A 72,089-nucleotide genomic window follows, 5' to 3' on the forward strand; every position below is an offset into this window, starting at 1 on the left:
ATTTATGACATGTCTTACCATTACCATAATAGCAGCAGGCTGCCAAAACTACCTGTTTCAAAGCTGGAAATAGGACGAAAAGGTCAGGTTTATTTTAACTGATAGAAAAAAGTGTTGCTTCACTTACTTGGCAGTTCACATTCTTGTCACATTGTACAACAACAAGCTAACTGCTGACCGGGAATATTTCCCCTGCCTAAGTGGAGAGCATTGTTATAGCCTTACAAATCTCTTCCATTTGTACAGCTGTGGATTTACAAGAAAAGTACAGGGTACGTTAACTTTGTAATAGCTTTAATGTAGCACCTTGGAATTCTATCACAATCCCCTGGAACTCTGTAAATGTCAAATCACTAACGAAACTTTGAATTGTAATTTGCACTTTAAATTTGTAATAGATGTAATCACAAAGTTGTGCTTTTTCCTCATGTAACAGTTTACCAGCCTTCTATGAGACTGCAGACTTCATGATCTTTATGTAATTTAAATATTATTTACAATTGAAAGGCAATATTGAATCACAGACTTTTCCATTGTATCCATTTAAACTGTTGATCATTTCATTAGAATCAGTGTTGAATTTCAACTTCTTTGGTGGCATCATTGGCATTGCAGAGAATAAAACAAGAGTACATGAGTATGAGTGTAAAGTGAAATACAATTGTCTGGTACGGGGTGTTAAGAATAATCGAATTTCAACAGACAGTCTAAATTAGGCATATATATAGTTTGTAAAACGAATATCATCCTACAGTATGTTCCCTTTATTATGTGCATTCTATCATCATTTATCAGTTTATTTCTACACCACTGACCTAACCTTTGTTGTTAAATAATGGAATTTGCACATTTCTAGTTTCAGTAGTCAAGCTAGAAACTTTGTGCATGTTCTTGTGACTTTTCTGCCTCTGTGTCCTTCTGTTTGTCTGCCTCTGCTCCCTCACTTTCCTCAAGAGTGACACCGACTAAGGTGACGCCTGCAGTAGCCGAGATACGGCAGAGCTAATGGATTTGTCCCAGGCATCTGAGAGACAACAGAGCCCAGCCTCAGATGGGATGAAACACAAAGACAGAGTATAAACGGCTCTCTATTTCATCTTCATTTGACCTTAAAAGAGACTCAAAAAAAAAAGTGAGTGAACCATGTCTCACGTCTCACCTCATCTACACCATGGCCCCCATCCATCATCTGTGGCAGTCTAAATCTCCATGCTCCCATTCCCCTAAAGGAGGGTATATGTAAAGAGGAGGGGTTTGTTGTTAAAGGCTAAAAAAAAAAAGTGTCTCCAAGGGAAAGGCTTTAAGAAGACTTGCTACATTCCATGTGAATTACATCGTTTATCTGATTTTTTGTAAAACATCAAAAAGCCTTTGTGACACATAACCATGTGTTCCATTTCACTCACATGCACCAAACTGCTGTTTCAATGCAGCTCAGTGTAGGATTTATAAAAAACATTGGGGCTGACGCATAAGCTCAAACCTCAGCTTCAAGGCAAGTTTCAGAACCAAGGTCAATCACACGATGGAGAATAAATATAATGAGCTGTAACATTACTATAAAATACAAAATAAATTGACTCATATCAATAGGAACAGGCCCAAACTGAACTCTTGAGCACATTTTTCATCAATTACATGAAGTTGTAATTTACGATGAAAGATAATGGTGGCGTCACGTTGAAAACCAGATGCAGAGATTTATACCCTTTTTTTTTTATATTATAGCTCAGGCCAGTAGGAGGAGTCATATTTTACCTTTGACTAGACCAACATTTTATCCTTCAACAACATAAAAATGTCCCTCGTGCCTTGACTCATTGCAGATTTATAGTAATTGCGCAAAGCTGATTGAAGTTTAATTGTGTGTTGTAAAGTTGTGGAACATACAAAAAGAATGACGTACAAATCTGTGTGCCAAGGGATACAATATGCTGTAATTTGGTCTATAAACATTCAACTTTTCACAGTACCAAGGCTTCATGCTCAAAAGATCATGGCAGTAATTGTCACCTGAAAAATCCATAATGTTATTGTTCTACATCCTCTATGGTACAAGATTGAACCATTCGTGACCTTTCATTCAAAATCAAAAGTGGGTGGTTAACTATGTTCCAACACATAAATAAACGGGATTAGGGTGCCATTATTGCCTATTGAATAATGAGTTGCACAAGTGTAATGCATTCCTGAGCAGACATTATTGATTTACTGTTAGTCTCAAACCTATCCATAATTCATATTTAAGCTGCAGGCTCTTCCATGATAGCTGAGAAAATCCTTTTAAGGCATGAGCAGAGAGGCATCGGGAGAGTTGTGAAGCTGTAAGTGAAAACTGACGCGACAGGAAATGAAAAGGGGAGCGAAGTAGCCAATCATCCAACATTCCTACCAAACCTTGTACCAGGGGGTGGGGAGGTCAAAGGTGAGGGGTTTCTGGATGGCAAGCACAGCTGTGTGCCATGAGGAGCGCACAAAGCTGCCCCAGCGTGACCCCCAAAGTCACCACTTCCACCGGGAGTTACCCATAACACATCTGGGCCTGATTCCCTCTAGAGGCAGGTATCATGGCAGAACAGAGGGCCTCCTTTTCTCTTGTTTGTTTGTCATTTATTAACCTCGTCCCAACCTCGCCGTGCCCTTCTCATTAGAGCTGTGATTGACAACTCAACATGCCAAACTTACCCTGACATCCTGCACTAAAGCCTATGTTTTTAAAATAAGGAACTTCACAATCCATGCTGAGTGCCTGGGTAATGTTTATTGGACTCTAATCAGAGTCAAATACAATTAACCTACAATATGACCATCAAGTGCAGCCCACAAAGTAAAGTCATTTGCCATTTCTCCCTTCCAATATATTATATGTAACACATTTCTGGTACTTAACAAAAATGTTGGTCTGTGTTATCCATTATTATGCCGTGACAAATCTGCAAAAATGCCACGAGACTTAATCAGTATTGTATTACTGATTGATTCTTTCCTTTTGCTGTTAATATGAAACCGTTACCAATTTTGATAAACTGATACAAGTCTGCCGGCACTCCAAGATACGACACAAAAGACTGATAATGTCTGACGACAGATCAAACACATGATGAATTGTAAAGGTCTCATTGTAAGGATGAGATGCCCTGCAGTCTTACAACCTTTGACCTCAGGTCATCGGTCTGGTTCGGTGTGTTTGCATATGTGAGCATTTTAGAGAAAGGGTGAAGTGTTGTGCTGTGATTGTTTTCTTGAACGTGTCCAAGTGTGTGTTTCCGTATGTGTCAGCATGCCTGCATGTGTAACAGATTTGAAGAAGTTGGTTTAATCAACCCCCCACCATCATTCCACCTCCTTCCTCATTAAATGCACATTCCTCATTTGGCTTGATGGTAGAGTGCCCGTCCAACTTCTGTCCATAACAAAGCTTGGGATTCTAGAAAGGTAAAGGAATACGCACTGAAGAGATTGCTATAGTCCATCTGCCAGCACCAGTAGAACTAGTGCTGGCAGCTCATCAACATTTCAGTTCATTTGCATTACAAAATCAGAATGTTTGAATATACATGTTTGCATATTAACATATTTACAATGAGGGGTATGTTTTACAGAATTTATGATTTTAGTGCGTGTGCATGTGCCACTGTAATTGTGTGTGTGGGGGTGTCTAGATCGTCCAACTCCTCAAACCCTGTTCTCTCTTGCTGTGAATGCCGAGCAAGCCAATTTAGCAATAGTCACATATCTGCCTCTCTTCAGAGACATTACCATAATATATTTTATTTATCAAACGGTCTGCCATGCATGTTCTTTCCCACCACCTGTTAGCGATGCACTCTCCATGCCACTGAATGCAAACGAGACCTTGGCCCTGCACATAATTGAGCAACACGATGCATCTTCAAAGTACGTGCAGCAGATGTCTCTCATCTCCCGAGACATTATCTGAGAGGAATGGATAAATAACACATAGGCGTAGAAATGAAGATGAAGGTGGTGGTGGTGGGGGTGAAGAAAGGAAGAAGTGTGGTGAGGAAGGAAGGGATGATGCTGATCCTTTCCTGTCAGGCTGGGTTAGGAAAGGGCAAGAGGAAACAATGTGACTCCAGGGCAGAATGTGTGAGTGTGAATGTGCACGTGTGTTAGTGTGTGTATGAGAGTGAGATGGTGAGAAACAGAATGATCATGTTAACACCTTTAAAAAAAGCATGCTGTTTGGTTCAGGTAAGTCTGCAAGACAATAAGTATCTAAAAGTAGAAATATTCACATAAATAATTAGCTTTAATTACTTTTCTAAGCTTGTTGGATTGTTGCAAAAGTGTTTGTATCTGACCCGAATGGCCACACTCAAAGGCAGAGTGAAAAGTAATTTGTCATAGAGAGAAGCGAGATGCGATACTGTTCAAATACGGTGATAATGTTGCACATTTTTACACACACTCTCCGGGGAGGCATTAATAGTGTAGCACTCAATTGTTCATGAAAAGTGACATAAATAGTTCTGCAAAGAGAGAACTGCTGGCCAACCACATGAAGTGGGTGTGAATGTCAGATTGTCAGTTTAAGAAAGTTACAGGGAAACAAGTCCATATTTCATATGTCAGAAGATTATGTACAAAGAGGTTATTGCTTCACTCCCAGTTTGAATCCAGTAGAGTTTGACTGCTCTCAACTGGGGTTATAATGTGAGTTTTGAAGAATGTGTACTCCCAAAATACATATTGAGAGTTAAAATCAATGTTCTCAAAACTTGATTTGCCCTACAAATTCCCAGTATCTGTGATTTTTTAGGTTTTGCCAAATTTGACATGTTTGTTGTGACAATTGCAATACCCTTAAAGAGCAGATGATTAAATAAACCATCTGTACTTTCTGAGTGATTTTGGGACTTATGTCTGATAGTTACTGTGTTTGATCCAACTTGTTGATATTTTTTTTTTTTTATGAAATGATGTTCTTCCTCCCCTGACGCTTTGAAGAAATATTAAGGGCATGGTTATTTTTCAGTGGATCGTCACAACAGCATCTTGGAAATGTGTGTCGGGGTGTGGGGTGGGGGGGGGTGTTAACTAGCAGTTCAGATCTTTTGAGCAGGGAAGGAGTCAGCAAAATTGTGCTGCCTTCCACCGTCTCATTAACGTCCAGCCAGGGAGATGGGAACAAACAGAGTGGCTTGGGTCTCCGTGGTTACCCTGCGTGAAAATCAAATCAATGACATGCTCTCTCTCCGATGGTGACGACGTATTAATGAGCTTCCAACGCCAATGAGAGCCAATTATCAGCCTTAAGGAGGGAGAGAAGTGCAAAACAAATAGAGGGGACATTGGAGAAGCAGACCAAGAGTGGAGTGTCCGCAGAGATATGCAAAGATCAGAAATGTTATTGCTTCCAGACTAATATTTTTATAAGCAGCAAAGTGGAAAGACAGCTTAACCGTCGTCAATATACTGTCAGTAAATGTGCGGAAGATCATTATAGTACACTCAGACACATGTCCAGGCACTGTAAAAATGCCTCATAAAAACACTTTTCTATTTTAAAAACGTACCAAGTCTCGATCTCCTGTCAACACTTCACTCGTAATTACTTTAATTAGTTTAGCACATTTTAGAGAACAGCAAATATCCCCATTTTACACAACCCCTCTCCTCTTACTAATGTTGATGATGTATAGAAATTACATTCAGCTGACTTTTGATATTATTTCAATTGACCTTATTTTAGCTTTAGTTACAGAAGATGAGGGAAAATAAGAGTGTGGATAACTTGAAATCGGAAATGTAATCTTCTGAGATGAGAAGCATTCATTCAATCCCATCATTTAATTTAACATTAGAAGCTCATTGACCTGTACAATAACTCTTTATTATTATTAGCTTCTCATGTCAAACTGTCAATTGTCAAAATGTTCTAGTGTCTGGTTAATTCACACTGAGACAACTTTCAATAAGAAACATACAGTATTAGCAAACTTTATAAGAATATATTTAAACACGTTTTGAGTTGTGCTTATCCCATTGCTTTCAATCAAAATTGCAAGTAGTAGTGTAATGTAGATGAATACAGGAGAAGTACAACAGTGTCCTTTCTTTTCTAAGAGCAATTAAAAAGGTAGCTTGACTTTCTAACCCAGAATCCTTCCTCCATTCCCTTCGGTCAGGAGAAAGCAGCACTGCAGTGCAAAGATAAATCTTCAATAACACACACATGGGCCAAGATAAATTGCTTTAAGTACTGTCATGAAATTGAACGTAGCTGCTTGGCTTTGAAGACAGAGTTTTGGTTAAAAACATTAAAGTGTGAACAAAAAGCAAAGTTTGGAATTGCTCCATAAGAAGATTTCAGCAATTACCCCACAGTCTTTTTCCCTCAAGCGCTCAGACAGGTTGGCTATCACACTCCACTAATGAATTAGCCAATTACACAGTAGGAAGAGTGTGGGATTACTAGTCATCAGTAAGCACTGCAAGCATGTAGTGATGCCGAGACAATAGACAAGCTAAGCCCAACACTAAAGCATGTCACTCTAAACAAAGGCATAAAATAATGACTCAACCGACTGATAGTGAGCCAAGCTGAGGCTTTCGTGGCTATTGACAGTATCCCTTCTCTTCATTTACTATAAACCATAAGGGTCAATTAAAGAGAAAGAGAATGCACTTGAGGCTGGTACAATGGTACTGCCTGGCCAGAGGAAAGCATGCCAACATGACTGTGGCCACAGTGCTACTTGTGGGTGTTAGAAGCGGAATATAAGCACATAATGATGCTCTAGATGCCTTAACATGTCCCACGTACCACAGTGATAATGCCAAATATCCTTTCCTTCTGTAGCAATTGTGTCTACAAACATTATATAATTTAAACTAGAGCCACAGAACTGTTTCCATCTGTATGGCATTTTTGGAAAATCCTTTGATACAGCACTACACTACTTGTCTGGCAAGTCTGAATTAAAGACAGCTATTTGTGGATTACATAAAGTGTCAGTGGTTGTGCCTCGCCAATTATCAAACACGTTGTTATTGGTAGTGCTTAGCCTGAGAAGCCTGAGTTAAGAAACAATGTCAGAAGCTGGTTACATCAGAGACGGTTTGTGGAGGAAGAGGAAGTTTGTTTTAAATGCATCGCAGATAATAGGATTCCTAAAATCATGATAATAGGCTATGGCGCTTCATAAAATAAAATAAAAAAGACAAACAAGCAGATGTTTGATGGGAGATGTATTGAAGTGACAAAGTGAACTCACAATGCCCTCTAGGTTCCCCTTTTTACTCATAGAGACGTGTCTGTGTAATGTTGCTTTTCGAACCGAATCTTTTTATAACTCCAAATCCAGGACAAGTTTACTATAAGTGTGTGTGCTCTTTTTGTTACGACTGAATAAACGGGTTTGAACTCAAATGCACGACTCACACAGGTTTTTAACAAAAAAGGTTTTATTCAAACCAAAGCTCAACGACATTGGTAAACAAAAACTAAATCACTCTTAACGAGGAAAAACAGTATCAAAACAAAGTCACTCTTAATGAGGAAATATCACTAACAAAACAAAATCACTTCAATGAGGAAAAACACTAGGAGCATGAATATATGAATACTTATACAAGACGTGGCTCAAAGCTCTGCTTGGGATTCTTTCTGGCATGATACGCTGGTAGACTGTCACAAGAAACGAACTGGCACAGGACAAAGGGAGACGAGGACAATAAATACACCAGGTAATGGGGAACAGGTGGAAACAATCAGGGGCGTGGTCGACAATCACAGGAGTGGGAGACACACAAGGAAGGGAGGTCAGAGGATCTGAAACGAGAGGAAAGGTTACTATTCAAAATTAAAGGGGAAAATCACTAGACAAAGACAAAAACACTTAACTAAACTAACATCATTTGCGAGAGATTTCGCAATTTCGGCAATGCTGTGCTTCAAATAGACACTACAAAATCTTCTGAATAGATACGTAAGGGTACATTTAAGATGTATTTTTAAATATTGCAATTATGCATTCATTACATTTACTTATTCAAAGTAATCTTCCACTAGCATCCCACAAGATAAAAGTGCCTGCACAGTATTTATCAATTTACAAGTCAAATGGCTTAGAGTGAAACACTTCATTAGACTTGTAGATGCAGTAGCATAATAGCACCTCATTTCTCTTTGTAGAACAAACACAAGCTTTTTAGTCAGAGCTTTTATCCGAGGGACCTTACAGAGTGCATTCTCCTGAAACTGAACTGTTTCACTTGCGCTCACCTTACTTTAACTACATCTCCATTGTTTTATGGGTGCACTTACCTGCACATAAACAGGCCAAAAGGCATTTACTGTCCCCTTTACAGAGCCTTATACACAGGGAGGGGTCCTTTCTGGAGGGAAAGAAGCTGAATGGTTGCCGTGTCTCCATTTCCCCCCATGGAGCCAACCGACTGCACTTTCGGGTGGGGTCATGTTCTTAGCAGACCGTACAAGATGTTACTTAATACGGCAAGGCCACACAGCATCACTGGCTCTCAGAAAATAACGGATAAAGACACCATAGAACTTAGAAAAGGCCAAAACAAGATGATGTTTATCGTTGATGGAGGTAGAATATCACGCATTGCTTTTCATGACACTTCTCCTTCAGCAGATTCAGAATGAAAAGGAGATGACGGATGAAAGAAAGGTCATGAGCCTGATCCAATTACGATCTCTCTGTAACGCCATCAACTTAACAGGGAATTATTTGATCTAAATCGTAATATTTAACAATTTGCAGATATAAACCAAAGATGATGAGCCTCTCTAATTCATATTAAACTGTCTCATATTTGCAGTTGTTCTCTCTCACACACACTCACTCACACACACACACACACACACACACACACACACACACACACACACACCACACACACACACATCACACACACACACACACACACACACACACACACACACACACACACACACACACACACACACACTAGAGCAGCCATGCAATATACATTCAAGCAAAGAAGAAAGCACTATAGATCTTGGTTTCTGACATTTGAGGAAAGCATTTGGACTAAGTAAAGCAGCTGTGTCAGAGGTGACGAGTATGTTATGGTTCCCTGTGGACTATTGGCCCCACGTGCACATGTCACAGCAGACAAATAGTCCAAAACGGGCCAGGCAACTTTGCTTTCTATTTGACATTTACTATAATATGTGACTTGGACATTGTTGCTTTTAGGTCTTGGTTTATAGCTTTCCAAAAGCAAATCATCACAGTTATACTTGTATTTACCCAAGATGTCAGACTGACACCAAACACTTAAGCAGATGCCAAAATACTGTAAAAAAAAACCGTACTTAATACAGCAATCATGTCAGCTCCATGGCAGGCAAAATTAATTTACTCAATTATTATTTACAATAAGTGCTTTTATGTTTTGTGCCCATCACTAACAAAATAAGATATATACTGTATAGTTCGCCAAGTCGGAAATGTTGACCTTTAAATTAGTGAGAAGAAGAGCTAAATCTACAGACAGTAGCAAAGGGTCCAGGCTGTTTCCACTGATGGATTGTTTGTAGATAATTCCATCATCATTTCAGTCTAGCTACAGAGCTGTTTCTGCTTGTGTTCATGCTTTGTATAGTTTCACAATCTGCTGTATCCATTCACCTTTGTGTTATGCTGTGTTTGTGGTTATCTAATTTATGAATAAAAACAAATTAAATAAAAGCAATAAAATACTGGCTGCAGCTAAAAGTGCAATGATAAGGCACGGTTAAAGGATCTCATGATAGGCTGCATTAAAAAGAAAGGTTTTTAACCTCGATTTAAAAGAACTCAAGCAAAGAACAAAGTACAGCTGTTTTTGTTTCTGTCGTACCAATCAAACCACTCAGCACAATATATTAATGGTGCTATTCTTTGAGCATCTAGAGTCTGTTTACCAAGACAGAATACCTGAGTGATCCAACATCAGGGCTTCAAAAGTTTGCGTTCAGCAAGGCTGTGTTAAATAGTGAAAAGTCCCCGACAAAATATGATGCATAATTTATAAGAACAAAATAATTCAACCCATACCTCTCCTTTACTGAACTTGTGTCTAAAGCATACTAGTACATCAACTTAAGTACTCATAATAGCTAGTTGTATAAATATACTGGAAATTACTCTAAATTCTTCTGTGGTTAAGGGTAATAAGGTAATATAAAGGAGCCTTTAATTAGACCATTTTTTGAAAAGCCAAACTAAAAACTGTGCTTTTGCTATAATACTCAATAACTTTATTTATTGTGTATACTGAAATATAGTTGGAAACATATTATACCATATTTCCTATATGGAAAATGATACTTTTAGAATAAAATTAAAAAACTGTTAACTTCCTCTCAATATTTACTCATGGTACCGTATTATTTCCTCTGTCATGTTTCCTCTCAATGGACTTATCACTCGCTTCCTGTGAGGTTTAATAAGTAGAGCTTTAGCCAAGAAGGTATGCCTATCCTCTTACCTCCCAAATACAAACCAGACAATATAAATTTGAATGTGAAAATCTATAAATCCCTTTGGATTGGGCCAATTATGAGGCCTTGTCCTCTGGCCTGCAGGCTAGGGTCCAGTCTACCAGATGGAGAAAGCTTTTCCTTTGCACTAATGGTGGTGCCCATTCACTCCCTGCTCTGGCCCCACTGAACTACAGTATACCCACAGTGAATTATAAAGCCAGCTCTGGATGAATTGAATGAGCAGGGTCCTCCAGTTTTTCTCTTTAAAAGCCAAAATACCTCAAACACCAAGGCTCAAAGGCTTGAAATATGATCATTTGGCTACAACTATGTTCTCAAACTGAGGTTGGGCTGAGGGGTTATATTGAAAAGTATATATTTCCTGCTTGTTTCCACATCTGCAGTCTACTTACTATATTAACATTGGATTTGTATACAGTATGTATCGTATTAAAAAAATTATCTCAGGTTCAAGCACTGACCCATGTTTTCCCTTTTATCTGTGAAAAGTTGCATCCTTCAGATAAGCATTTATTTGTATGTCACACACATCTATTCTGCCCCATAGTGCCTTGCTGAGGCACAGAGGTTCAAATGGTGGGTTTAACAGAAGTATTTCAAATTGCGACGCACATAGTCAAGTCATTTCTTTAATGCCTTTCTGCCCTGCCTCCTTTCTTGTCTGATGTGACCAATGAATTACCTGTCAGCAACTGCTCCTGTTTAGGTTGCTCTGAGAAGGAAGCTAGTTATTGGCTTGACATTTGTATGTACGTTTCTATGGGGTCAAAGGTCAGGGTCAGCACCTCTTACTACATTTTTGTTTAACCACCTTAGTCACATAAATGCATGGAATGGGGAAATCTGATAGGGGCATTTGACATGACAGAGTAACGAATAAAAGTCTGAATGTGACCTCTGGAACATGGGGTCATAAACACTTTATGCTTTCTGTGCATGTAAGCGAGAGCTGGGGAAAGGACTGGTGGTAATAGTGTAGCATGCCTTCCACATGAAAGGTTGTTTTGTGCTCTTGGGAATAACCTCAGTCAAGGCCACCTCAAGTCTGACTTAAGTCATTGTGAGGAAATGTGTGCTTCTTGAGTGCTTGAGTGCCAAGTAGAATCGGGAGGTCTTTGATGAGTTATCCATTTAGCCTTCAACAGCCTATCTTAACCCACTCTATGTGTCACCCAGTGCAACTATCAGACCTGAAGTAGGATGTAGTATTTATTTATGTCACTCAAAGTGTACGCTCAAAATCTCTCAGAAAAGGTCAAATACAAAATGAAATGTCTTCAAATCGATACATTTGCTGTGTTGTTTGCAGAGACGGAAACATCTTAAAACCTAGATCTGAGATTTTCTAGTAATAAAGCTAAGTTAAGAAATCAGTCAAACAAGGATGTAATGAGAGTGCATTACTCAGGCATTAAAGTGAAAAAACAGGCTCTGTAGCCTTGTACTATAAGCAATGTATATGTATAAGTGTATATATGTGAGATGAGATAACACTAAGCTCAACCCTGGAAAAAAAGAAGAAGATTAGAGCAGCTGTGGTCCAAAAGATTAGGCGATTAACTTTGTTCAAAAAAGTAACGGAAAATAATAGCCAGAATACTGCTCTAAAACTGCTAAACTGGCAAATAACAACAACTTACAAGTCAACTGAAGTAATTTATTATACAAAATAGAAAAGATGCCAATAGAGTAAACTACATTGGTTCAAAAACAAAACAATGACCAGAGGATTATTCAATGCCTTTCTCTTAAAACATTTCTCGAACAAAGTCCCACACAATTTAGACAAAAGCGAAGTAAAGTTGCTTTGCCATGCGTGAAATTGCTAACCTCAACCTCGAACAAAGGAAGGATATCGCCTTTTAAAATAAAAGCTCTACAACACCAATAAAGTAATGCAAAAGGAATTTAACACTGCGAGGATTGCTTGAACACTGCAAGGATTGCTTTTTTAAATTTCGTTGTACCTGGTGCGATGACAATAAAGGAATTGTATTCTATCTATTCTATTCTAACCTAACCTAATTTATCGAAATCGTCGAAGCAAAATAAGTGAATTTGTTTTTCCTCTGAACCACACAGATGATAGATGTTCACAGTACCCGTATGTTGAAAGATGCTGTTCTAACTGCACTTTTACTTTAAAAAGTATTAAATAAATAGTTTTTAGTTATTTTATATGGAGGTTTTATGATTCAGATTCGAGCTGATATGAAGTTTAGTAAGCTTTTTTTTTAAGATGCAGCTTTCTTCCTGGAAGTGTTATTATTTAACGTTGTGGGAGAAAGTCATTAGATTCATGCTGTAAAAAAAAAAGGTAATCAATAATTAATTAAATGTCAGCAAAAATATAGAATAATCACAATCATTTTGTCTATATGTGTAAGCTGTTTGATAAAAAAGTACATGTTCTGCTGACTATGCAGACCCATATTTGTAGGACTTTATTCCTACAAGGTTCATAAACGTATTACACTATCTACAGCAGCATGGGAGACATGATGAATATGTCAAGTCCAGCCCACTCTTGTATTAAACAAAGTTGGCTGTTTCTGTTCATGAATTATTTATTCTGAATCTTACTGGTTTTCACAGATTATATTGCCTGCCGAAAGTCTCCTCTAGAGATGCAGTTTGTACTTGGTAATAAGCGAGCAATCTTGGGAAGACATTCAGCTGGAGGAGAAGACAGTATGTGCTCTCTTACAAGCATATGTTCAGGCGTAAGTTGAAACTGCAAAATGACAGAGAAAGCTTCTGTTAGTTAGCCGAGGAGTGTGTTGGCTGGGGATATGCCTGGAGGGTTGCCACGGTTAACGACACAGTTTATGCATTCAGAGAACACAAAAATACACCAGAATACTGGGAAGTCTGTATTAATATAACTAACGTACCAGTAAAGTTAAAGAAGGCAAACTGGGTTGTGACACAGGGAACATTTTCCGAGGTAAAGTATCTGGCTAACAGATTTATTTGTCTTTAGTAACCAACCGTTTTAACTCTACAATCCATTTTTCTTGATGCACAGAATGGGCTTTGAGACAATGTCAGATACTCAGAGCTTGGAGAGCCCTTCCTATCCTATTACCTGTCAATCATGTCACTAACTCAATTACCTACTATACCCGTGACTTCAATTACCTGCATTGGGAAGGCAAGGTGTCAAAATATTGATTCCATTAATGTCGCACTCAAAATAATGACACTTGGCAGAAGAGTTATGGCCCTCAAGATAAAGGCCTAATAAGGAAGCAGTAATCAAAGGGTAGCGGTGATGAATTCGATGACATTTGGGACTTGTAAAGAAGAAGGTTGCAGGTGCAAGTCTTCACGTTCAGAAGGATCCAGACAATGGGAAGCCCTTAGTGTCTGGATCAGCAGTGCCATCCATCTCACTGTATTGATTTCCTTCAGTTACAGCTGGCCTTTAAACTGGAAGATGCCAATTGTCATTTCCTGGTTCTGGTATTATATTACATTGCATATTATAGGTGTCTTATAGACGAAAGGACAAGCAAGCTAAATAATGAACACAAACTCAAGACCAACTATGGAAGATGTCACTGTCCTTCATAAGAGGATGATATTTGAAGGATATCTTAGGTATGTTTCTCCTCATAATAGCTCTTCAAGCAGCTCTGAGCACTTAAGGTTGAACAGAATGAACAAAAAAACTGCTGGGATCATTTGACCGTGGGTACCTCTTGCTAGAGTTTGTGTATCCAGCTGTGGATCCTCTTCATCATTATCACTATCTGAGATGGCCTTGGAACAGCTGAATAGCCAAGGTCAAGTGGTCAAAAAGTGGATTAAGTTACCAAGATTAAACTATGCCCTCTTCTGTCCTCAGAATAGCGAGCAATTAATCATTATAGCTAATGCTTTGTTTATGGTAAAAGTGGATTTCTTAGAAACTATCTCCGATGTTTTTTAACAAATGGCCTTGAAGTGTTCTCCCAGTAACGTAATAGAGTTTGTCCTTGTGTTAAAAATGCCATTATTTAACTACCGACTGGCCTGACTGAAACTCTGGAACAACATTTGCTGGTAAAAGGTGTGCTCTTATCTTGAAGGCATCTGCTGACTAGCCATGTGCGGTGACATGGTCCTTCAAACAAAACTGCAACATATTTAAACATTTACTGGCAGTGGAGGAAAAAGGGGGGGTTAGAAGCTAAACACTGCAATAGCTGTTTCATGCCAGAATAGTTTCAGGGCGCCAGTGGCTAAATTGGTTTACAACTTGATGCATTAGAAAAACACTGATGAAAACATAATCAAAAACACAGGGCTAACTTGGAATGCCAGTGAGGCAACATATAAATCAGAAGAGAGCCGATAGAGGGAAATGGAGGCCAGGAGGGCGAATTGCAGACACATTTTCTCCACATTTTTGAGAGACAACTGAATAGTTAAGGCCAGACAGCACACTTATAAAGCACTTGTCATAAAAGACCCAGGTCTCACGGGTCATGAGTGCTCTATTGTGACTTTCCTGTTGTGCTGTTGCAGGACCTGAGCCAAAGTCTCATATGGCTCGGTACCGTCTCAAACTAAGTCTCCAGGCTGGTGTTTTAAGAAGGTAGTGTGCATTTTGGTGTGTATGTGGGTCCAATAGTTTGCATGACCCTCATAGTTGTGTTGCACTCGGAGAGGGGAAAATAAAAGATAAGGTATTCATTGTTATAATCATTTTGAGTTACACACAAATCCTTGCAGAGCTTTTTTTGGCGACATGCTGTGCAGTTCAAAGCAGTTGTTTACGCTGGAAGAACAGATACACCTCGGCCCCAACAGAAGACTTCACATTTCCAGACAATAAAGGAAAGTGTTATTAGTCTCCTAGTATCAAGCAGAGATGTAAGACAGCCTGACAACAAATGTGGAGCCTGTGGTGCCCAGAATTACAGAACAAACTTCAACTCAAGTTGTCTTTCCATTACAGGAATGTGTATTCAGCCATGTCAACCCTGCTTAAAATAACCCAGTGGGTTCAAATATTATTTACTCCCTTTAAATATAGCCAGAGACCTCAATTAAGTCTGCTCGCCACCTCTCTGTTGGGTTAAATGGATTTGCTTCTTCCAACAAATTGCTTCTCCTGCAATGCGCTGGAGGACAGCCATTGTGCATAGTTGTAAGCTTACCCCTTTTCTGGTGTTCCTGGCAAATCAATAAGCAATACTGATACTTCTTTTGGAGGTTGAATCTGTTTTTAAAAGACTTAATCTCAGGCCAAGCTGGCACTTCTTACAAAAATGCCCCATGAGAAAAAAGCTTGACCAGCCACCTTGTTACTTCATTTTTAAACAATTTGTCTTACTCATCATGCCTTATTTCAGTCAATAAAGGCAATAATTGCTTATCCGTTTGTCCATGCATATTATCCACATTTAACTAACAACACATGTCATTTATGAGGACATAAAAAACTGTAATAGAGATCACATTTCAAATTGTCTCTGTGCCAAGCCTGTGAGCCATTGCCACACTGTTCTGTAAGTGGCTGTTTCAAGAAAATCTAAGACTGCAGAAAAGTATTATGTTCTCCAAAAAAGTTAAGTATTCTCTTTGCACCACAGCTTTAGATCAATTATTGTGGCACTTTATAGATCGAACATACAAATACACAGTATGTGGCTTGTTTAATCGTATGGAGACCACATGTTGCACATGCTGCAACAACTCCCAGCAGTATATTGTATATATGTTGAATGCTCAAGGCTAAAGTGACCAATCAAAGGCTACATTTCAATCTTGCTTTTATCCTCAAAATCCTCCAAGATGTTTGGTAGATGCAAGTGAAACAGAGCTCTATGGTCCTCTAAAATGTACGAGTGATGAGATGCAATGCCAACAGAGAATCAAAACTAATTATATATGAACCCCTACTTTTTCAATCATAACCAATACATTCTGACTAATACATCTAAATATAGATTTTCAAACCAAGTTATATATTTATATTATATACATAGTGATGATAATGGAAAAGTAGACTTATAGTATGTAGATATGTTTTCCAGTCATTTTAAAATGTCATCTGACATTGTTTATTTTAACCAAAGCAACCGCATTCTATGGGGCATAGTCATAATGGTGCCACAGTGACTTGATGGAAATAAGGTGTAATCATTCAAATAGACAAAAATGTTTGTCTTAAGTGCACAGTAAATCCTAAAATACTGTAAATATGGGGGTTTCTGCAAACCAAATTCTTGAGACAAACCCCTGAGTAGCCAAACATTGAATACCTTTTAAATATCCCTCACAGAATGCAGTTTGAAAAAAACTGGAAATCTGCTTTAAAGTTAAACATAATAAAGATTTTTGGGCCAAGTGGTACATTTAAGTAATTATGGTCAAGTTATTTACTGTCATAAGCTCTAGTTGTTAGAATCAAAGCTCAAAAATAAAATTGAAAAGACAGCTGTAACTGTAGCCCAACAATACAAACCATCGATTGGCTTCATTCTCCTTTTCCCTCTCCTTCCCCATCTGCAATTCTGATTCCAGCTCTGTGCAGTCAAGTGTGTCTATTTCAATACCTGACAGGCTCACTGGACGTGCACAGGTAGCCTCTCCGAGCTGCCAAGAGTGACGGATGGCCAACATACCACACAGGTCGGTTGCTCATGTTTAATTCTGACTGCAGCCTTTTTTCCCAGACAGTCATCCAGCTGCTCAGCTCAGGTCCCACACTGCAGCACCCAGGGGAGCTGGAGTGAGCTGTGGTTCTGAGCAGGGGCCCTCACTGTCCATCACCTTCAACATTTGCCTCAGCGGAACATTCAATTTATTTTATAGCACCACTTCACTTGATAGCACTGACCTCCCAGATCCCTTGGAGAGTAATGAGATGGCTACGTTGATGTCAGTCTCAGTGTTGACTGGAAAGACTAACCACCCAGTGGGGATCTTCAGGAGAGGGGCCCTGTAATAAAAAAAATGGAGTGGGAGGAAAGGGGATTAATTTCAGATGAGACGTGTTCTTATTTCAAAGGAATTTGTTTTCAAACCCCGCTGTGCCAAAATGTAGCAACGTCCGTTTACTGATGGGCATGCGTGATTGGTTTGTCACGGATAGGATTAGTCACTAAATCTAAATACAAGGAAGGATTGCAAAGAGACGATGTCACAGTAGAGAGCACAACTGTCAAAGAGGTCACATTTAATTTGAAGAGTGCCATGTTGTGGCCAGAACAAGGAAATACATCATGACTTTGACTAAGGAGCAATATAATAGCACTCTTTGTTTGCAAGGATTTAATAATGATCAGCATACAGCTACAGTTCCTGTGCCAACACTGTTAAAACCACATTAAACCCCAGCCCAAAATATGGAAGTTCATTCATATCTAATTCACGCTGGCAGCACATCTGCAATAAAGCCATATTTTTCGTCTCATATGCTCATGTCTTCATTAAGACTGTCCATCATGAAACCAAGGAGAAGCTTTGAAAAAATATAAGATTGGTACAATTTGACAAAGCAGAGTATTCTCTCAATAAAATGTAAAAGCTTTTTTTTTCTTAATATGTGGTTGTCAGAGACATTGGTGGACCAAACAGAGATCCTGAATGATGTTTTGGCATTTAAAAAGTTCTGCCAATAGCTATGAATTTAAAGAGAGAAACCTTTTTGTTTCTTGAAGGCGATCAGGTTTTACTGTTTGTTTGTTGCTGACAGATAACTCCGCTCTCTCCTCCAAGGGCACTGAGTGGGATTCAGGCCAGTATAATGACATCATCCAAACATAAACCCAACACTGAGGTCAAATATGGAAAATCAATAAAACAAAGTTCCTCAGACTTGTATTAGTTGTTTAAGAAATAAAATGGATTTATGTTAAAATACTTAAATCCATTTAATTACAAGTCTTACATACACACATTCATATCACTGCAAAGTCATGTTATTCATTTATCTTTCCACTCCTCTGTCACTTGCACACCGACAGCTAAATTCCTTCCTGTCCCACTGATTAATTTAAACATTAATCAGACCTTCAGGTGATTGCTATAAACAGTATAGGTTGTCCACGCGGCCTTGATGTCAACGTGCTTCCCTGTGTTTATGTGAAAGGATGGCCATGCATCTCTCTACACCACCTGCTAATTAGCATCTCACCATCTCACAACCTAACACCACCAGGAGGAAGTTAAGTAGGTTTGGAGGCAGAAAGAGAAGAAGTGGTTACTACTGTATGAGGGAAAGTTGGATCCTGAAACGGAGGAAGTGAAAAGGAAATTGGAGAGAGGAAATGAAGGCAGTGACAGAAAAAGTAAAAGAGTTTTTAAAGAGGAAGTGGCTGAGAGTGTGGAAGATGGGGAGAAAGAGCCAGGAGTCCTTGAAGATGAGAAACAGAGAATATGACAGTCAAGGAGGGTGAAGACAGCTGTGTCTTTTGATGACGCCAACATTTGGGTCCTCTCTTTCTTGAATGAATACCGTGCATTTTCCTCCTATGAATTTCTAAATAACACTTTCTTTCTTCGACAGCCTTAGGAGACAAAAGTACCCGTCCCCCAGGGTTCATAAAAGAGAGTGACAGTGGTGTTTTTTTGGAAGAAAGGTAAAAAATGAAATGACAAACTCAGTTGGGCTGTTGAATCTCAATGGTTCTCTTAGGCTCTCTCAAATGTTATTTCTTGACAGCACTGAGCCCTCAGCCCAGTCACAGGTAGTCCTTTAGGCTTACTGCACAGAGCAGAAGGACTGAGGCAGACACAAAAGTAGCTCATCTTCTTCTACACTTATGGCAATTAAACACCATTTGGACTATTTTAAGTAAATAAACACGAACAGAGAGTAACCTTTTTTTTTAATGTGATCTTGTTTGGGTTTAAAACCCCTTGCTCACGGTTTCCACAGATGAAGCCTCTAATGCAGCATTTGCCCTGATTATGTGCAACATGGGCCAACGCCTGCATGATAAAGATCATGCTCATTGAGATGATTTAATGCAATTTCTAGGGAATTTCTGTCCTCAGATTGATCCCTTTGAACTGGTTAAATTAGCACAGAAACAGTATTTTCCACTCTATTCCCAAAAACAAATGAATTAATAAATACATACATACTTGCCCTGTCTGTGGTTGGATTCTTCCAGTCTTTCCCTTGAAGAAAAAAAGAGCATAAGAAAAAAACCTCCAAATAAGGATGTGAAGCAAAGAATAAAAAAAGCTTTTCATTATTCATGATTTGATGAATGATACATACTTATTACATTAATCTGCAAATGTGTCTTCCTTTTAACACGCACTAAATCATATTCTTCTAATAACAGAGAACATCGTAAAGGGGTTCGGGCAATCTGTGCCCTGTGTTTTCACACCCACTAATTCTCAGCAACAGAGGTGGTCTGGGCGTCTTACTGTAGCTAAATGTTTAATGTACTGCTGTAAAGGTGGTGATTTACGGAGATGTGCTAATATTATGCCATACTTCCAGGCTTGTCCTGCACTCTTTTTATTTGATAGGTTCCTTTCTTTTCCCTAAAACACACTGAAGACGGCATCTGGAAGGCATATCGGGGGCTACCAAGTGCTTAAAAAAATAAATAAGGGACTGCCGCAGGGGTATCATCCCAAAAAGGTGTTTCTGAGGCTTTAGGACAGGAAGCTGCCACTGTGGACCAACATGAAAACGCAGCTTCTTTATTTGGGAAGAGACTTTCAGTTACCAGAATTTACTTTCTGATGAATTCCATATCCACCTTATAAAGAAAGTAGCAGTAAGTCATACTAGATTTGACCTTTTGCCCACTTTATGTTTAGTTTTTGTATTGATGTTAGGGACAAGGCAAGTTTGTCATAATAATAACTCTGTCATGATGCTGCTTTCAAATCCGTGTCTCAGTGCTGTACGATACCAGTCACCTCTGTGGAAACATTGGTATAACTGCCTTTTTTAATTTATATTTGAGTGTTGTATGTCTTGTAATAATGGACCAAGCGTCTCTTTAAATAAAGATGATGATGATGAATAATAATCAGTAAATAAAATGTTTTTTAAATAGTTGAAGAGACCATCGATCCTTGGATGTGCTGGTTGCCGAGCTGTATCAAGGAAGATGGCATGACAGAATTTCTTTCCTTTATTTACTTTTTTTGTGAATCTCTTTTTCAACTCATACTTATGCCTCAAAAAACACAAGATCTTAAGGCAGATCTTCAGCGTTTCCTTTTCCTTCGGTCCAAATGTTGCTAACGTTTGGAAAGCAGCCAGTGTATGAGCCACAAGAGATAAATACTTGCCTTACACATACTTTCCCTGAACAAGCTCTTAAAGCCACAGTGTAAACACACCATGAACTCCATCCCATGAGTTATGCTAATTACAGATAAGACTAAAGTGGCTCATAGTTAATACCAGGTGGATAAGATGGTTGTTTTTCATCCTTACACAACTTGAATAGCAGTGGGGGAAGATGACTAAAGACCACTGATGTTAGCCAAAATTGATGAGGGAAAGAGTGGAAACAAACATGTTTCCATACAGCCATGAAGATTATTACCTAGCTTACTGGATATTGTAATTATGTTTAAGCTGTTAATTTGCTCAGCTTTGCTTCACCAAACGTAACTGTCTTGCAACAGCTGAGAAAAGGCAAGCCAAAACGTTTTTAGCCCTTGAAAATAAATTGAGTGCAAACAGAAAGAAAAAGTGCTTTAACTTGATCAAAGTTGTGCGATAAGCAGGGCAGATTAATACTCAAGGGGGAAAAGCTTAATTCAGTACAACCATGAACAAGTGGATCTCACGCACACAACAGTATTTTGCTCACTAATGTATGTAAGAGTATTTTCAATGATTGTAAGAAAAAGAGCTGAGAGTTTAGCTCAGTGAGTCAAATTACCCACACCCTTCTTTTGTTTTGCCTCAAAACAGACGCCTTCAAAGACGTCTGAGACTAAGTGCCAGAAAAGCACCTCTGAATTGTGCCTTGTAGGCAGAGTCTGTTCAGGTTTTGCAACTAGCACAAAATAAGACAGAGTTGACGTTAGCAGGATGACACTCAAATATATATTATTTTTGATCAAACCATAAACATGTCCAGCACATTGAAATACCATCCCCTGTATTCTGTTACTTACAGATAACAGTAAGGCAGGAAACCTTTGAAACACAAGTGAGAGACTGCATGGTTTTTCAGACCTCAGCCATGTCTGTAAATGCTCTATGTGGCCAATGTCTGTCTACTCAAATAAATAAAAAAGTCAAAAATAGTCAAAAGAAATTATGTTCCCATCATAACCACAGCAATATAATCTAAAGCCTTTAAATCATCACCAACACAACATGCAAGCTGAAGTCACATCAAAACAACTAGCAGTAAAAAAACACTGTAATGCCTTTTCTTTTTCAAACAAGTCAAGGTCAGAGACAGAACATTTTGGAGTGCAATACTGCTGGAAAATGTCATAATTGACATCTCTTTTGAAAATCACCCATAAATGCTCTGTTGGGATCATAACAGCTGGTTAATTTGCAACACTTTTGGCATATGGCTGACATTGGTTTGATCCTCACGAAACCATTGGGTCATCCCACACGTGCCTGAATCAGCCTGAAAGATACAGTGCACTACATATATGACATGTATACACATGTGCAGACTCAGAGACCTCCAGCTCTTTTTTGCCAAAGTCCTGACATCACCTAAAGACTAAAAACTGCTCTATTCAGGCCTATGACTCAAAGCAAACTCTCAATCAAAAATCCTTTCAGTAGTCCCTCTAAAGAAGTGAAAACCTAAAGTAGAAAGCTTTGTAAAAGTGAAACATTTAATAAAAGCAAAATCCTACACAAATGAACATGTCTCCGTTACCCACCCATGTTGTAATCGTATGTTCTAATGCAATGTTTTAGCTACAATTGTTAAACATGTTTTTTAACTAACAAGCATTCAAAGGATATTGAAAGTACTACCAATATAAAAACATATAACTACTACAGGTGATACAATATACGTGCCAGTTCTGGTATTGGTCCTACCTAATACTGCTGGTACCGTTTCTGCTACTTTAGCTGTTACTATTCCTTTTAGGGTTTAAGTCACTATACAGTATGAACCAATGTTCCTTTATTACTTTTTGTTTATACTATTGCACTTTTCATTATACATCTTACAGTAAAAAAGTTAACTTGTATGACAACATGTTTTCCACATATTGTTATGGAAGTTTGCAACATAGTTGGTGGCAGTCACAAGAACAGCCTCCTCTTAGACAAGAAACTTTTTGTCCTCCTCCTTTCTCTGTTTTCCTTTTGTGTCCTATTATTTACACTGCAAGGATGGAGAATTCATGCGTAAAATGAGAAAATAAGCATTTATTGATGTGTTGCTCCTTTCACATTCTCTCCAGACAAAGACTTTGAACAATGATCGGGTGAATTAGTTTTGAAGGTGCATCATTTAATGGATAGTTTGTTGATATTGTTTACATATTCTAGGTTTTAACGAGTTTGCTTGAAAACCAAAGTACACAAAGAAGTCTAAAACATGGCTTTAATTTGCATAAAAAAGGGGAGGAAGCGACAAAAAACAAACACTTCAAAGGGTTATTCTTTTTCTAAAGATGATGTATACTGCTCTTGCATGAGAGCAATACAAGCTGTGTATGACATGAAATGGAAACAAAAGCATGCAAGTATTACCAAAAAGTAATTAAAATGTCCATCTATCCACAATGTTCTGACATTTTCTATAATGGCAACAAAACAGTTGACAAATCCAGTTTTTGCTGTACTTAATTGATTGCTGTGTTTGAAGTCAACATTGAAAGCAGGACAATTGAATTACACACGTTTTCATTCAAAATGAAAATTAGACTAAATACATGTTTGAATCACTTGCTCGGAGAAACTATTCCTAGTCTGTTTTTGGAATTAGAAGTAGCATGATATATAATCATAGGCTTTTCTTTGTAATTCCCCCTTGAATGGCAATTGTGTTCTATAAAAAATGGGATACTGGGTTTCCTCCAATTGCATGGTTTGCATCACCGGTGTGTGCTGAGCCAAATGGACTGTGGGATTGATGGTCAGGAAATGAACACACATGCTGAAATCAGCCGGCCAGTCACTGCTCTCCCACGATTAAAGCTATACAGTTTCTCTTTTGGAACGGCGCCGGACAAGTGCCAAGGACTGTCTGCCTGTGAGTGTTGAGCTACTGCAGACTGTATGTATGTTTGTGTGTAAAGTGTGTGTGTAACAACATATGTGCACAACTGTCCATACGAACATGAGTGGGCTGTTTAGTGCTGTACATGGCCATACCTGCTGTGTGTGGCAGAGCAGTCCTCATACTCCACTGTGGTACCCTTGAGTGTTAATGGTCTCCTGTTGGCGGCTGGGCATCCTGTGATTAAGCTCTGCACACAGTATGATGAGGTGTGACTGCTAATCCAGTGACACAGACAGCTGCAGCCCAGCTGATAGGCCATGCCTGACAACCCCTTACCTTCAACATTGTTTGCTTGTGCGTACAATATGAGTGTGGATCGGAGCACAAACACTTTTGCTTGTTTGAAAGTAGATTATGGGTCTACAAAGAGCATGCTATCAGTGCATACAGTAGCAAGACTATCCTCCCAAAGGCATAGGGTCATCAGACCAGGATATACTGTAGGGGTCATTTTGCACAACATGTTAAATGTACTGTGTCAGTAATAATCAATAAAACTGGTTATCTGTCTTGCAGTGATAAAATGAAGCGTATTGGGAAAGATAATATATTATTATACAGTGAAGCTGAATGGAAAATATTAGATATCATATTAGCAAAGAGCTATACAGTAGTAAGAAATGCTGTTTAATCCTGCATTACTTGCAAGTGTATTCGCTGAGCTAACGATACAGTTTCAAACTAATCACATGAGCATATGTTTAGGAGTCTACCAGGACCACAAATGGTAGGCAGTGGGTTATAATTTGATATTCTTATGTTTCAAATTGACTAGTTGTCATTTGTAAACTGGTGGTCTTCAGCTCCTCTTACTGAAGCATAAGTCAGTTCTGTCTAGCAATGAGGCTCCATAATATGGCTAAACAGAAAAAACATTTTAAAGTATATATTTTTTGCGTCTCGTTAGAAAGGCCTAGCTTGAAATCCAACAACTTCCCAGTACAACCATCGCCCCTTATCTGCCATGACAGGCAAGCCATCGGTTTTAGAAATACTTTTAAACCCACTTAAAAGAACAAATTAGTCTGCAGGACAGTAGCGTTGGCAGAAATTTACTTTAGGGCGGGCCTGTATAAAATAGGGTGGGCGAGCTTTTTCCAGGGGGGAAAATGATTTTAAGGTAGGCCTGGCCTATAATAATAATATATAATAATGCCCATTGCCAAGCATCGTTGTAGCATTTCCCTCCAAATAATGGTCGAAGACTTGACTGATTATATGAATTTATTGAAATCTCCAATATCAACGTAAGAGCTATAAAGACACAAAAATAACAAATACATTTAGGCTTCATTCTTTAGAATCACTTTAGCATAGGCCTACTGTTAACTGTAAACAGACAGCAAAGCTATAAAACAGCCTAAAAACGAATTAGACAAAACCCACATTTGTATATTATAGTTAATACCAACTTTGTGCCTCTTCGGGGGGTGCTAAACTTAAACATAAACTTTATCCTTTACTTTCTCCGTCTTTATATGTAGATTAATCTCCGCTCCTTTTCTCTGTCACGTTGTTTCCATAGCAACAACAACAACTTCCTGTCAACAGCGTAAACTCGCCTTCAAAAATAAAAGCATCTAAATAACACAGGAAGTTAACCTAAATTACATTTAAGACACATTTACAACTGCAACGAAAGTAACAAAAACAATGTAATATCCTTTTTGAGTTTCACAGAACACAAATTGGGTTATTTACTCTTGTATTGCACTAGTTAACAGCAACAATAGGTTGTAGCATTCAAACCTGCTCATGGACTTGCAGTGGTCCTCGCTTTTTTTATGTTTCTCCAACGAGTTAGGCAGGTGCTTCCAGTCTACATATCCATCCCTCGTAAATGCACCTTCAGCTCCTGGGCTGGAGAAATGTCTGCACATTTGACAGAAAAGCGCGTGCCAACTTGCGCTGTATTCCGCCCAGGGAAAATCTTCATACCACCTCAACCAGTTTTTACCGGAAATTAGTTCTGTTCAGAGGATAAAACACATAGAACATTAATTCAACTCGATATTTGTTCACTTGAATTTCACTTTGAATGCTTGGATATTCTCAATGGGTGAATACAAAAATGCATAATAATAATAAAAAATAAATAGAAATTACACCGAAGCTTTCTCAGGACGGGCCAATGAGTAAACTGGGCCCGCCCAGTTTGGCCCTATGATGGCTACGCCACTGCTGCAGGACTGACATTTCTCATTCCCACGTTTTATCTCATCCGCCATTAGCATATGCTCATTATCCTCGAACTAGTACAAAAGTAAGACCTGAAAAGTGAATGTAACATGTACCCAGTGGCGACTGGTCATTAGGGGCAGGTGGCACAGCCCCACCTAGTGTCAGCAGAAAGTATTACAAATAATGATTACAACAAAATGCAAAAAAAAAAAAAAAAAAAAATATTAAATATATTTTAAGATCATGTTTAATCATCTGATTCGTCTGTACATTGCTGTTTTAGTCTGTGTTCTTCTAATTAGTGTCTACAGTGTGTGCCTATTGAGCTGTTTAGAGCCATGTGGGACAAAACCCGATCCTGCCCCTCCCTCTCTCTGTCTAAGTGAACGGTGACTGTAAAAACTACACTGCGCATGCTCAGAATATTTTCCTATTTAATGTGTGTGGCAAAAAAATAATGACCATAGGGGCATAGTGCTGCCATCCCCACCATACGTCATCTCACATAATTCAGAGCTGATTGGCTGTAAGTACGTGTGCCGCTAAAAGTGTGGTGTGTGTGAAGAGGAGACGAGAGAGCTGCAGTGAGGCGTCCTAAAACCCGGAAGTAAGCTGCGCATGGCTTCCCTCAACAAAAAAGCAATGAGATTTCTCCATAGGATTTTAGAAAATAGCTCCAAATAAGGTCTGTGGGAAACGTAGCTGTTAGATAAATGCACGTTCAGCCGGATAATATCCACATGTCTACCCTACTTTTATAATTTTCGAATCATAAATCTATTGATTAGATTAGATTTATGATAGACTTTTGGAACTACAAGAACATAAGGAGGACTTTTACAAAAAAGTAATAGAGATTTTTGTCCAGAAGGATAGGCAAATGGACTTCATCTTCAAGTCAAGGTAAGACTGCAATTTTATTGAAAATGGGATCTCATTCAATATTTAAATGATAAAATTACATTTTTTGGGTATCCTTTTGTTGAACTGTCTGTTTAAAATTAATTGAAGCATCAGACAAAAAAAAGCTTTTGAAAATAATATTATATTTTGATTTAGGTCAAAATCTAATATTTGTAAACCTGAAGAGTCAGTGCCAGTGCCTCACCAACCATGAACCTCACTGCAGAAGCTATAGACATTAAGTTTTTTTTGCCCCACCACTTTTGTACATATAAAAACGCCACTGCATGTACCGGAAAGCAGGGAAATATTCAGTTACTCGTGGTCCAGCTGTAAGGTTTCTGCAGGCCTGGGAGGCATTGTTGTTTTATTTTAGTTGGAAAGGCCGACATGGCTCAGGCTTTAATAACATTAACCGCAGTCATTAAGTAGTAGCGCATCATTAAAGGGCTAGAACACTGGGAAGGGTGGGGGGTTTAAGAAAGAACATTAGAGATAAGGAAAATATTGGATACATGAGGTTAATTTTTATTGCCATTTTTTATTTGCTGTATCAGGCCTCAAACCTGCATCAGGAAGCACACTGACCTGAACAACAGTCCAACTGGCCTGTTAATTCGACTCCAACTGTACGATTGAATCATCTCATCCACTCCCCTCACATCCATTTATTTCCTTTCCGGCATCTTCTCTCCTTCCCCTCAGTTTCCTCTTTCACTCACCCATGAGACCTTGTGGTGATTTTTAGACGGAACAGCGGACTTCAGGTCTGTTTACCGGCAAGATCTCAGGAAGTCAACATCAGATAAGCGGATTCCTCCGATACACAAGAGGAGCAGATACATTTCAAGTAAACGGCTCAATGAGGGCACGGCCAAAACAGTATGATCCAGAGAAGGATGTGAGTTGAGAGTTCAAGGGCAATGCATGTTCATTAATATGTGTATGTGTGTGTATGAGTATGTGTGTATGTGTGTGTGTGTGTGTGTGTGCACACTCTGAAATCCAGCACCGTTTCCAAGATGACAAAATGTCTGGAAGTTGTCTTTCCCAATCATTTTAGCAAGGCACCTACAGACATCGCAATTAACACAAACGTAACCTTCTTGCCTCATTGCATTACATTTTGCTCTCTGTCCAAATATCTGTTCCTTTATGCTCTCAATCATGACAGCAGCTTTTGGCCAGATCCTCAACCTGCCAAAACCGTCCCTCTTCTTTGTATTGCATTACACAAACACAATAGAATGTACTCTCAATGGATAGCAGGTGTTTCTTCACAAAGCAGCTGTCATCGTTTCAAGCTTAACTGTAAAGACAATGAGGGATGAGGCTGATTACCCAAATGACCACCTGTAGGAGGACTCAAATCATTCAAAACTGGAGAATGGCACCTCATCTCACCTCATCCTATCACTAGTAAACATTTTCCAAAATGGCAAAATATTTATTTGATCAAACAAGGAAATGTTTTTTGAGGTTTAGGAGGTGTTGCAGCAACATTGAATGTAGGCTACATGGATGGTTTCCATGCAAAAACATACTGTCTGTACACAGCTATGGCTCTCTGGTTTTCAGCTAGCTGGTCTTACTGGCTTCCAAAAGCTGTAAGTTATGTGGAAGACTGTGAAATCCTAAAACATACAGGGGAATACATACTGTACAAGATTCTGTCCAAACATTTGCATAGGTAGATCTTAACAGCCATAGCAGATGCTTAACTTAACCCATGTTAAGCTTATTAAAAGGAGAACAAAATAATAAAAAGAGGACACCATTTATAGCTACCTAAAGACCTATTTAAAGACAAAGAGGGATCAACCGAGGGGAAAAAGCACAGGTTGATATCAAGTCAATAAAACAAGGCTGATTGTATTGTTTAGTCTCAGTCACAGTGTCACATCTCACCGGCACTAGGAAACTGAGAGAAAGGGAGCAGGAAAAAGCCTCCTGCACATCTGTCATCATTTCCAAGTTGGTAGCAAGTGGCAGAGAGCTGCTCTAATGAGGTGTCTTATACCTGCCACTTCATGTTACATTGCATTTAGCTGACGCTTTTATCCAAAGCGACTTACAATAAGTGCGTTCGACCAACAACATACAAACTTGAAGAAAACAGAATCATATAAGTACATCAGGTTTCATAGAGCAAAAACATTTCAAGTGCTACTCAACTGGCTTTAGGTAAGCCAGTCCTTTATTAGTATATAAGTGCTTTGTTAATAGTTCTATCGCTCGAAGTGGAGTCGAAAGAGATGAGTTTTCAGTCTGCGCCGGAAGGTGTGTAAGCTTTCTGCTGTCCTGATTTCAATGGGGAGCTCATTCCACCATTTTGGAGCCAGGATAGCAAACCCACGTGTTTTTGCTGATGGGAACTTGGGTCCCCTTCGCAGCGAGGGTGCAGCGAGCCGTTTGGTTGATGCAGAGCGGAGTGCACGTGCTGGGGTGTACGGTTTAACCATGTCCTGGATGTAGGAAGGGCCAGATCCATTCGCAGCATGGTACGCAAGTACCATTGTCTTGAAGTGGATTCTAGCAGTTACCGGAAGCCAGTGGAGGGAGCGGAGGAGCGGCGTGGTGTGGGAGAATTTAGGAAGATAGACCAGCCAGGAGGGAGTTGCAGTAGTCTAGGCGTGAGATGACGAGAGCCTGGACCAGAACCTGCGTCGCTTTCTGGGTCAGTTGGTGACGTATGTTCCTGATGTTGTAAAGCGTGTATCTGCAGCAGCGGGTTGTAGCAGCGATGTTTGCAGTGAAGGACAGTTTGTTATCTAGGGTCACACCCAGATTCCTTGCAGTCTGAGTCGGGGAAACAATAGAGGTGCCGATGTTGATTGTTAGGTCAAGAGTGGGACAATCTTTTCCCGGAAGGAAAAGCAGTTCAGTCTTGTCAAGGTTGAGCTTGAGGTGATGAGCAGACATCCACTGAGAGATGTCAGCTAGACAAGCAGAGATGCGTGCGACGACCTGGGTCTCTGAGCGGGGAAAGGACAGAATCAATTGGGTGTCGTCAGCGTAGCAGTGGTAAGAAAAACCATGCGGGTTAATGACAGATCCGAGCGAGTTTGTGTACAAGGAGAAGAGGAGGGGACCAAGAACAGAGCCCTGAGGGACCCCTGTAGTTAATTGACAAGGGTCGGACTCCGACCCTCTCCAAGTAACCCTGTAGGTGCGGTCTTTGAGGTATGAGGTGATGAGGGAAAGTGCAGAGCCTGAAACTCCAAGTTCTTGGAGAGTGCGAAGGAGGATCTGATGATTCACCGTGTCGAATGCAGCAGACAGGTCCAAAATGATGATGACAGAGGAGAGGGAGGCTGCTTTAGCAGTGTGCAGTTCCTCAGTGACAGCAAGGAGGGCAGTTTCTGTGGAGTGACCTGCCTTGAAACCAGACTGGTGCGGATCCAGAAGGTTGTTCTGATGGAGATAACAGGAGAGTTGTTTAAAGACAGCGCGTTCAAGTGTTTTAGACAGGAACGGGAGGAGAGAGACAGGCCTGTAGTTTATAACATCAGACGGGTTGAGAGTGGGTTTCTTTAGGAGAGGGTTTACTCTTGCCTCCTTGAGACTGTTTGGAAAGTGACCAGAAGTTAGAGAAGTGTTGATGAAATGGGAGAGAAACGGTAGAATATCAGGAGCGATAGTCTGAAGGAGGTTTGAAGGGATAGGGTCCAGAGGACAGGTGGTAGGGCGGGCAGAGGTAATGAGGGTGAGAACCTCACTTGGAGAGAGAGGGGAAAAGGAGGTCAGTGTGTGGGTGAAAGGAGGGTCTGGTGACCCAGTGGTGAGTAAAGGTGAGTCAGAAAAAGAAGAGCGAATATCATCAACCTTTTTTTCAAAGTGGGTAACAAAGTCGCTTGACAGAAGGGAGGAGGGGGAAGGGGCTTTGGGGGGGTCCAGGAGGGAGGAGAATATGGAAAATAGTTTTTTGGGATTGGAATAGGAAGATTGGATCTTATCTTGAAAGAAAGTGCTTTTTGCCTGAGAGATCGAAGCAGAGAAAGAGGAGAGGAGAGCCTGATAGGTTAGGAGGTCGTCACAGTGTTTGGATTTCCACCGTTTCCGCTCTGCTGCCCTAAGGACGGTTCTATTAGCACGCAGTGCGTCATTTAGCCAGGGAGCAGGAGGGGACTGACGAGCCTGCCGAGATGTGAGAGAACAGAGAGAGTCCAGAGAGGATGAGAGAGTAGAGAGGAGAGTTTCTGCAGCAGAGTTTGGAGGTAGGAGTTGGAACGAGTCAGAGGAAGGGAGGGCTGAGAGCACCGATGAGGCAAAGGTAGAGGGGGGAGAGGGAACGAAGGTTACGGCGGACAGGTGCAGGATGAGAAGAGATTAGTTTGTTATGTTTGGAAAGGGGTAGAGAGAATGAAATGAAGAAGTGATCGGATGTGTGGAGCGGGTTTACAGAGAGGTTAGAAGTAGTGCAGTTCCTTGAGAATATGAGATCAAGGACATTGCCAGCTTTATGAGTTGGTGGGGATGGAGACAGTGAGAAAGCAAAGGCGGTTAACAGAGATGTTAGTTCGTCTATCTTCCCTGTCTGGAGGTTGAAGTCTCCGAGAAGTACAGCGGGAGGGCCAGTTTCAGGGATGAGTGAGAGGAGATTATCTAATTCCTCCAAGAAGTCCCCCAAGGCTGTGGACGGTAGAGAACAACAATGGTTAATTGTATAGGATGGGTTACTGTGACGGCATGGAATTCAAAGGTGGAAGGAGTGAAGTTAGGTAGCTTGAAGAGGGAAAAGCTCCATTTGGGAGAGAGCAGGAGACCAGTGCCACCTCCTCTGCCAGTGGGTCTGGGTGTATGGGAGAAGGAATATGCAGTGGAGAGAGCTGCTGGGGTGGATGTGTTGGATGGAGTAATCCACGTCTCAGTGAGAGCAAGGAAATCCAGAGACTGCAGGGAAGCGTAGCCAGAGATGAAGTCAGCCTTAGGAACAGCTGACTGGCAGTTCCACAGGCCGCCTGAAACTAGATGTTGGATCTCAGTGGAGCATGTGGGATAGACAAGAGCAGGCCGGTTATATCGATTAGGAGATACACGGGGCCAGTGATAATTGCGAGAAGACACATGAACAGGAATGGAGAAAATACACATGATTATAGCATGAGGGGCTAAACAACCAAATCAAATAAAACACCAGCGATACTTAGTTCAATCAAAGTAGGATTTGCCTCCTCTTTGCCACCCTCGTGACTCCAGCAGGACTCTATTGTCTTTGTCAGTCTTCGTCTGTCTGATGCTCCAGGAAAGTGCTACCTAAAAATGGACACCTGATTGCTGAGTTCTCACAGATGTGGGGCCACGCCCCTTTAATTAGTTAACTCTCTGCAGCTGGTGGCCCTCAAAAGGAAATCGAGACTGGCTCCCTTCTGAGTTGTTATTGTGTCTTTTCAGTGGCCCAATGGTTTTACAATTACATTAAACCCTAAGTTATAAAGTTATGAGTTTAACCCTTAATACAGTTACACCTACTCAATAAAACTCTTAGTATTCTACAAATGTTTAAATCAAAGTTAACCCTAGCAGTCAGTTAGTTCAGTGTTAAGGTTTCAGTCAAATTACTTGTCCCAAGTTTCTGCCTGACAGATACTGTAGCGGTTTTGAGATTTCAAATCACAATTTCAGTCAGATCAACTACAGAGCATTTATACAGAGTACACACACTGAAACAGAGAAGTCTAAAGACAGAATGTTACTCACACAATTCTAGAAGTCACCAGTTGTTATCCTGTCAAAATCGAGTTGCACACTGTCATGTCCTCCTTTTATCCCTTCTTCCCTTTTTCAATCTGTCTGTGTTTCAAAGGAACAGCAACGGTTTGTTTTTATGAGCAGTGCTTTCTTTTTCATTTCATTTGTACTTTCATGTAATTCATCTAATTTGACAACTCTAAATTTGAAATGAGAATCATTAAGGACTACAACACAAATGATTGCTGATGACTACAGGACATTTTCTGCACAGAAATGACCACTGACACATTGGTAGATTGTTATTGATTATACTTGTATTCATTGTATTATGCAACACGTTTTATTAAATTATAATTGCTGCATCTACTGAAGAGAAATAAACTACATTTCTGAACTGAATGTCTTTTTATATTTTACTCGAATATAGTTTGACATGCATTCATTTTGCATGCAGCGGATGATATGTTCTTCACTGAGTGATCAGCACAAGCAGAGGAGGATTGTTTTTTAATCCTAGAGCCACTTGAGTTGATTTAGTCAATCATCCTGTTTCGGGACATTTGATTAAACTGAGAATGATTTGCATGGTGGTTTCTAGGAATTCAAAACAGCTCTGGGAGATACATATTAGTTATTGAAGAAATTATTGAGGAAATTACTTCTCGACTCCAAGACAAATTACATTCAAGTATAAGTTTGGCCCACCCAAAACCGTACGCTACTCCTCCACTTCTGTCAGTAAAAACCTGCAACTAAAAGACTTACAAAACAAGATAGATGCTAACGTTAGAAAAATAGTCCATTGTGTTTCCCTTTTCAGACAAACCACATCCCAACAGATTAATGTATTTATTGTTCAACATGAAATAAATATTTGTACCTCCCACCATCCAACCCTGCACTTTGTCCCAGCCCAATGTTTTGCTTAAACCTGAAATATAATGAAAGGTTGTTCCCTTGTGACCATGACTTTTCACCGTGAAGGAGTGTGTGAGCCAGACACTAATCATGCTTCAGCGAACCCTAGTCTCATTCAGACTTATCTTCACTTTGTTAGCAACTGCACAGGGGAGACAACCAGCCTCTGCCGTTATGTTTTTCCTTCTTAACGTTATCTTCACAATAGAATAACTCTTTTATCTTATACATACATGCCTTTAGTTGTTCTTATACTCCCTGATTTTTTAACTGGCACCTTATCAACGTTTGCCTGACAGGACATATGTAATATAGGTCTTTCACTGATTCAGCTCAACATTTTCCTCCTCAGATTTATTGAATACTGGCTTTGAAACTGAAAGAAAGAAAACTTATTAAGCATAGTATACCTTATTTCCCACAGGGTTTGTTTTCTTCCTTTGGAAATATAAAGGCTTCCAGCTAAATAAATACAAGCAAATTAATGTGCAGCCTTTCCTTGATATGAGGAAAAAATGGTCTGCCACACTTGATTTGTGAACTGTTCCATTTTAGGTAATGAACGGGAAAGCTTTGCAATTGAAGAGAGGACTCCATCAAATGGTTAATGTGCATGATTAAACTTAAACAATTGTTAAGAAGGCTCTTTTAACCTTTAAGTCATATTCTATTATCGGATTCCTGGCAGACAAACACACATTCCCTGCTCCATGAAACCTACTGTTTGGCACGCTCCACAGCTTACATTTAAAATGTACTATTACACGCACAGATGTGAATCAAAACTTAAAGCAAACAGAAAACATGATTTGAATGTTGAATATTTATGACTAGCTTTCAAGACATTTCCTATCAATCGAGAAAAGTATTTTTATATTCCAGTTTTATAAAACAGCATCTAAGTGAATTAAAGTATCAAATAATATGTGTCAGAGCAGCTAATAAAGTCTATTGTTTAAAATGTAATTATTTTCTGGTTTTGCATGAAGTAGAATTGCACTGGAAGCCAGAGGAGTACATTTGATCTTCCCCTAAAGCCACACTGTCCTTCTTGGTGAGAAGCCTTGTTCAAAACATTGACATTGGATGGCTGAGGAAAACAGAGTGGCTGAATCCTGGGAGTGTGAGCAGTGGTAACCCATGGACAGTGTTTATCTGCAGACGGCAGGCGCAAAGCCTGCAGTATATCTATCTTTGCTAAGCTCTTGCTATGTGTGTACCTTTGCAAAGTTGTCTGTGTGTGTTTCTTATACACTGAGGTTTTTGAGGTGAGATCGGAGCCCCGATAAATGACTTCTATAAACCTAAAGGCCCAGCAGGACTGCCTGAGAGATGTCTGTAAGCCATTTCCTGAATAATAAGCTTTATTTCTAAATATTATTACAAATGTAGGGCTGTAGATTGATTAGTATCAGAAAAACCGACATTTCCTCATGTCCCTATGGGGAAGTTTTGCTGATGTTTGAGTTCAGTATGTGTCTCTATCATACACGCAGCTGTTTTGCGGTTAGAGCTTACATTGCGATGTTTTCAACTTGATGTCAAATTTCCATTTACAATCCTAATAAATCAAATAAATAAGCATCACAACAATGATTATTACAATCCTGATGGACCACAAAATAATATTGCAAGTCATGATTACAACTTATGATTGATTCAATTATTTGATTTTTGTTGGAATTGGGTGGACAATTTCTCTTTGGATACTTACAGACATTTCTGAGCCACACAATGCATCTTTTATTCATAATATACAACGTTCAGAAAGGGAAACCCAGGTTTGGCTGACCTTTCTATTCCACAACATTTAACATGTGTGCTTGAGACTATCCCACCATTCAAAACCTTCCACAGCTCTGTAAAAAGTCAGAATGTGGTCCTAAGGCAGTTGTCAGAGTTCCCAGAGCAGATATTCAGTTCTTGCTGAGAAACCCAAGTTAAGTTACCCTCTCTGGGGTGCAGTGTCTAAAAATGTGTATATCGACGCTGTTCCCCTGATGGTCAACGTGTTAACTTTTACCCCATGCAACAGGGTCTTGGTTTTCCTCAAAACTGAGCCTGTCCAGAGACAAGCTTGGATCAAGCTTTTTCAGAATTTGAGGGCAGCCAAGGATAAAAAGGCCCCAAGGTGGAACGGTGTGGAAATATATACAAAGAGCCCCTGCAGCGGGAAGGAGCTAAGCGATTCCTTGCGTGTCTTGGTATGATATGCAATATATAGAAGGAAAAAAAAGGTGGGCGGATAAATCCCTCCTCCACTATATGTGCCTCAGTGAAGACCACAAAACGGCTGAAAGTCATGTTAGTGGGTTGGGAGTTGGGGGTGGGCTGGAGTGGATGAGTGTGTCGGAGGGAATGCATCGCAGGGATTAGGTGGACCCCTAAGTCTCTTTAGTAGGCTGTACAAGGCCCAAGCCAAATAAAGACTTCAACATTACTTACATGTTAGAGCTTCTGGTTTTCCTGCTTTAACTTAAACTGTGATAGTAAACCTAAAGAGTGAACAAGCAGGAGAGCAACATCTTCCTCAAGGACACTTTAACCAATTAGTACTAAACCTTTGAACAAGTGTATACATTTAAAGGTGTTAGGAAATAGTATTGTAGAGCTGAAAATATATATTCAAGAAAAGAATAAGTGCGGGTTAAATCAGATAGAGATGATATGTAAAAGTACTGGTCTGTGATGTTAAGCACACTTAAACTACATATATGGTTGTCATTAATAAATTCAAGGTTGGATAACCAATCCATTTTAAGAAAATGGATTCCCAGGTTTTTAAAAAGGAATGTTTATATACCTTTTTTATACTTTTCCCAAGTACTGGCGCTATTCTCGCCTTTAGTTCTTGTTTTCTTTGTTCCTTCCTTATCTCTAGTATGTTCCAAATGTGTACAGTATTCTTGTATCCGTCTTCCCGTCAAACCTGCTGATTATCTCGAAGAAAGTCAGAAAGACATGAGTCCACTAGGGAGGGGGCCTTTGAAATGTATGCTTTGGTTGTGTCTTCTGCGAGAAAGCTTGCATAAATAACCATACGCGGATCCTCGTGAATGCATAAGACACCAGATACCTCAGCTGAGCCACTAATGGGCCTCATAGTGTATTCTGGCCCTCCACATTTTAACTGGTTTCTCTCCTGTGATTCCCTAGCAGTGATTGTGAAGTATGTAGTCTTGCTCTAAAAGGATGACACCTAGCTTTTCCTTATTTTTACAGCTCTCATTTAGATTCACCAGGGTTTCTCTTGTAAGTACCACTGCTGTCGTATTTAAACCCTCCCTTAATTTGGTCAAACCATGCAGAGGCAACATCCTGGAAGGATTTCATTTAGATTTTAGAAGTTAAGCTGAGGTCCATGTAGTAAATCTGATCACGTTCCACTCTTTGAACTACTTTAAAGAAACGTAATATAAAAGCGTAATATTTAAAAGTGCGTTACTGTGAAATATCTTAATAGTTATTTCTAATGGACCTGAGGCTATGTACATTTGACACAACATGGTTACTGTGTATTCTATTTTTCTGGGGCATATAGACCCAATAAAGTGTGTTTAACATCTACGATATGAATACTAGATTGATGGGGATTTCACAAATTCATAATTGAGGTCTCTAACCTGAACTGGATGTGCTACATTTCCTCGATTCCCTTCCACGCAAGACCCGTGATGCACAGTTGCAACAGTTGCAACAAAGCAAACAAGGTCTTGACGAATGAGTTCCCCCTTTCATTTACTGACCAACTCTTGTTGCTTGTTGCCCAGGCACAACTTAATTTCTCTCTCCAATATGAGCTTCACAGTTGTCTCCACAGCCGACAGGAAACTATGATTTTAGTTATGAGGTCAATTGCTTTTCTCTTAGCTGGTGAAATAACAATTCAGATTGTTACAGTTGTGACGCTATTTCTATTCACCTATCTTTTGTGTCCTTGGAGTTTTGCAGAGTAGATGGCACTGCGGGGAGTCACCCTAGCATCCTCTGTGATCATTTCCTTCAGTGAAACTAGCGGTGTTGTGTGACGCGTTAATTGGCCACTAGTCTAGGGTCCCTCTGCAGGCATCTGAATGCTTGGTGGTACCTCTGTGTATGGGAAAACAAATGAGAGGACAGACGGGATTCCACAGCCTAATGAGCTAACAGAAGTCTAGGGAAATTAGATAATTATTTCCTGATTTACAAATGAAACAGCTGAGAGAGCAATGATCCATTAAGTCTCAGTTAACCACCCACCAGTGTGTCTGTTGAACATCAGACTGCAAGGAATCTGGGTGTGACCCTAGATAACAACCTGTCCTTCACTGCAAACATCGCTGCTACAACCCGTTGCTGCAGATACACGCTTTACAACATCAGGAAGATACGTCACCAGCTGACACAGAAAGCAACTCAGGTTCTGGTCCAGGCTCTCGTCATCTCACGCCTAGACTACTGCAACTCCCTCCTGGCTGGTCTACCTGCATGTGCCATCCGACCTCTGCAGCTCATCCAGAATGCAGCGGCTCGTCTGGTCTTCAACCTTCCTAAATGTTCCCACACCACTCCGCTCCTCCGCTCCCTTCACTGGCTTCCGGTAACTGCTAGAATCCACTTCAAGACACTGGTACTTGCTTACCATGCTGCGAATGGATCTGGCCCTTCGTACATCCAGGACATGGTTAAACCGTACACCCCAGCGCGTGCACTACGCTCTGCATCAGCCAAACGACTCGCTGCACTCTCGCTGCGAGGGGGACCCAAGTTCCCATCGGCGAAAACACGTGGGTTTGCGGTCCTGGCTCCAAGATGGTGGAATGAGCTCCCCATTGACATCAGGACGGCAGATAGCTTGCACATCTTCCGGCGCAAACTGAAAACTCATCTCTTTCGACTCCACTTCGAGCGATAGAACTATTAACGAAGCATTTTTATACTAATAAAGGACTGGCTTATCTAAAGCCAGTTGAGTAGCACTTGAAATGTTTGGCTCTATGAAACCTGATGTACTTATATGATTCTGTTTTCTTCAAGGTTGTGTCTTCCTGGTCGAATGTACTTATTGTAAGTCGCTTTGGATAAAAGCGTCAGCTAAATGCAATGTAATGTAATGTAATGTAATGTAACATGAGGAGACGCATATGCTCAGAGGCCAGTATGAGCGGTGATGGTCAGTTTACTTCTTGAGTAGTGATGAAAGGGTCTAAGATTGAGAGTCTTGCTAAGTGATTAACAAGTGACCAGTGATCAGAGGGATATTGTCATCACTCACCAGTTTTACAAATGGCTGGTTTCAAAGAACTCTTTTAAAACTCATGAAGTTTTACAGAACCTTAATTACACCTTACTGGAAAGTAAAACTATAGCATTCAGAGGGCAGGCCATGCAGCTTTCAAACCACTGACTCCATCGGTGCAATCTTACTGACACCATACAAATTGCACATGTGGAAATAGTTCCTTTAGAGAGAAAAAGAAGGGATCAAAATTCAACAAGACATAGCACTGCGTTTTGTCAAATTTCGCAATGTGTAATAACACGTGGCAAGCACCGAACAAATCCAGGGATACCACAAAGATGAGACGTTCCTTGGAAGTAAGGCTCCTTTCCATGTTAAACATCTCTAAATAAAAGAGGCTACCCCACACCTGACCATCAGAGGGAAACTACATGTGTTTCCATTACAGAAAGGCTCCCAAAGACTGTCATTTGTGAAGCCGCATGTATGCCTCAGTCCAATACAAACCTCTACCATATGTGAGCAGTTAGTTCCATCCCTAAGCATTGATTACTACTGTATCAATAGACAAAAGCTGATCCCTCTCCTAGGACACCAACTTGTTAAGTTATGCACTCTAAATTGAGACTTCTATGAAATATCCTTTAAACTTAAATTCCACACCGTCAAACCTTCTGACCTTAGGAAAGTGTAAATAAAGTAGCACTGTTTTGTCTCTGACCAGCATGATCACCAACAATCAGAACGAAGTAGACTATTCAGGGATTGTTTCATGAGGTTACCTGGTGGTAAACAGAAGAAGACAGGAGGACATGAAGTGGAAACCTTTCAGGAATAGCGATTATTGGCTATGTATTGAAACCAGCCAAGGAGAAACCAGATCTAAGACTGCAAGAAGTATTATAGTAGTTACATCTAATAAAAGCCTTGGCTCAGCCCATCACTCCTGTATTCTCCCTGCCTCCCCCAACAAAACTGCACATTAAAGGAGATGGATCAGGGGTCTGTAAAACAGAAACATTACCCTTTGAACCTCTCGCGGTGGACAGATTAACAGAAAGAAATAGAGAAAAGAAGCTCAGGTAGAAGGTAAGTGATTTGAAAAATGAAACGCTTTTCATCACAGAGGGTGACGGGGGTGATTTGCAGGCGGATGGCTACTAGGGGCTGCTAAAGAGAAAACAGTACCCAAGGACTCCCCTCTGTGACAACCTTCCCCCTGACCAATTGCAACCAAGGTGCCTCACCACTTTGAGCTTGTATTATTTAATTAAAGGCCAAGATTTATACCCTAGTGCCAAAGCAGCGGCTTTAGTCAGATTTGGAATCATTTATCCCATCAGAGGGTCGGCCAGTGTGAGGTTTGATTGATAGAGCCAGTGCAGTGGGGGGAGTATACGGTTACACACTACTGCCTTGCATGCCAGAGCTCCTGCGTCTTGAATTCAGAGTTGAACAGCCATAGAGTCCAGACCGAGCAACACTGTGCCACAGATAAACAATTCCCCTGACAACAGTAAACCGAGATTGCAAAAGGGTGAAGGCTAGGTATACCCGTTAAAGACCAGATTGAAGACTACAGTATATTGTTATGTGGAGGTTTTTTGGACAGCAGGCTATCAGTCTGGATGTACAATCCCACTCTTCCTTTCAACAGATGTCTCCTTCTGTCTCTGGCGTTAAGATGAATGCACACATGTATAAATACTATCAAAAGTGTTACAGTGTTGCAAAATTACATTTCCTATTGCATTAATGCTGGATACAAAAACTGCTTTCAAATCATAAAGGTTCAGTTATTAGCGATGATTGGTGTGAAACCATCGAAGGATCATATCTTTCTCACTGCATTAGTGACTCGTTCTGGTTTCCTAGAAACAGATGTAAATGTATGGGATTATATGGCTCTGTAAAGGTACATTTGAATCAAAACAGCAACCTGAAACTTCGAAAACAGGATCTTGGCAGAAAAACAGGATGCTGCCTGTATTACCTGATGTTTCTATTTCCTGAGTTCCTGTAGAGATGCTGCAATAGCTGTGGAAAATCATCAAAAGGACCAAAGCAACACATGCATGAGAAGGTGGAGGTTTAAATTCACCCCCAGGCCTTATTGCTCCATTGCTACATTTTGAACACTTGAAGGTCCATTATTTTCATAAATAGAGGAACCACAATCCTCAATGAAAAGTGCAGGCACAATTAGATGATTGAAATGGGAGCTCTCTGAATTCGAAACATATGATCTCGAGGTATTTGTTTTAATGCTGTTAAGGAACTCTAATGGATCATATTGAGCCCTGTTGACTAGCTGTAAAGTGTGCGTTGAATTACAGTGGGCCTCTCTGATGCCCTCAGTGGCCTCTGCACCTGGTTTCAACGTTGTGACATCACCAGTGGAAACGGGATTGCTTGGATTTTCACAACTCCATCAGAGGAGTCAATCAATCTTCATCCTTCATGGATATCCACTATCACAACAGCACCTAATCAAGAGATTAAATGACACTCCTAATTTGGGTAAAATGAGCATGAAGGCTGGGCTGTAACAAGAAAATTGCAGATAATATAAACGTGGAAAAGTTCCATTGAAAATATTGTGAAGTATTTTGAGGTTTGCCGCAGTGCAAAGATGGATGTAATGGTTTCACATGGCAACGGTTTTCAAGGTGCTGGCAATGAGATCAAAGTTCTAAGGTTATGATTGGATTTAGGAGAAAGACACCTTAACAATAAATAAGAATATTTTTAAGAAAGTCAGGCACATCATTTTGGATAATATATTATTTCAATATTGCCTAAATCCTTTTTATGTCTATAACATATCCACAGCACATTGGGTAGTATAGATGCCATATATTTTAAAGAATAAGATAAAAGTTGTTACAATATAATGATTGATAGGTCAATATCTGTCCGCCAGCCGATCATGTCTCCACCTGCTCTGTATCAGCCTTAAGAGGAAGCAGCTGTGTTGACGGCATGGGGTCGAGCTGACATGTGAGACGCAGCATTTCAATTCATCTTCATAACACACTGGTTGATAAAAAAACAGGTTCGAGGTCAGAGAGCTTGAAGTCTGACACTGCGAGTGTTTTTGCTAAATCAAACTGATGGATCATATACATTATAAAGCACAGAACAAATGAAGATTAAAAAAATACTTTGTCAAACCATTGTTGACTTAGTCTTTTTGAAACAACAGCATTATCTCTTACAAACTAATGTACAGCTAGGGAAAGTTTGGGTATTACCAAATCAGTCAAATGTTTAGGATATTTACAACTGCATTATTGTTATTAAACCCCGCTTTATTTAAATGGCAATGGGAATTGTGGATGATAGAGTGCAAAAGGTATTCATTGTATTAATAGTTGAATTATTTGATATTATTTATTTTCCACTTATTGACTTGGACTGTAATCAATCTCTTTATTACCAGTGAAGTATAGGCATGTTTCCTGAGTCTCTCAAGTATTGCATGTACTGTTTTTTGATAGTTTCCAGAAAACCAGTAAATATATCAGAGGTTCAGAAAAACATCTGGTGGACACTTGTTGTTCCAACAGTGACCACTTGGGGGTGAAGGGTGAAGGGGTGAAGGGTGACTTTTTATTTCCCCTTTCAGATATACTGCTCTAACATTTTTGGGTTCTGACACTGTCGTTTGCCTTCATGGCGGTTGTAAAAGCAGCAGGGCGTGGTCGAGCACTATGTTGAGCGGTTAGCACTGACACAGTGACACAAGAAGCTGGTTGGAACCCCTGTTGACTTTCTGAAATTGTTACATTTTGACTTTGCAGAAGCTTGTTGAAAGGACTGCAGTGATGACTGTGGTGTGAAACGTCACATCAGTTTCAGCTTGACTGTTGCAAGGGCAAAGATGTAGGGTGTCAAACAAAACTTTTGATGCATTGTTTTCATTTCCATTTCCCAGACAAATGCCACGTTTGATTTTAGACCTCTGGACTAAACCAAAAAAAGATTTTAGGAAAAGTGTGTTGAATTATACACACAACACATTTCATTTGTGTCCACCAGGTTTCATCAACTGTTACTTCATTCCATTCTAACAGTAAACAATATCTAGTAACACAAAAAAAAAATGTCACAGTCATGGCTCGGGCATTTCTCAACATTCACATAAAGCTCTGAAGGTTCTGTTGAATGCATTTCATCTCTGAAGGTAGTTTGTTCCAGAGCATATGTTTGGATCTGAGGGTTGTTTGAAGGCAGATGTAGTTGCTGGCTGCATCCTTTCAACAAACTGCCTCCTGGTAATTGGCCATTATTCCAGAACTGAGAGGCATGCTGTCCAGAGGGCAACTACACTTGTCTGGAAACAATCATGGACTTAGCAGGCTGGCAGACAGCCTTGTCACTGGACTATGCCTCTCCTGCTGTGTGTATACTCTCAGGGGAGGATGAACTGAAGCTGACACCAAAAATCGAATTGTGTAGGCTTCATCAAAATCGATGCATGAATACACACACCAAAAAATAATATATTAAAAAAAAAGACACAGTAATTTGTCATCAATTTCCGATATTAATACTGTTTGTTTAATTTGGTGGAAAGGTTCCTACAGTAGGTTTTTAACCCACAATGTTGCTTTTTGTTTCTACAAATGACATTGTATAATAATATTTTAAAATGACTGTTTTGATTAAAAAAAAGAACACAAATATTAACATATACAGTATATACACACACACACACACACACACACACACACACACATACACACACACACACACACACACACACACACACACACACACACACACACACAATGTCAGTGACAAAATTAAGAATCCATCAAATATAACTGAGAAAATATTAGAACGTAGGTCCATTGTCTCTTGTACTTGAGCCAGCACAACCATAGACCAAAAAAGCTGCTCATTTTGCTTTGTGTAATATTTACAAGTCCTAGCAATGTGTGCCCTGTGAAGCCATATTAGGTGACCTTCAACAAGTGACTCCATAATTACAGAAGAGCATGTAAGGTATGCCAAGTGACCTTCCTTCATCTCCGACCAGACCTAAACATCACAGAGGGAAAATAATAATAACAACTGACACATCCACCTCTGGCGCAGACTGGCAACTGGATCCAGATGGAGGGAGCATATCATGACCGTTTCATTGGGAGATATCAAAACAGAAAGGCACAGAACCCTTCACTCTCCTGCAGATTGCTGCCTTTGAAACGAAAAATGATAGCCGATATTGTTTCTCTGCTTCATCTCCTTGTTCTAAGAGACTCAAGATGGATGCATTGCACTGTGGGTAATGCACTGAGGTGCTAAAAGCAGCAGAAAAGAGCTAAGGACAGAACAAGACAGGCTGAGAGAGCCACTTTCTGATAAGAGAAAAACTAAAATTCACTCAAAGACACACTCCTTCAATGCTCTGCACCTAAATGTGGCCTGAAGGAATACACAACCATGGCAAGACCTAAAGCGTGCACTCCCACCTTTTTTAATTAAAACACATGACTGGAGGAAGACACCTTCTCCCTCCCTCCTACTTTACATTTTACTGCAACATCATGCTGACTCATTTCTTTGACTCGAGGCAGTGCATGAATCCCTGAAAACTTAGTTGACTTTCAGTATTGCCACCCTTTCATCCTTGAAAAGCAAGTCTCCCTCTTTTTAGGTCAAGCTCTTACTGTGTGCAACCTCCTCCCCCTTTCCTTTCACCCCCTCTGACATCCTGTAACCACTCTTTGATGGTCCCTGCCTGTGTTTGATTCTTGCTTATTTCTTTGTGTACCTGAGGATGTTTAGTTATGTATATTTCTACCAGTCCGTCCCTTGATGCCGCCTCCGCACACACAAATATGCACTCAGACACATGCACTTTTGTTTTATTCCTCAAAGAAAATCACCGCAGGATGTAGACATCCCATGGTCTGTCTCACAGTGTGTCACAGCCAGTGTTGAGTGCAGTTATCATCAGGGAACTATGCAATGTGCGTGCTGAAACACACCGCTGCACCCAGGAGTCAGCATTAGCCTGATAATATCACTGCCGCGGGAGGAGGGGGGTGGTTCGGCTTTTAGAACAAGTGTGTCAAGGGTCTGTAAGAAGGGAGAACGTTTTGTGTATCCAACTTTGATTTGATGTCAGGAAGTATTCCTAGACAGCTCCTTAAGGAAGCTAGAAGACAAGTCCAGATCGATTAGAGGAAAGGTGACCGGACTGCCACCGGGCCTCAGGGGCCACAGAGGAGCCTTGATGCCCGTCGATTTTCTCACATACATTAAATGACTGGGAAAGTATGACTGGTAAAGATGGGGGTTACAAATTCACTTGGGAAGTTAAGATTTCAGTTATTTCCTTGAGTTGGAAAGTTGGATGCTGGGTGGAAAAAAAGGCTAGAGTATATAGATATAAATACTTAAAGTCTTACGAGTTTATGATTACATGTAATTCAAAATCATTTAAAAAATGGTATGTATTTGTGAACAAGGCTAATGGTTGGATTGATATGTTTGGCCTTTCTAGCTTCAGTATGCACAGAACAATAAATAATAAATACAAAATATACTAACAGAAAACTAAACGGGGCAGTCAGAGATTTCCAAATCCTTAAACACATTGTGGGAGTATAATAAGATAAGGATTATCTTTGGCATTATAGAGTAATATCTTCTCGAAATGGCACTGTAATTGCTAAGATCCTATCAGTAGAGCCATAATTAGGACAGTTACATTCTGCATGTTTTTCTATTTTTCTCTCAGCCTAATCCAGTCACAGTTGTCATTTACAGATGACAGAATTTCACAGCATCACTATTTAACTCCATGTGGTCAGAGTTTTAAAGACATACATTTCAAGGCATTTTGATCTTTTTTGTTTTTGTGTTTTAAAATGTATTCTTTATGAAAAGAGGATTTGGGGGAGACATAAGACAGGAAAGGGGTCATCACAAAAATCTTTGACCATTGCTATATCTTGAGCCAGAAATGTGCATACGAAAATTACAAAGCAATACTTACTAATCATCAGAATATCTACAATTCTTAAAACTGCAAACATAGCTGTTTTTTCCACTCATTACAACATGTAGTTATTTATGGGTTTTACAAATGCTTTCACAGTATGCATTGTCATTTCAAATGTTGTTAATATCAGATTATTCATAAGAGCAGCATTACAATTATATGTAACTATTATGTAGCATTGTAGCACCTGTTAATCTATCTATGATGTCCTGTCCACAGGGTCATATCAGCCTGTAGTTCTACTATTTTGCCAAAGGAACCGGCACACTTGGGCCCCCAGGACGTGTTGATGAGAGAGACAAGGGTGTCCTGAAGACCAGACAGCCTTCTGGCACTGGGCCTGTGTCTACATTCACACTGGGAGCCCTGGACCCAGAAACCAGTGATATCATTGGTCTAAGGATTTGTATAGCCCAGTGGACCTAAATACTATCAATCATATCATCAGTCACTTGTAAAGTAAAAAGAGTACAGAAGAGAACACACATGTTAGCATTTTTAAGGATTTTCCAAAACACCTACAGTAGTTGGTATATCATTTGATTTTCCTGAAGCCAACAATCTCAACTGCTTCACATGTGCACTTGACTCAATAGCCTTTAAAATCAGTTTTTTCTTGAATGAGCTTTTTAGTGTTTTTCTTGAAACCTGCAAGCTCTGTCCGGAAAGAAAAAAACTCTGTAACTGCAGTGTGTGTGCACAAGTGAATATGGTTGACCACACTGGTTGGTGTAAGCACTAACAAGTGACAGTGCACAGACAAAGCTGAACCATGGAAAGCAAGAAATTATGTGGTGGAAAGAATCCAACAGCTATAAACGGGTCGGACCACACCATAGAGTGTGTGGGCTTCAAGTTCCATCACCATCCCTGCATACCTCTTTCTCCTTGGCCTGTGGAAATGTGGGCCAAAATCCTTATGTTGATATTTTTACCTGTTTCAATAAGACCTCTGATGAGTCGTAGAAACTGTCAAACGTTTCTCTGTCTGTTTACAAATCCCACTTTTAACTGGAGGGGGAACACTGTGACAGTCAGTTTCACTTCCAAGATAAATAATGAGGTTCTGGCCGTGCTTTCTGTCCAAGTGAAGAGCAGTGTGTTTTCAGTGAGCTGAAGCCAACGTTGCAGTGGGCCTGTTAAATTTACAGTAACACACCAAGTGAGAAGAGCAAAACCTGTGAAATAGAAGTACAGGGTGGTATTTAGGGAGGAGGGATTCATGCTGTTATGAGTCCCCACTTAGGATGTGGATGTGATTGACAACCAGGACAAAATGAGGCGATCAGATTTATAGCTGCATGGGATTCTGTGTTGTAGCAGACATCTGGTTTGACCGATGTTTATGTGGCTTTGTGGAGCAGTGAGGACATTTCTGTGAGAACACAGATGAAAGTCAGAAGAGAAAAGGAAGTAGGGCTGTGCGATTATGGCAAAAATCATTATCACGATTATTTTGGTCAATAATTGTTATCACGATTATTAAAAACGATTATCCATTTACTTTGAAAACATCCATTTATTGAAAAAAAAAAGTGAACCGTATGTTTTTAAGAGTTGATTAACCTGAACTTTAAGTATAATTCAACTGAAAAAAATAATAATAAATAATAATTACATTTTTAAAAAAAATAAAAAATCGTTTTATTTCGATTACGTTGTTTTCGTAATCGTTGCAAGCCAAAATCGTAATCGCGATTAAAATACGATTAATTGCACAGCCCTAAAAGGAAGAGTTATGTTGTAGGTTTATAATGTCTGCGAGGGCTGTTGAACCATTGTTGAATCAAGCTACATCTTGCTAGACTTCCACTCGGTCATTAAAGACCCATTCTCTTGGATGTTTGGCCTTCACAGAATGATGCATATGCATAATTTCATACTCAAAAAGCCTTTTTCACCTTTAGTTGGCAGCCTAACCAAGCTAAGTACAAAGACTGGCGACACAGGGAAACACCTAGCCTGGCTCTGTCCAATCGTTGCAAAATCCATCACTAGCACCTCTAGAGCACTCTTATCGACACGTTTAATTTTGTATGTATAATCTGTAGAAAGACTAAGTGTTTCCGGTGATTGTGATTTGCTAAGGTAACTTACTGCTGGATATAGATTTGGAAGCATTGTCTATCTTTCCACATAAGTATTTGAATCCAGAATCTGAAAGTTGTCCTTTAAGAAATTATTTTTGCAAAGCAAACTGTCCTTTAAAAAAGGAAACACATTTTGTTCATGGACAGCAAGGCCGCAAAGTTTCTTGTCACTGGAATATGACTTGTCGATTCATGAGAGTATTTCAGTTGAACAGCATGAAATCAGAGGTCAAAAACTGATTGTTCATGACCAACAGCAAGTAACAAATCTAAAAAAGATGCAGAGGAAATAAAAAGAGATTACCATATAATAGAAAATGGAAAAGGCTTCAACTTTGAGTTGAAAACTGATGACAAGTCTAATTGCTGGTGTAATCTAAAGTGATTGATGTAAAATGTGTTCCTGACTTACTACATGTTGAGTTTCTAACTCCATGTTTGATCCGACAATAATGACATAAACACAATCCAGATGACCACACACTACTGCAACACCAACCCCAAAATCAGAGAAAAATGTACAAGTTTTAATATTCAACCTACTTTTAATCTTTTCTGTTTTAATATACAGTATTGGCCACTCTTTACAGTGGTCTGCCAAGCCCCAGACAGTATGTGTCCGCACAAGGACAGACACATTAAGGTTGAGGGACACAGTCTAGTGAACAGCTGGTTTGCTGAATTGTGATCAGCAGCTACAGGACAGGCTTTACCACCCAATGCGTGTTTCCAGCAACAGTTAGGGCCAAACGTTTGTCTTCATTTAAGCTTTGGCTGTTAAATATGCCTTAGGGATGGCCACTTGACCCCAGGAACTACTTTATGCAACCACAAAAAAATACCTTTTCCTTTTCTCATTATCGCAACTCTAATGGAAGGACAGATTGATGAAGGTGAACGGACTGGTTACCAAAAGTGGAAAGGAAGGGACAGCAATCAGATTTGTTTTGTTAGAAACACTTATCAGTGGTCCAGACGGACTGATGGGTTCATGAGATGATTAATGTGTGTGTGATAGAAAGAGCGTTAAGTAAACATTATGACACTATCAGAGCCTGTAGATGCAGGTTAACAAGCTGCATGTGTTCCCTTTAGAGGGGAGGAAGCAGGGTGTTAGGCACACATGGTTTGTGACATCTGAGGCGACCTAGGGGAGGAGAAGCCACAAGAAGACTGTCCAATATCAGGTCAGGAAACGAGTCGTTTGACAGACTTCAAACCACCCAGAGCGATGGTGTACACGCAAACAAGCATAAATAGAAAAATAAACACACTCACTGGCTCACACTTCTATACACACAAACATCCACATCATGTTTACACGGACTCGCATCTACTTACTAGCAGAGCGACCCAGCAGTGACACCCCTTCAGGGGATCCACCCTAACCCCGCCTCACCCCACATCGCCACACAGGCCCATAGGAGTCTCCGGGCCATGGCATCCACTGGCCCTGTGCAATCTGTCAGGAGGTCCGGAGATGTCTTACTTATCAATAGGCGCGGCGTATTGTTTCAGGGGGCTTCCTCTTTCCTGTACAGGACAGTCCTGATGGGGGGGCTACTATGGGGCCGTCAAGCCGCCTGGGGCCCCTTGGAGTATGAAAGCTGTAAAGTTTATGGTTGAATTAAAGAACCAGGCTTCTCCTTTCCTGTGAGCAAAATGTCTGTATTTTAAAGGCGAAAGCCTCATCAGGACAGGAGTGTGTTTTTCCACATTGCTTGAAAGTGCTGTGCTGGCTTTATCAGATTCTGATTCATTTATTTCTATTTGTTTGTGAGAAGCTGTGCATTTGATGTCCCGTTTATCTATATTAAAAAAATTAAATTAAAATAAAGAAATGGTGCATGTGCTCCCTGATTGCGTTGTTAAGTTCAGACCATCTAAAAGGTGTCAAGATTAAGTCTATTGTAAGTTATCATGAGTCAAAAATATGATTCAAATAACTAGGAATGAAGGGAATATTGTCAACTTTAAATCAGGATAAAACACTCTGGTCCTTTCAGCTGAAATATAAATCCATATTGTCAGGAAGGCTCTCATAGCTGTGCCAGAGCCATACAAAAATAATATTGTGGTGAAAAATGCCCAGTTCATAATTTTTCAGTCTGTGTATCTGAAAATAGGAGGGGATATTTTTCTTTTTACTGTTGGCACAGACTTGGATTGAGGCGACCACTGGGCAAGCAAGGGGTGTTTGCTCAAGTGGAGCCAATTACTCAAAATAAATTGGGTCTTCCTCTCCATTCCCTCTATTGCTCTCCCTTCCTCTCTCTCCCCCTCTCTCTCCCCCTCCCTCATCCCCTCATCTCTCTGGTATGGGTTGTCATTTGAAAACCGGGTCAGATCTACGGTGAGCCCCTCCTTCCAAATAAACAGGCTAGTAATGGCTGTTTACCCAGAGTACAAGAGCCATTATGCACAAGGAAGTTAAACATCTCTGACAGGCAAAATGGCTGCAGACAAATCGCTGTTGCCCTTTCTTGAAGAATTGATTGGAAGAATGCTGATGTTTCCCTAACTGTTACCAGCAGCGGTACACGCTTGTGACGGATTTTCAAAAGGCATACCAACTCGATGGTGTAAGGATTCAAATCAAAAACCTTTGTTTGTCTGCAATTAAACTACAGAGTGAACAGATGACCCAGACAGAGATGGATTTCATCCCTTTGGTTTCCAGGAAGCCACAGGCCTCAAAATCGGAAAGTACCCTTTTACTTCAGGAGAATATCACAGCCCATTTTTCAGTCACCTAGAATCTGGACAGCATAATGTGTAAATATGGAGGACGTGGAAAATGAAAGAGCAATTATAATGTACTCTAAGGCGAATTTAATGAGCTTAACGTCATTCTGTGGAGTCATTACGAGATCAAAAATGAAGTCAGAAAATAATTTCAAGTGAAAGGCACCGTTCTGTGACTTAGTGTTTAATTGGAAATGAAAAGGTAGGTAAACAGAACAATGCATTGTGGTCATACATGTGTGAAGAATGGACTGCATTAAATCATAGTCTGCTAACAAGGCCATAATGAAACTTTACATAATGGGTGCCGATTGAGTAATTTACCATCAAGCTTTTGAATTTTGTCTGTGAAGGTCGGGCGCAAATGAAGCGACTTTGGGTCCGGAGTTTTACAAGTTGAACACAATGCATTTCCCATAAGACTTGATATATCAATGTATCTTGATATATCAGGACAGGAGGACAAGAGTTATAGTTTTTATGATTCTGTAACTAGAACATCACTTATTTGTTTCTATATATCATTTTTGTTTCAACTACATGTGAGTATTTCACTGAAATACTCACATGTACTGTAGTTGAAACTAAAATTGACAGAACATTTGGATGTCAAATCATTTATATCAATTATAATGTTTTTCGAACAAAAATGGTCGAGCTCCTCAGTTGTGAATATGTTATGCTTTTGTTTGCATTATATATGGTAGTTATCAACATCTTTGAGTTTGGTACCATTGGTACTAGGAACAGTTGGGAATCAGGATCTGTTATATGGCATGTGTGACTATTTTCTGAAAAGTCATAACTGAAACGGTTAATTGATAGAGAAAATAGTGGACAGATGATTTGAAAATAAAATGATTGCAGCCGTTCTTAACTACAGAAATATAGAGCATGAGACATCCCGTTTGATTTAACATCCATTTTTTTAGAGTGGTGGGACCCACAGTAAAAATGAGTGATTTGGACCTTGTTTGAACATTTGTGTTCCCTATCAAGGATTCATTAGACTTGTTTAAATTACTAAGCAGTTTATTTTTACCCACATCCTGCCTGGAGAAAGAATACAAACGACATAATACATAATTTGGTCTAAATGTGTAAAAGATGGAATTGATTAAAAGTCCAACTAAGAACTTATGTAATCATTCCGAAATGAAACTCTATAATCCCATTAAACTATCAAAATAAAGGGGTTTGACATTTTAATACGGCAACAACTTTTAAAACAACAATAGGGTATGAAGCTGGTTGCACTTACAGCCGCAGTCATTCTTTACAGATGGGGCCAGAGGCACAGCTAGCTCTGAGCCCAAGGGTTTTTACTCACAGATTTGAGCTATGACAGAATTTACAATGGGCGAGAACGTTGTTGTTATTGGCTCACAACAGAACTGTCTGCTGAGATGTGAGGCTAACTTCAACTCGGTGTGGCCTAAGCTTTGCTTCAGCCCATCACCATGGCTAAAATCAAGGAAACAGGCGGTAGTTTTACAGTGTTGAAAACCCTGGCACCCATGAAGAATTTCTGTCTCATGCATTTCCAAATGAATGGTTGGCAGGAAAATGCAGCATGCATCCGGTGGAAACAATATGGGACATTTCCGTGTGTGTGGAATCCGTAGGGTGTTTTCCTTTAGGTTATCCATCTTTATGTATCTGTACAATATCTGTATAAATCAAAGTGTACACTCTCTTTCTCTTCAGCTGTCAGTGTGCCAGGCAGCATTCAACACCTGGATCAGCAGGTCTCCCTCTCATGCACATCTACTCTTTCACACTCAACTGATCTCCATCCCATTGCAGAGGGAGAGGCTACACAGCTGCTACGTTTCTCAAGACTTAGCATACTGTCTCATACAGTGTTGGGCTACTGAAACAGAGTCCCAGCAAGGTCTCACCACGTCCAACAATCTGACGATTATGTGCTTGAGTCTAGAGTTGCATTAGATCCGCCTTGCATTGTTTTACTTCACTTTTCATGTTGTATAATGTATAGTGACAGTATAGACTTTATACTGGAGGATAAGATTTCTTCACATTGGTTGTTGACAGATGCTTGGTGTCCTGTTGTTGCTGGGTCAGTAGAAATGCAACCCCCTGAGGGCTGGCTTTGTTAATTGTGCCAATAATCTGTTTAAAGTATACTGCATGGAAGATGCAAGGAATTATCATTGAGTTATTTGTATTACTCTCCACAAGCCTTTGTTCAATAATGTATTCCTGATGTTGGCGTTACAATAAACTCTTCTGCACAGCAGACTTTATTCCAAGTGAGGCCAAAGGATCCGGCAAGGTGTGTGTTTTCAGTTTGGCTTCAGGGCCCCCTGGAGAGCCAGGCATAAATAATCATAACATCTCACTATTTGTACTTGTTTAGCAAGTTTGGTTTTGTTCAACTGGAGCCACAATTCATGGTGGACAATCACCAGGACGCCAACACTTTCATCCAACAACTTCCCAGGTGGCTTATTACAATTCTGTACTTAAACATGCAATCATGTTGGCAGCCAATCAAGATACTGCTTTCCGCCCACATCCTTCAGCACATACCCTCTGGGTCAATTTCAGTGGTCTCCTACCACAACACGGCTGTCGTGAAAAAAGAGACACATGCAAAACAATCTGTCCCTTGGTAGAAACTGGCAAACACACTGTGCTTTGGAAGGACAGGCATTGCCCGGCTCTTATGTCACACTGCCCTGCTTCCTGAATACTGGGTGGTGAGTTCATCATGAATGCCAGGTGCCTCGGTCTGCTGAAGGCCAACTTGACGGCTGAGACATCAAATATTTCCTGTTAGAGCCCCATGAGAGAATGTAAATGGCTTGTGTATTACATACACACATTCTTCTCACACCCAGAGAGACTGAAATGTTTTTCAGGAAATCTTGAGCACTAATAAATTGTTGACTTTTAATGAATGTGGTCATCACTCTGCAGCTGAACCTCCCTTAGAACCCTGGAGTGCTCTGATCTGGTGCGACCCACTGCGAGAGACACCAGTCTTTGGGAGACTCAATGTAGTGGGGGCAAAGAGAGGCGGATGAATAATTGCAACTTGCAGATAAAGAACTTCATTTAAAACAGTACAGCAGATTGGTGCTGATGGGATACTCTCATTGAACTAAAGCTTACATTCATTATTCTCTCTAAACAAGGAGTTCTCTTTTGTTTAGTTTTAATCTAAATAAAGATTGCTGTGCTGTCCTTTAACCTGAATTAATGTAAAGCAGTCCTCATCCATAATGAGAATCCATGGGTTTAAAATAATATTAGGCAGATTAAACTAAACAGAATCCGTCATTGGATCAAAATAGAATAATAGGGAAAGTGAAAAGGCAGATATGCATTATAAAAATAAATATATGAAGACATTTTCTTGTGAAAGTTATCTTTAGTTGAAGCAGGCAGATATACAAATGTGTGCTGAAACTCGCTTTCTAACAAAAGTAACACATTTCTGTTCTAAGCCCGTGTTCGTACTAAAACGTATGTTCATTAGAGAGCATAAGGTCTGCACTTGCATATCAAGCGAGCCCCTAAAATAGCCTCCATGCCATCCTCCAGCCCTTTGAGGATCAGAGCCGAGCAAGGCAGCTGAACGTACCCGGAGTAAAGCCTCGGCCCGTGGACAGATGTTTCTGAGAACAGGTGGCTGGGGTTGTCCCCTGGATTTGCATGGCTATGACAGACACAGCAGACCTCACAGACTTCAAAGGGCAGGAGCATGACTGCTAATGATCTGTGGAGAGAAGAAAGAGGTGTGGCTAGCTGGCAAGCTAGCTTCAGAGGCGCCAAGCAGACAAGGACTTCCAGCACAAAGTCCAGGGAAAACTTTTCTCTGCTGAGGAGTGTTTGCTGTAATGAGGTCATGGTTTCTGCTACTGTTGGAGGGGTATTTGATACTTTAAACCATATAATCAACATTTTGATTTGAAGGTACATAAACTGATGACTCAAATTATGGCAATTACAGTTGTCCTAAATTGAATTGGCCCACAGCCGAAACTGTCCATAATATACAGTATCATTGTTGTTTTGATGGGATTTTGTATAGATACCTGTGAATATATTATATTACCACAAATCAATTGATGAAGGTTGATACATATAATTATTACCTAAAAAGCCTTTAGCTCTAGGAAACAAGACATTTTTAATAGCGGCCCTAGGAGAATAAAGAATCCTGGATAAACAATAAAAAGGACTCAAAGCTAAATGTATGTGAAAGACAATTTGTTTAAAGAACCTTAAAAATTCTAGAGAGAGAGTTTGAAACGAAGCATGAACTCTTCAAAATTTGACTTTGACCTCTTCTTGCAAGGCAGCAATTAAGTCAGACAAGCAGAATCTCTTCGTCTACCCCCTCCCCTTCATCTGTCATATTTTCAGCTTTGATCTCCGCTAACCCCATTCATTAGGCAAATACAACACACTGCCACTTAAAGTTCGCAATGGAGCCCTTAACATCTAATAAATAATGCATTCACCCCGGGAACAAAACATGAGATGAGCACCAGGCAAAAAGGGTGAACACGCTGTTGGCTCAGACAGAGCTAAATGTATGCTGAATGGAAAGGAAACGTGGCACACAAATGAAGTGCAAAGACTCAGCATTCTAGCACTGTTTAATAGACGTGATTATGGATGCAGTTGTTAACACCTATCAATCTGCAGCATAGTGTGCCGAGGGTGAAATGTTACACTGGATAGCAATATTAACCCTGCATTTTAAGTAGTGCTGTCCTTTGAGGGAAGGATGAAAAGTGGAAGAAGAATACACTTCATGTGAACTGGTTGGAATGAGACTCGTATAACAAGGCCCCTTTGTCACTTAAATTACTGTATAGCACTGTTTTGTACGAGAAGACATTTAAAATAAATATATTTTATTTATGGTAGAAGAAAAACATCAGCAGATACTAGTATGTAAGAGGCTCCTTATCCTTCTACAGAGACCACAGCCTGTGCAGTTATGTAAGGCTACTGAGATACAGCAGTGCTTTGAGCTAAATGCTAACATGATCATACAGGTATGTTTCCTATATGTTACCCATCATAGTATTGAGTGTTAGCATGCCAACATTTGGTTATAACTTATTATCACTAAACACAATATACAGTTGAAATCATACGTTTTGCTAGAATTGGTCTTAAATCATTGAAAAGTGTTGCAAAAAAAAAAGTGTGATTATTCATGTTAAGATATTTCGCATTATAAAAGAAAATATTGATATGTTTGTGGACCTGGATGAAAAGTTATGAGGAGAATTTAATGTCAATCCAAACACAGTGGTGCTACTAACAGAAATCAATTGCCATCTACAGTATGGAGCCTTGCTTCCTGCATGGCCAAAACATATAACGGTTATATTTTGTTTTATCATATTGCTAGAGTAGCAGTTAGAAAGTAGAATTTAACCAGCCACTCTTTGACTTGCTATTAATATAATAATTTACCCCATCGATTAAACGTAATACTACACAAGCCCCACATGATAATGAATTTTGGCAGGCCAGCTTCCCCCTGTGTGTGCAAATGGACAAATAGTGTCCTCCTATTTCAGTTCTGGGGGACTTACTGAGGTTAGGCGACCTAAGTCAGCAGGGGGGCTTTGACTACATCTTGACTTTATTACTCCCCACCCTTAAATCCTACAGTGACCTCCTTCTCTTCTGTGCCATGTTCAAATAAACATCTAAAAAAAACTATTATTCCTCCCTCCGTCCCTAATGTTCTCTCCTCATCTTTCTCCCTCTCCGTTTGTTTTCCTTTTCCTCATCCACTGATGGGAGTCCCATCATGACCCTGATAAGATCCAACCTTTGACAACCAAAGACAAACCTACCACACACACACACACAGAAACAACTCTGGTTCGATAAAGCAGTAGGAATCATGCCTGTGTTGACTTTCTGTCCACTGGGATGGACTGTGCTGCTGTTTATTCATGATCACCTCCCTTAAGCCTTTGAATGGAGGTTTGAGTAGAGGATTCGGTTATACCGCTTCCTTAAAGCAGAGATCCATAACTTATAGCTTGGTCGCATAGAATAAAGAATAACTTTGCAAAGACCAGGAAATAGCACTATCAAATAGCCGTACACAGTGAGTTTTATAGTAACACCCCAGCAGGGCTTCTGTCTCAAGGAGACGCCGTACTGCTTCAAGAACGCCAACACAAAATGTGCCTCTCTACAGGCCTTTGAAAACCATGTTAAATGTTATACTACATCTGTCCCGCCCTACCACTCACACATGACCTATAAGAAAACACATTTAGTCACAAGGTGGCCTTAATAATGTGGGCCTTTGTAAATGGTCATATTTTTGTCCCAGCTCCCTTTCCTCCTGTGTGTTTTCCGTAATTGAAATATTGTTTCTAGGCTTTCAGTTAAAAAGGGCCCTCCGAGGTAATCTCCACCATCTTGGCGAAATGCAAACAAAGCTAGAGAAGCCGCCAACTCAGAGAGGTTCTTCCTCTTTAATAACATATTTTATTAAAGCAGGGTGAAAACAATTAGGGGTGTGTGAGTCCTGCATCTTTAATACAGGCTTTATTGAATAAGCGTCATCCCATCCGCTAAGGGAGGGCCTCTGACTGTGGCACAAGTATTGCCTAATTTTGAAATTGGGGGGGGGGGGTGCCTAAAGGGATTGAAGGAGTAATTCAATTAGAAGTAATATGCACCAATCTTCCCTTAAAATTGCTGTTTAATTTCCTTTAACTGATATGAAAAAAATGTAAATGCTCCTAAAGTCCAACCATAATAATCCACAATGATCAGATACTGTGTGGGATTAGCTGATATATTTTTATATTATATATCTATCCATCCATCTATCTATCTATCTTACTATCTATTTATCTATCCATCCATCTCAGTTGCCTATCAAGGCTTTAAAGTAGTCCCACAGACTGGGAAGTGTATATGAAGAACATGATTTTGGCCAGGCAATACCTTTAAAGGTTTTCTAAATGCTGACTTTGTCTTGAGTTAGTAAATATGTAGGTATAAGGGGAGCTTTGCTAAAGAACTAAACTGAACATTTTAGGTAAAATATGTTTTCTGACCCATCTTTTAGACATCCTGTGAGGCTGCTGCAGCATACTGGCTTTTATAGAGAACTTTTGAGACTCATCAAATATTCTGTTTGTTTTGCTGGAAGGGATTTAAATAAGATTTTTTGAATTGTTTTGATAGATGTGATGTTTTAAGCACATACATATTAGATGCCATTCTTAGGACCTGTAGGTATGCATTGCAGATACAATCATTATCTGTTGCAACATACAATCTATTCACCATTCAGTTCTCTGCCTTTCAGTCAAAGCTGGGGAGAAAATAAATACAATGTTGGCACAGGCAAAGGTTTTTCTATCAACTGACTCATTTGCATTCTGAAAGCTCATACATTTCACAAATTTGATTTCATATTCATTTTACACCAGACTTGGAATGTTTTTCTAGGCACCGGGTGATTTGAATAACTATTGACGCACTAAAAATATCTTCTTTTTGCACTGAAGCCCAATGTGGGGGTTTTAAATGCATGAAGAGTAAGAGGTAACAATAATGAAAGATAGGGAGAAATATTTGCATGCAAATAAATCTCTCAGGGTTGTAGTCACTGGCTGAATTTAATTTTTCTACATCTCATCTAGATCAGTGCTTCTCAAAGTGTGGTCCGCGGACCACTGGTGGTCCGTGAGCGCCCCCTAGTGGTCCGTGAGTATATTGGTAAAATTTCACATTTGAAATAAATAAATACATTTAAGTTTTCCGCACTCTCGCGGGAATATCTCCGCAATGGAGCGATTTTACGTTTCACTTTCGATTGCATGATATAGCCCAGATAAACACCTTCATCACACATGCTGCCACTTGTTTGTACCATTTTCAGGCGATTTGTAAAAAACGATGCGTTTTTGGATATTTGTGGAGTTAGGTGGTCCGTGAGTGTATTTTTATTGGTTAAGTGGTCCTTGGTATGAAAAAGTTTGAGAAACACTGATCTAGATGAATCTTATCTTGAACTCTTAACATTTCTTATTCTTGTATAGTTACATAGTGCATAAAACGCTATATTTAAATGAAAACTGTAAAATAAAAAGATCCTTCTTATATCACACAGGCTCTGACATTGCTACGTACTCAACAACTGCATTGTTTAACACAATGCAGCTCAGTGCTATGAATCAGACAATGGAGAATAAAATAAAATGACAGGTGAATGAAAGGGATACATTTGAAGTGCAAGGTCCATCACATCACATCTGAGCATGGAAACGTTATCAAATTTGTCAAACTTTGAGATGATTAGAGCTTGTCTAATTCGAATGGACGGACAGATGGTCGAGTGCAGCAGCCTGTGAAATCCAAGCCCTATTTGAAAGCGAGCTAGTTTTGAGCGAGTGGGAATAAATATGTAAACCCAACATGCTCTATAAAGCAAAAATGCCTCCTCTCATTGCCAGTCCTCCAACGTCCCACATGTCAAGCTTTCTAGGTCCATTAGTTACAATGAAGTGTAAAATAACCTTATATACACCTTTCGGAAAGCTATAGAGGTACCCCACAGAAAAAAGACTCAAGATTTCCTGCTGGTGCAGATCATTCCAGGATGAAGGGTTTTCGAAAAAGGGAAAATATGAGTGAAAAAGAGCGAGACCCTCCTTTGACTCTGGTTTGAATCAAAGGCTTACGGAAATATGTCTCGATGGAAGTAAACTGTTCTCAATGGAAAACATGTGACCTACGAAGTGGCAAGGTGCTTTGAGGAGTCAAGAGCCACCCTCTTTACTCATGAGGTGCGTTTTGTAGCGCCACAAAACCTGCAGGGTGCCTCCTTTTGTTTGTATTACAAATGTCCCTGCGTAGGGTGAAAGGTCAAAGCGATAATCACATATGTAAACACAACTCTCCTCCTGAGCGAAACATTCTGAGAGCCTCCTGCTTGACCCTGCTGTTTCTGGCAGGTAACTGTTTGCAATGCATCAACACACAGGAGTAGATGCGTGAGTAGAGCTCAGTGTTTATTGGGCCCCAGTCTTTCAAACAAAGAAAGAAAACTGAGGCAAAATAATGGTACATGGTACATTCTCACAGGCCCACATGTGCAAGCAGGCAGGCACACACACACACTTTCACAGACACACACATACAACAACTCTCTCTAATGAATAGCTCCTCTGCCTCCTGAGTCTGTGAGGCAAGTCCACCCTAATCCCCTGGCACTTAGTTGAGAGTAATCAGCGCACAGCAAAGTCTGCCTTTGGAACACTAATTAGCATCGTTGATTTTTCTCCTCAGACTCTGACGTGCAAAAAGCCCCAAAACAAGTCACTGTTTTAAAAGGGCCCTATACCAGTAAAAAAAAAAAGGACTGTACATTGTTCTCAGATAGACAGGCTTGAAATGTGGGTTGAAAACAGAAGAGGAAGGTTTCATTGAATGGGACACAAAATAATTAGAGCTTGTGTTTCCTCATGATATACGCATATGGTGTTGATTGATAATCCTAAAAGCGAAATACTACCAAGAATAGAACAAAACTACAAGGTATTTTGAACATGTGGCATTTTCAAAGACCATCATTTGCAGAGTTTAGGTTGGGTAATGTAGCAGAAAATAATCTCCAAGCATAACTGGCTTAAAGTATGTTTACACTGATACTAATTAAGGTATCTCTGGTGATTACTTAGCCAGTCAGTTTAACAACTTCTCTTTCTGGTAACTGCAAAGCCTGCAGCCTGAGAAGAGCAAGCGTGTGAGGTAACTTCAATGAGAATTGCTAGTGTCCACATGCCGGGGGGAGAAGTAAATTGCAAGTAATGGACTCTGAGAATGTGGGGATGTTTATCAGACTAAATGAACAGAACCACACTGGAGAAAGGAGAGCCGCTGCATATGTGACAACATGCCAGAAAGAGTTTCAATTAAGAATGATGCTGTCATGAATTTATGCATTTAAAGTCTGAGTGAAACTATGGCTGATCATTCCGGGCAATCATTTTCACTACACACAAATGTATGGCAGTCGAGCACTCTCCTCTCATTCTTTCCTGCTGCTCTCACTGTGAAAACCGATCTTCATAAACACACAATACATATGGCATGCACTACCAAGTTATTGTTTTCTAGAATTCAGAACAAGGATGGGATTGTGCTATTTTTGTGCTAAGTAGCTACTGGCCATGTCCAAAAAGTGGAATCAAAGTGACCACAATCATCCCTCGCCTGCTTAACAACAGCGGGTGAGGAAACCACCAGCTTGACTTAACCAAAACCCTCCACTGGCAAATCCATAAAGGGAAGGAAGAACAAGGAATTAGGGAGATGTTCTGTCTTCCAAATACACAAGCCAGACGCCAATTTATCGCTCTTCTCTTTTGCTCTCTTTCTGTTTCCCCCTCTCCCTTTCCTCCTATTCCTTCCCTCCTCTTATAATTTTTCTCTTTCCCCTCTCTCACTCTGCGTGATTGCATCCATATGCTCTCCAGGGAAAGATGGGGTCAACACCCTACTTACTCACGCTACAGTGAGGCACTGACACTTGTGAGAAAACCCTTGCTCAGACTCCCACACGCACACATAAATGCATACATGCATCAGCAGTGTGATTGTCTCCATGCAGCAGGCACAGACAGCACAGCTTCAGTGCTTAGCAGAGAGGATGGGCTCTGGGATATTCATGCCAACGCTTAATTCCGCATCATGAACTTATGGAGTATGTTACTCTGAAGTGATCCACCTCCTGGTCCTGATACATTTAGGATTGGTCCCTGAGAAGATCTGGCATCAATTAAGTAGCTCTAAGAGGAACTGGGCTTGACAGGGTCCAATGGATCCTCCTGCCTTCAATCCCCTCTTTTGTTCAGCAAAGCCAGGAAAGGTCGTAAATGTGAACATGAAGACAGCGTGCAAATTGCAGTCACACTTGTGAGTGAAGGGAATCAAGGCCAGGAGAGGGAGAAGGATTTAGGCTGCCCTCCACCAGTGGTCCAAATCCTTTCCTCTTTCCATCTCAGGAAAGACACAGCACAGACACACACATGTGCAACAAGCATATGTTGTTAACCACACGGCTGTGGCCATCTGCCCTGTACACAGAGCAAAGAAGAAGATGAATACACCTAGAACTAAACACGCAAAGGCTCATAGACAGGCACGCACATTTTCAGCCACCAAGGCAACATCAAAACAGTTGCTGTAAACAAAAGCAGTTCAGACAGATCACTATCCACATACTGTGGTATTTCTTCATCTTTATTCCTGTGTCCCTCCATGTGTGCTTACCCACTGCCCCTGCTCCCATTTACCACACACATACTCGCACACTTGAAGGACATTGATAAAATCTGCCATGATGAACCCCTCCCCTAGACCTTGCCAGTGACCTCTGGGAATCCGATTTACTACCACGTCTCTTATCATATTTCTCCTGTCACTAATGAATTATGGCAATATGGCAATGAATGATGCATCTACCTAGATCTACACTGGCACTGTAGTCAGCCACCAAATCCCCATCTGTTTTGTCTGCATGTAGAAATAAGAACTTGTATAAATATATCATGACATTGAACACTGCTAGGAGCACTACCTTTGAAGCAAATCAAAAATGAGTGAATCACTTATGGAAGACCACAGCCTTTTCTCACAAGACATAGTTTTCATTCATGGCTGTTTTGTAGCTGTAAGCTTGGCTCACCATCATAGCTCACTGGCACGCCTAAATGGAGCAGAGCCATCACTGAGGGGTGCACAGGTGGCTTACAGGTTGAATTGTTGTTTTCAGGTGGGATAGCCTCCCAGGGATTGCTACATGGTGACTCCTACTGATTAACTGGGGTATTTTCAGGGTTAGGATCTGTGGGGAACAGAGTGAGCCTCCATGTTAGACACTCCCAGTGAAGGGCCTTACTGGCAGGGGAAAGGAAACGGCTGGCAACACCATGTGTTATGGAGGTAGCACATGTCTGTCTACACCCACCGCAGGCCAACTGTGGAGTTAGCAGTGACATGAACCACAGTGCAGGGAAAGTAGTCATCTCAAATTAGGAGAACAGGAGAAAACACAGATCAAAAAAAGGGCCTTTAGGACAGGTATCGGTTGCAGGTGCTGTTTCTGCTTTCACAAGTTCAACTTTCTTCTTCTAGTTAAAATAAGCTATTGATCACAAGTTATTATCTTCGTTGATGTTTCAACCTAGAAGACAGAATAGAAAACAGATTGCCACACTTACATGTTGTGAAAGCTTACATTTTCTTCCATGTAAGGGAGACAGCTATGAAAAACTATTACCTGTTTTTATGTCATTTGTGAATGCACCCGTTAATAATAATATAATAATAATAATAATAGATTTAATTTGTTAGCGCTTTTACAGGTGCTCAAAGACGCTTTACAGATATAGTGAAGGGAAAAGAAAAGGAAGGAACAACCAATAAATATATAGTTAAAGTTAAAGTCAAATAATACAAGAACAATCACACAGCCAACAGCCAGATTGAAGAGGTGAGTTTTGAGTGTTTTGGCTCATGTTCTCTCTCTTACAGGATGTAATGGTTTTAAGATAATGATATAAAATGAATACTTTGAGTTTGTATTCAGGCAATGTTTAAGTTAAGTTAAGGCAATACATGTACAATGTACAATAAGGCAATATACCCTCTTGGATAAGTGAGTATACAACTCACTTATCCAAGAGGGTATATTGCCTTATTGTATGAAAACATGCTGTATTACCTGGAAGATGTAAAAATGATGACAATATTAGTGTACAGTTAAGTAGATACACATGAAGTGGTGAACAGTATAGGTATTGTTCCAGTACTTTCAAAATCTCGTATACAACTGTGCAATTATTTTCATCTGGGACAGTGGTGGTTTGCAAAACGGATTGAGGGGTTAAACTTATTTTTACAAGGAGCAAATCAGTGGCCCGCTACCTCGACCCTGAAACTGTGGTCTCAAGATCACAGAGGGAGCTTTCAGATTAGCACGCCATCCGTTTTGAAAAATAAGGAGGTTGTTCTGCTGTCTTAATCCTATGAGAGAAAGACCTCAATCGGGACCATGACCTTGCACACCACAGACTTAACAGGGAACTTTGATTTGTCAACGGTGACCACTACAAAGCTATAGCCATGCTGGCCGAGGCTTCTGTCTTACACATGTCATGTGACACTTAGGTCTCTGGGGATTTAAGATGTTTTCATGTGTTACAAATGTTATAGTAATAACAAAAACCCATTAGTAAGGTTTAACAAAGTTTGATAATAAAAACAATAATGACAGTATGGTTGAAGGAAACAATCAGTTTAGACCTGCCTATGACTATGATCATTACAAGCTATGAGAAAATTATTGTGAAGCATATTGCAAAAAGTCATAAGTACAGCGTCTTTGATCTGCTTGAAACTAAGCCTCTAAACTTGTTGCAATTTCCCTTAAATGATAGCAAAGTGTAACAGTTCCCAGATGTAAGGGAAATAAATATAAGGCCTACTATGTTCTCTTAAAGATAATCAAATGTGTACTGTAGTAAGGAATAGTCCATCTATTTTCATTATTATATGAAGAACAACCATTAACAAAGTTTGAGAAAAATATGCTCTAGTGATAAGGAAAACATGTGCAAAAAAACAAACCATAAAACAACTTCAATTTACCAGGTGAAGATTCACCCATGGTCAATTCAGGCATCATCCCATTCACTGTGTGCATTAAAACCAAGGCCTACTTGCCAGAAAACACCACAGTTGATACATAAACTTTTTTAATGGCCTACTACCAATGTAAACTAACACACATGGCATCGCAAAATGAAAACACATATCACTAACATGGCAAAACAAACAGCCAGCAACAAAACATCAACATAATCATCATGCAAGCAAGCAGAACCATGTATGCCAATGCGCATCACAAATGAGAGAGCAAGCGCATTTCGTGGCATCTGCAGGCAGTGGCAAGTACTTCCGGCATCTGCCACAGATGCCACTACTTGCCGAGGCATCTGCCGCTGCTGAACGGGAGTTGCCACAAGATGCCGGGGTAAGAGAAGGTTTACGGTAGCTGCCACTCGCCTTCCGTGGCAAATGCTGCTGTTTAAACCTACATCCATGGCGCAACAACAACAAAAAAAATGCATTTTGTATAATCATTTTGCGCAAAGATGGCACTGTTTGTCAGAGCACTTCATCCTTCTGGGCTTTCATGAAGAACAGCTCCAACGCCTGTGTGTATGGGAACGCCTCTGGTGCTGGTCCATTAACTGGCAGTGTTTCCCACAGATCTGAAATATACTTGGCCCATAATGATAGCCCTATAGTTTAAATCTATCCACACATGAACATATGGAAATGGGTTACTATTTTAAAAAATAAATGTATTTATAAATGTATTTAGGAACCTATCCATGTGATTTTTAGTGGGGGTCGGCCTCAAATCCTCTAGGGGGGTCCAGGGGCATGCCCCCCCGGTAAGATTTAATTTTTTATTTTGGAGTTAAATGCAGCAATCTGGTGCATTTTGAGGGGAAAATAAAGAGACTAGATCTATGGAAACACCTATATTAAACAGAACTGTATACATTTCAATAATCATAAAATCAAGGCCATAACCAATAACATACCATTTCCAATATGAAAAAAACACTGAAACTTGTTTATTAATTTATTTTTGGTTCATTTATAGTTGTGAGTGTGTCTGTGCTCCTGAATCAGCCTCTCCTGTCTCCCTCCTCTCCCCCCTGCTCCTCTTTGAGGCAGCAGCAAAGACTAGTCAAGTTTTAAAATCGTACCTTTTTTCACCTAGTTAACTTTTTATTTAATTATTCATGCACATTTTACTAATTACATTTCATTTAGCTGACGCTTTTATCCAAAGCGACTTATAATGACCGATTACAGGGACATTCTCCCTGGAGTAACTAAGGGCTAAGTGCCTTACTCAAGGGCACACTGGTGGTGGTGTTCCTGGCGGGATTTGAACTCACAGCCTTCCGATCTTCAGCCCACCTCACTATCCATTAGACCAATCACTACCCTCTCAAATGGAAATATGTGTTTACATAAATGGTGACCACACCGTTTGAGACCCACTGAGAACTTAGACTAAGTTAACTATCTAAACACTCAGAGAGTCCTTTACCTCACCTGAGCTGAGGTTATCCCGAGCTTGAATGACACACAGAGACCAATCAAGGGCTTTGATTTATGATCTGTATGACAGTGGCCATGTTGGCAGGCCACATCATGTGGACAGCCAGTCACCCTGTGTGAGGCAGGCCACTTAACAGGCCAGAAGGAGGCGAGATCAGAGCAAGAGGGATCATTGTCCACAAGTTAATCGATCGGACGAATACAAAAAAAAAATTATTTAAAAAAAAAAAAAAAAAACTAAATGGGTCGCGAAATATACTTGGGCGGCCGTTAATATACCTGGGCGGCCCGCCCAAGTATAGCCTATGTGTGGGAAACCCTGACTATTTTAAAGTGAAGTCTTGTTTTGATTGATTGATTGAAAAGTTTATTAACAGCTTGTATATTGGGTACAGTACAGTACAGCTCAAAACATACAATTGTTAAGGGGATGCAGACCAGAGAAAGACTTTCGTCTTGTTTACATCAGGGTCCCCCATTTCCAATTCATCATGTCATTTAAGACATATAATACATATTTGACATACAGATGGCTTACTGTATTTACAATTTACATACAGGTGGTTTTTTTACATACAGATTGCTTGTTTACAATTTTCATTTTAGATTTCGTTCTAATACATCCTAACCGGACATTTAAGACATACCAAGTCTACAGATATACAGTTAGTAACAGAGTCTAAAATGCGAGTATATACATAGATGGGGGGGGGGGGGGAGCTGTCCATTGAACGACAGGTTGAGATTTGTACCATTACCGGGGCCAGTTTTGCAATGCTCTCCCCCGAAGGTGCTCTTTAAGAGAGGTTTTGAAGGTAAGTATAGTTTTACTTTCCTTTACAGTTGTGGGAAGAGCGTTCCACCTTGATGTGGCATAATTGCGAAACGTGTATTCCCCCTTTTTTGTGCCAAATCTGGGTTTCACATGATTTGTGGAGCTCCCTCTGGTGTTATGATCATGGTATTCCTTGACCTTTGGGAAGAATTTTGACATGTACATGGGTACCATAGAGGTGTAGTGGATCTTGTAGACCAGGCCCATTGCAAGTAGCTGTACTCTGTCGTCTACTCTAAGCCATCCTAGGTTGTCAAAGTGGGCAGAGGTGAGGTGGGTTCTAGATGAGAGGTCAAGCAGTAGTCTGACCAGTTTATTTTGCGATGTTTGAAGTTTTATTTTTAGCGCCTTGGAGGTGCTATGGTACCATGATGTGCAAGCATAGTCATAGTACCCTTGAGTGAGTGCTCCTGCCAGAGTATTCAGGGTGTTTTTGTTTACCAGAGAGGAGATCCGGTATAGGAATCTAGTTCTTTGATTGACTTTTTTTATTACATTGGATGCCATTTTGTCACAGGAGAGGTTTGCCTCAAGAATAGATCCTAGGTATGTAATTTCCTTCTTACTTGTGACAATAATGTCGCCCACTGCAACTGAGAAGTCGTCGGATTTGCTGAGATTATGTTTCGAACTGAAGAGAATGGACTCTGTTTTACCCAGGTGTAATGATAATGTATTATCGGCGAGCCAGGTGCAGATTCTGCCGAGCTCGGAGCTGAGGGTTTTTTTCAACCTGCAACCTGTTCCTGTCAGAGACCAGCAGGGCTGAGTCGTCCGCGAACAGGAACAAGTTGCAGTCACATGCTGATGACATGTCATTTACATAAATTAGGAACAGTAACGGACCTAATATGCTTCCTTGTGGAACACCACAGCTCACTGGGAGGGGGGGGACAGAGTACCGTTTACCTCCACCATCTGTTCTCTCCCCTCCAGGTAGGATTGCATCCAGCTCACCGATAGTTTATCAAAACCAATTGCTTTTAGCTTGTCAATCAGAATGGGGTGATTGACAGTGTCGAAAGCCTTTTGTAGGTCCAGCATCACCATGCCGCAGTATTTGCCGTCGTCCACCTCTTGTTTGATGTGGTCGCTCAAATAAAGAAGGCATGTGTCAGTGGAGTGGGATGTTCTAAAGCCAGATTGAAATTCATAGATTAGTTTCTTTTCCGCGAGGTACTTTTCGACCTGTTCATATACTATTTTTTCCATGACTTTCGAGATGGAGGTAAGTATAGAAACAGGGCGGTAGTTGCCTGGGTCCAATTTGCTGCCCTTTTTGTGCAGGGGGGTTTTTGTAGTAGGTCATGATGTGATCTACTCCAAAAAGCCCTGAGTGGGAGGGTAATTTATTTACAAGTGTTGTGGCTATGAAAAAAATGTTTATATCCAGTTTGTCTGTGATGAGCCTGTTATCTGTCTTTATGTTTAAGTTAGAAAATCTCGTTTTGAGTTTTTTACTGCAGCCAAGCTGGTTATTGAGTAATTTCCAAAGTTCACGGGGTTTATTTTTGTTTTCCTCAGTTTTGACATTGATGAAATTCTTTTTGGCAGTTTTGATCATGGAGCTTACGTAATTTCTTAGTCTGTTTCTTTCAATTTTTAGTTCAGTCACGTGGGCCTGGAGTTCACTGCTGAGTTACTCCGCCTCGCAACTTTTTAGGATCAACCACTTCACTACACCCCCTCTATGTCTGTCAGTCATTGAATACCTCGGGCTGTTACGAGTTGGCAGACCCAGGTATGTCCATAGAGGTTCCAAACGTGGGTTTGTTTACACCGGCTCAGCTGACACTATCCCAACTGTGTGGTCCCGGCGCCCCGTCACCGCCCACTTACGTCATCACAACAAACCACACGTGTGCAGTGTTAACCTGAAGCCCTTGGCCTGTGTTGATGGCATCACTGTTTTACCAGCCATTGCAACATATAACAACTCCCACACATTCATGTTGTTAAATACCCGCTCCCTTAACAACAAAGCATCACTTATTAATGAAATCATCATTGATAGGAAATTGGATTTTCTCTGCCTCACTGAGACATGGCAAAACCAACAGGACTTCCTCACACTCAACCTAGCCACCCCCCCCAGGTTATGCTTATCTCCAACAGCCACGCTCCATTGGTCGTGGTGGTGGGCTGGCAGTCATCCACAGAGCAGATATCCCTGTCAAACAGCTGCTTGTGACGAATAAAATCTCACTCGAGTGCATTGCCTTCTCAGTGGCTGCCCCCTCAAAACAGCAGGTCGTCCTCATTTACCGCCCCCCCAAACCTTCCACCTTATTCATGTCTGAGTTGTTTGAGCTTCTCACCTCAATCTGCTCCATGTCCCCATCCACACTACTGCTAGGTGATTTTAACATCCACGTGGACTCCAGCACCTGCGCCGCTGAGTTTCTGTCACTATTGGAGTGCTTTAACATCACGCAGCATGTCCAAGGTCCCACCCACACTAAGGGCCACACCTTGCGTGTCTTCACTTGCAGAGAGAAGCAATCAGCTTCATGGACTGCCTTGCATCACTCAAATAGTGTCCAGAGCTGGCTGCCATTACAAGTAGTGGTTTGGGATTGTAGCAATGCAGTTGCAGTTGTTTTGCAATTTACTTGATATATGTTGCAATGCAGGCAAGTGTTCAATTGTTTATAGACTGCATTTATTTTGTGATTAGACTTTTATAAATCATTTAACTAAGAGCGAAACACTTGATGTGTTATCTTTATAATAATAATAATAATCCTTATATTTATTATAGCGCTTTATCAAAGACTCTCAAAGCGCTTTACAAATACAGATCATACATGTAATGGTCATCTACTGTGGACAATACCCACAGGAGCAAATTCGGGTGAAGTGTCTTGCCCAAGGACACAACGGCCTGACGCAGTCGCGCGGGAGCGGGTTTCGAACTGGAGTTCCCCAACGTGTGTGTGTGTGTGTGTGTGTGTGTGTGTGTGTGTGTGTGTGTGTGTGTGTGTGTGTGTGTGTGTGTGTGTGTGTGTGTGTGTGTGTGTGTGTGTGTGTGTGTGTGTGTGTGTGTGTGTGTGTGTTCTGAAATGCACTTCAAATGATCACCTTTCTCTTGATTTCCCTTTGATATTTTGTTTAGGTACAGTGTTACTTGCAGCTCATTGATTGATTGTTTTATGGGTATTCTGTGTTGAGATGGTGCAAATATTTTTAATACATATCTAATATCTTTCTAATACATTTCCCTTGTGTTGTTCTTTCACATAACTAAGACTATAGAAGTGTAAAAAATAGGCTACATCAGATTATTTCAAGGGACATGCATGTCAAATCAAGTCAATTTTTATTTATTTAGCCCAAAATCACAAATCAGAATGAGGGGGTCCTTGGTGTATTCTCTATCTTGTAAGGGGTCCTTGGCTGAAAAACAATTGAGAACCTCTGCATTATAGCACGCAACTACTGAAATTAACCTCAACAGTACATGAACAAAGTAGGCTCACGTTGAAATATCTATTTTATTACTGAACCACTAAAGAGAGGTTTAGACACATGTACCAAAACATGTCAAGTTTCTCCAAGGCTGAGAACATATGCAGCCTGTACTTTTTAATAAAACAGTTTTTTAACAGAATCTATGTATTTGTGTATTTGTGATCATACTGTGTGACCTGCTTGTATGTACTTACACAATAGGTGTACTGTTCTCTCTTTGTGTTGTACTGTCTCAGTGTGAACATAGATTAAACAGCCAGCCAAACTCTTTTGAGAGCCAGGGAATGAGCAGCCATGCTCGTTTATTGACTTATTTGCAGTCCACTGACATTCAAACGGAGCGAAACTATAAAAAAATTAGTTACAAGGCACTTAATGATCTCATACATGCAAGTGTAACATACACAGATTAATTGTAGAATATGGTCATGTAGAATAAGGCATTAATAAGTGTTTTATAATGACTAATAAAGAGCCAATATACTGCTAATATGCATGTTAATTAACAACTAGTTAATGGTGCATTTGTCTACCTTAATATGAAGTTGTACCGCTTATATGATGAACATTGATGTCTATGTGCCTTACTCTGTATTTGAAATAATTATTTCAATACAAAAATAAATATATAACTCAATATATTGAGATAGCTAAGTAAATATATTGAGATAGCTAAGCCAATATATTGAGATAGTAAGTCAATATATTGAGATAGCCAAGTCAATATATTGACTTACAGAATTTTTTTTTTTCCTGTGGCGCAAACAGGCTTCCATATAAAATAAAGAGGACCATGGCCAGGTAAATAAGATTATGCTGTTCCTTTAGCCCACAGTAATGTTACATTAGTAAGTTAACAACATTATGTATATAGCTGATGTAATTTAATCATATTATTTCATATTTAAGATAAGTCTTAATTTGTCTGTACTAATAAAACAATATGTTTTCTTAAATGAACAAACGCATGTTGTATAGATTGATTCTTAACAACATTAGTGTTCTAATCTTAATATGTAGCTGTGGTTTATAACAGTTTATATTCTCCTTCTTCCCCTAAACCAGCACAGATGATGTCCCACTGACACCAGGTCAGCACCACCGTGACCCCCCACTATGCTGAAATACACAATTCAACATTTTATATTACCTATTTTTTGTATTAATCAAATTAAACTGAACTTAAGACAGTTTAATGACCTAGAGATATCCTATTATTCCACTGCTTATGTACACATGTTGTAAATAATGGTAACCTCAGTAAATGAAATAAACAATGTGTTTAACAACTACTATTTTAATTTAATTTTGTATTTTCATCTTATCACAAAGTAGAGGTAAGAATACATCCATCCTCTCTCTGCAGCTTCATGTCTTCTATTATTATAACTTTCATCATTGAGACAGAGGAAATCAATAATGTAATTTAACATCACCAGCAGTAAAACAAATATCAGCAAAAGTGTGTTTATGGAGTTGTTTATTTGTATTATACAGTATGTGCAGAAAGTATATAGAAGCAGCTGTTTGGGGAATCAGACAGACTCAAGCGATAATCGTTAAATATCTATTAAAAGAAAGGACACATACACAATCAAATTCTGAAACAAAGACACAAGTCTGTAGGATGGCAGTAAGCAGAGCTCTGGGTGGAGGATATTCCTGATCGCCGTTTTGCTTTCTCCAGCACCTCGGGGTGTCCAGGTGGATGGCAGCTCTGTCCTGATGATCCGCTGTGCACTTTTCAGATTAGGGGTCCTTAGCAGATCCGTTTCTCCAGAATTGTCCTAATTACAGAGAAAAACAAGAGAAAAAGAAAAAAGTAAATTAATCATATTAAACACAGGGTTGCAAAAGTATTATTGCAAAATGTAACTCAGCATTTCAGACAAACAATCCTTAAAGGATTATTTAAAATGATGTACTGTTTTGGTTTTTAAAAAACTAAAGAGAAGAAGTGACAGTCATCCCTTTGACAGCACTGCAAAAACAAAAATCAAGCAAAAGGCTGCTGTCTATTTTTGATTGTGTTATTATTATGGGATTAGGATAAATTAAATACACTTTAACTTAAATAAAAGATGATCAAATCTGGTGGAAATATTTAAAATAGGCTTTTTTTTAGCCCTACCT

Source organism: Gymnodraco acuticeps, unplaced genomic scaffold (genome assembly GCF_902827175.1).
Source record: "Gymnodraco acuticeps unplaced genomic scaffold, fGymAcu1.1, whole genome shotgun sequence".
In the NCBI taxonomy this organism is placed as follows: Eukaryota; Metazoa; Chordata; class Actinopteri; order Perciformes; family Bathydraconidae; genus Gymnodraco; species Gymnodraco acuticeps.